The sequence below is a fragment of the Amblyomma mixtum genome, chromosome 5 (genome assembly GCF_055824585.1).
Source record: "Amblyomma mixtum isolate Tamu chromosome 5, ASM5582458v1, whole genome shotgun sequence".
Classification (NCBI taxonomy): Eukaryota; Metazoa; Arthropoda; class Arachnida; order Ixodida; family Ixodidae; genus Amblyomma; species Amblyomma mixtum.
The window spans coordinates 116,823,617-116,894,017 of record NC_143016.1 but is presented as its reverse complement, the minus strand read 5'-3'; the positions used below and the strand labels follow the sequence as shown (position 1 = coordinate 116,894,017).

At 49.2% G+C, this 70,401-nt stretch overlaps 3 protein-coding genes across 4 annotated transcripts; 1 reads left to right on the top strand and 2 right to left on the bottom strand.

Annotated features, from left to right (window-relative positions):
- Positions 1–10,445: 10,445 nt before the first annotated feature.
- Positions 10,446–43,237, top strand: bel (ATP-dependent RNA helicase bel). Of its 2 annotated transcripts, none has more exons than XM_089545920.1 (13): positions 10,446–10,581; positions 12,036–12,081; positions 13,134–13,289; positions 16,544–16,643; positions 17,278–17,714; positions 18,980–19,059; positions 21,664–21,903; positions 22,420–22,584; positions 23,569–23,728; positions 27,381–27,571; positions 30,134–30,251; positions 32,266–32,437; positions 37,016–43,237. In XM_089545920.1, exons 1-13 carry the CDS (start codon positions 10,537–10,539, stop codon positions 37,287–37,289), a joined length of 2,184 nt encoding a protein of 727 aa, XP_089402046.1. In that variant the 5' UTR covers positions 10,446–10,536; the 3' UTR covers positions 37,290–43,237. The 2 variants fall into 2 exon arrangements, with proteins under 2 accessions (XP_089402046.1, XP_089402045.1); XM_089545919.1 differs by lacking the exon at positions 10,446–10,581 and adding an exon at positions 10,592–10,783.
- On the bottom strand, positions 42,297–45,858 carry LOC149343434 (semaphorin-1A-like). The gene is made up of 2 exons (XM_089545921.1): positions 45,142–45,858; positions 42,297–44,829 (listed from the first exon to the last, which is right to left on the bottom strand). The coding sequence occupies exons 1-2, from the start codon at positions 45,397–45,399 to the stop codon at positions 43,261–43,263; spliced, it is 1,827 nt and encodes a 608-aa protein (XP_089402047.1). The 5' UTR covers positions 45,400–45,858; the 3' UTR covers positions 42,297–43,260.
- A 19,666-nt stretch (positions 45,859–65,524) lies between these two features.
- Positions 65,525–66,334, bottom strand: LOC149343433 (beta-1,3-galactosyltransferase 1-like). Its single transcript, XM_089546966.1, has one exon. It carries the CDS (start codon positions 66,332–66,334, stop codon positions 65,525–65,527), a length of 810 nt encoding a protein of 269 aa, XP_089403092.1.
- Between the last annotated feature and the right edge of the window lie 4,067 nt (positions 66,335–70,401).

The window sequence follows — 70,401 nt, the reverse complement described above, 5'->3', positions numbered from 1 at the left end:
CTACAGATTTTTCGTTCTTTTGGTCAGGCGGAACCGAGCTTGTGGCCCGTGCTGTTCTTGGACAACCACGGGAGAGAGGAGGGTTTGCCTTTTCAAATTTGTCCGTCACGTCCTCGCTGTTAGCGTTGAAGAATATTTTGCGTATCCTGCTAGGAAACGCGTCTCCGGCGCGAATCCTGGCTCGGTACTTTTTGGGCCCTTCTTTACGCTTTTTGGATCCGGCGGCCCCTGTTAATCATGGACCCCAGTCAGAGCAACCCACCGCTTTCTACGCTTTATCAGTGGCCTTTTACAGGCATGTAAGAGCAGTAGCACCTGCTGTCAACATCGTTGCAGACCGTGTGGTGGACATTATGGGCACGCTATTGTTACCTGTTGTGCCGGCGTCTCGCCGCTCGCCTATGCGCCGCGTTCAGTGGGCGCGTTTAGCGTCGACACCTCTCCCAGATCATCTACGTGACTTTGTCTGGAAACTTGGCTGGGCAGTGCTCCCTACTTGTGATCGGTTAGAGCGGTGGGGTGTGTTACGCTCCAGTACCTGTCCGAATTGCCCGCTCCCGGAATCTAATCGCCACGCTACAGTCACCTGTGTTGTAGCGCGTGTCTTTTGGCGTGCGGTTCATGCGGGATTTCGTAGGCAGGGCATTTCGTGCTTCGTCTCCCGCGGCCGCTTCCCCAGCGGCCGTTTTGCTCGCCTGTTAATAGTTGCAGGTCTTTTTAGTTTATGGCGCAGTCGATGCGCCGCGGTCGCTAGTGGCTTTCGACGCCGCGCTGTGTGGCCAATTCTCGGTCGTCTCCGCCGGGAGCTGATCAGTTTTTTGTCCGAGGAACTCTTTTTCTTGGGTGAGGAAGAGTTTCTCCGACAATGGTCATGCCCATTTATTTCTGTTAATAACGGTCGTCTTGTCTTGGTTTTTAGGCCAAACTGGCGCTAAGGTCACCTTTTCAATGTTTCAATGTCTAATTATCGACTTTTCGCTCTTCTGTCAATCGGTATATATGCATTCCTATTTTACATTGCCCATTCCTGTTAGTTACTTAGAAATGTTCATGGTACCTCTTTAATTGGCTCGCCTTACATGCTTAATGTGATGTGTTTTTGTAAAAGTGAATGTATCTTGTAACCTAGACATGTGTACATATGTAAATAAATTTTTTCTAAACACGAACAGGCGTGTTTAGATCATGTGACCCTCCCAGAAGACGAGTTCCTGCGGCGGTGGAGCACCCGCTTCATCGCCGCCAGCGTGACGGTGCGGCTCCTGCCGTATTGAGTGTGTGGTGCGCGGTGTCGGTGCGCGTTCATCGTATTTAGTGAGCGTGCTTCCCCCTGCGATGCCTGGACAATATGGACCCTTTGAACATTCTGTGCTGTGAATGATTTTGTGTGAACGGCGACAGCAGTCGCCGTCGTGTTCTTGTTTCATAGCTTGTTTGTACCGAGCGACACTAGTCGCTGCCTTGTTGTTTTTGTCTTTGTGAGGGACTATGGTCCCTTTGTATGAATAATCAGTCCAATAAACTTCTCTTCAAGGCAACGAAAAGCCTCCTTTCAGTGCCTTTTCATGTGTTACTTTGTTCATTTTTCGTGTAAGGCCGCATGAACTGCGCCTTTGAGTGCTGCATTCCGTTTGTTTTGTTTTAAGCAGCTTTGCGTTGTTGTTAGCCTTTGCGTGCTACCCTGCATATTGTGTATAGGCCAGATTTGTGTATCTGCAGTACCTATCTGTGTCTTGCAGTTTTTATCACTGCTTTTGTATCAACCCCTTCCAAGTGCGGGGGGGGGGGGGGGGGGGCGCTCTGACGGTACACAATAAACTTCTCTTTGTGTGTAACGAAAATGGCGAATTTAAGACCCATTTATAACACCGTTAAAGAAATATAAAAGAGAACATGGTGACATCTGCCGCTACCCAGTTTCAAATGGGGCGCTCCTACCTTCAATCTAATCCATCCATCCATCCATTCGTCCCAGTGATGATGATGCTCATCATCATCATAATAAGTAAAAATGTAATTTTTAGAAAACTAAAGGGTCATGCAGACTCTGTGCAAACATGGCGATTATTATGGCCGACTCTTCCGCCTCCCTTCAAAATCTGAGCTATAAAATGCATCCTGCGCTCATATCAACTATTTTCGACGACCATAGGAGGAGCATGGAGGTTAGGCGCGGGTTGGGGCGGAGTTCCCCTCACCGCGGTGGGCTCCTGTTCTAGGCCGGACGCCAGGTGGCCGACCGACGATGTTGTTCGGCGACCTCTTCGGCTCGCTCTGTGACTCGAAGTTGAACCTCCGGGTCCGAGCTGAGCAGCGCGGCCTCCCACTGAGATTGGGTAGAGAACGGCAGGCGATGCGATGGCTTGTCTTGATTACATGATGGTTTGGTTTGGTTTACGGGGTTTAACGTCCCAAAGCGACTCAGGCTATGAGAGACGCCGTAGTGGAGGGCTCCGGAAATTTCGACCGCCTGGGGTTCTTTAACGTGCTCTGACATCGCACAGTACACAGGCCTCTAGAATTTCTCCTCCAAAGAAATTCAACCACCGCGGCCGGAATCGAACCCGCGTCTTTCGGGTCAGCAGCCGAGCACCATAACCACAGAGCCATTTACTTTGAGATCTATGGGATTCTGGGAAGGTTTGTCTTTCTTGAACTGGGTTGTAATTTCTTTGTACGTTGTCACTCGCTCCTTGGCTGACCTAAGCTCGGTGTAGTGCTCCTCCCGGTTAACTAGGAACCCTCGGGCAAATTGGTGCGCCGCCTCATTTCCAGGATGGTCCGAATGGGTGGGGACCCTAATCAATGTGATCTGGTGGGTATCGGTGATTTATTGTAAGATTTCGATGGCTACGGAGTGGGCCCTTCCTTTATCAAAATTTCGAAGTGCGGTTTTTAGAGTCGCTGATGACGTATTTGGCAGTGGTGGAGGCAATGGCTAAAGCTATGGCAGCTTCGTCAGCCTCCTCCGGGAATTTGGTTTTATCGATCGTCGCCGATGCAAGGGGAGAACGTCGGTGACTGATGACTGCCAGGGAAAAGGCGTCGCTGTCCGCATGTTCTGCCATGTTCACGTGCGCCGTGTCTTTATGAACTGAAAATCTTTCGTGAAGTTTTTGTACCTTAGCCTTTCTACTGTCCTTATCGTATTATGATGCATGATTTTGGGCAGATGACGGACTATTAAGCGTTCGTGCACTTGTCTTGGAATTGGCAAGGTGTGTGCACGAATTCCTTAATATTGTATTCCTGCTTTATGAATGATGAAACGTCCCGTATCAGGCACTAGACTTTCGTATTGTGCGGTGAGATGCGCTTCCATCATTTCTGCTCAGGTGTTATGAATTCTTAAGTGTAGTAGTTTTTCATTTGGCGTATGACAGAAAAATCAATAAGATATACCGGAAAGTAGAAATTCTCGCAGTACTTTTCAGTATTCGATGCCACACGGCCCATAGTGGCTGCCGTGATAGCTATAGAAGCGTTTGCTCTGATTTCCTGAACTTGTGTTGGGTTGAAAACTTGTTTGTGTTGTTCAATGGTTTCATCATTTTCGGATGGTGCAAAAACTGAAAATCACCAGCATTCGAAAATTTATTTTGAAGCAGCGGTGAAAGCAACTGCAGTACAAGCCGCTTACTATGAACCTGGACGCGTTCCGCGGTGTGAAAAGACAGCGGCGTGAAAAGGTCATACATATAAGCTCAAAAACAGAGAAATAAAGAGGTAACACAAAGATCAATAAGAATAACCAATTATATCCGAAGTTCGTCTTAAGTGGGCTTCCAATATTATAGCCAAAACTATAAAGTCACACAAAAGTCGTGTGTATAACTAACCGCGGTTGGAGCGTTCACAGCAAAATCCTTCAGTGAACTCCAGTAAGCCGCTTCACCAGATTCCTCGCAGTCAGATAGCCTTCAAGCTTTGCGCACAATTGCTTTATTTGTTTATTATGCAAACAATGTCACCCCCCCCCCCCCCCCCCCCCAAAGAAAAAAATAGAGTTCTTAGAACCCAAAGCCAGTAGGCTAGTGTTGAGTCCATTACAGACCCTCACAGTTCAGTGCATTGCTCTACGATGTCGGTATCCTCATCGACACCAATGAAGTCGCTGCAGGCATCAGCCGAAGTACAATTTTTCACAGTATCCCATCACGCTAAGCGGGATTAGTACTAAGCGAAATTAGTCGTGCGATGAAGCAGCCTTGGAGCCCGATATATCCTCGACAAAGTGGGAAGGGTGCAGCCAACTCAAGAACGAAGCAGCGAATGCCCCAAAAAGGAAGCCTTCCAATGACGTCGCCCGGTTCTCACGATTAGGTGTGCGAACTCATGCACGGTTCGCATGACATCGTGGATAAACCCCTTCACCCCCATGGAGAAAAAAAAAACTGGGAGGGAGCGTGAGGTCAAGCGCTCAGCCTCCGCAAGCCATCCTCCTCTGACGCCGCTGCCGCGGGCCCTTTTGCGCACTGCATGGCGCACTGACTCTTGGGAAATAGGCCCTCCACAGTTACCAGACTGCCAACCAGAGGTGCTTTTTAGTGAAAGTCCGTGCTCCGATGTAACGCAGAAGTGCAGCGCCACACAGCGAGAGAGCGAAACCGAAACCGAAATCCGGCTAAGAGCTACCGCTGCCTTGTCATGTGAGGGCCTCTCCTTAGTTTTCCTTCCTCCATGTGTGAGGGCCTATTTCCCATGATGCTTTCCATTCTATTTTTTATGACTAGGCTTCAAGATTATGACGTTACGCTCCCTCCAAGTTTTGTTTCCCCCCATGTTGTCCCCGGTACCGTGGCACTATAGTGAACCAGAAAACTCGTTCACTATACGTGGCACCGCAGGGGGCTGGCAGCTGCCAGGAGATTAACTTCGGATTGGCGGATTAACCGCGACGTCATGACAATCTATGGACGCCATTGGCTGGAGTGCCTACTTTGAGGGGCAAATGCCTCTACGTTATCCTGCTGTCTGCGTGGTGTCTGCACGTGCTAGCAGCACAGAATGTAGAGAGTCGATTGGACAGGCGACGCATGCCACGTGACCAGCTGGGCCAGCAAGGTATATAGCACGCCTCCGGTATTCAATGGTATTTAAACTCCTCGAATCGATCTCATTTGGTTGATCACTGACGTATGTGCAGTATGCAGTCGGTAGGCATAGAGAGCTATTCAGATATATATTTTTACGTGGCCAAAAACGTTTCTCCTTCGACTTCAGATATTTTCAACTTTTTCCACATTGATGCCAGCATTGAATGACGCTGTAGCCCGTCGGCGCGCGCTTGTCTGGGCCACGGTTGTACGTTTTATCCGCGGTGGCTCAGTGGTTAAAGGGGCCACTACAGGGTCGTTCTTCATATTGCAGTTTTGTACTTCAGCCATTAATACAAGAGCCTCTGATTCAATTTCCAAAGTTTGGGTGCCCTGGGCGCACCGTATATTCGAAAAATTGCGATCGAAATTGAGACCAGGAAACTCCTCCCACCGGCAGCGACCGCCATATTTAATGCTCTCGGGACGTCACTAGGGCATACACGGAGCAACGTCGTCTGCTATCGTTGCTGCAGTGCGCGCAGCGAGCTCTCTTGTCCCCTGAACTTTCCCGGGCGACCGCAGTAGCAGCCCTCCCTCATACTATATGAGTGACTAGTGCCTCAAAAGCGATGACAGTAACGTAGTTTTCCGGTAAAGTCCGGTCACACAAGGCCGATGCGACGTCGATCGACGGTCGGTGGGCTGGTCGGTATGCAGATGCTGTCGCTGACGCATCGGTATGTGACGCTGGAACCGACGACGACGCCAGCACGCCCAACGACTGCGTATCGTATTAGTGTAAACAGTGAAAATCGGGCTGGCAGCGGCATCCTATAGTTTTTCATGCTGTATACTGGAATATTGCATCCAAATAAGGCAAAAACAAGCGCGAATTGCCTTTTTTAGCCGAAATATGCGGCCTGTGCCGCGGGGCACGCCGCGCGGCGCGGCGCCGCCCGTGATTGGTCAAGAAAGGTCGTGACGTCACTTTGAGGACTGGAGAAGCTGCCGATGCGGATCCAGCCCTGCGTTGAGTGCAGATAGCAGCTTTCCGTGTCGTTGTAAAAGCGAATACGGCGACTATTTTTTTTTACTGACCTCTGAAGAAAAGGATACTACAGTTTGCTCATTCCACGTATCGCCTGAAACCAAAAAAGACACAAGCAAAAAATTCTACGCCTAGCACAAGCATACGCCAGCGTCAAAGACGCGATGCAGGCCATGCGTGAAAGGTGCCAGCACAACCTCGGCTCGTATTCTCGGAAAGCAAGGGGTGCGAACAATACTCAAGTCAATTAGCACCACCGGACGCCTCCTGGCTCGGCCGGAAGAGCGTCATCCTAAAGAAAAGGCCCAAAGCACTGTGTACAAAAAATCCTGTTCTCAGTACCCGGCGTTGCAGGTTGGGGCAAGGAAGTATTTCAAGGAAACGATGAAGGAGCACAAAGTTGGTGTCAAAATTAGCGAAGCGCAGTGGCCAAGCACTGCGAGGCATGTGACCACAAGATAGTGACGCAATCATTGTGCGCTGGAAACCAAGCCATATACGCGCACAAGGCTGCTGCTTCACTCGTGGCGCGTTCAGCAGATGCCAGAAAATATTAATCGCTCTCTCGGAAACGTTCACCCTTCCTAGATTTGCAGTTTAGGTTCAGTGAAGTAGTTGCCAACTATATGTGTGTTTAAAAGCCAAGCTAGCTGCCAAGCCGCTGCCACAACTTGATGAAGAAACCGAGTAAGGTTGTGGTGTTTTTTTGCAAAAACTCGGTTGGCATTCATTTCTCTCATAAATTTGCATCCGAAATCAACGTCGAACGCTTTCATTTTAATTGCTTAGCTACGATTAAACGAGATGCCGCATATGAAGAGCTTCGATGCTTGCTTTCTTTGCTTTATTGTGCTTTGCTCTGCTTGCTTGCGTGCTTGCTTGCTTGCTTGGACACGTCGAACCGAGTATAAAATCACTAACCGAGCCTTGCTGAGCACGTCTCAGGTCGTCTGGCCGCACCTAAGCTGAGGAGAGCGACACATGCTTAAGCCTCTATAAGGTTTCTTCAGGGGCTAAGTGAGCATGTTTCTACTTTTAAAAGAGGCGCTTGTTCGGAATGGTGACACGCCTCTCATGCGCGAGAAAATCGAAGAACTGTGTCATGATTCAGCCGCGCCTTTTCGACAGAAATCTCCAGAGGTCACATTAGGGACAAGCTCTGCATGTAGCCGCTCTTACGAAAGTGCTTCGAGCAGAGTAGGCTTGCTTTGGTCAGCTTGAATTCTTCGTCACAGCAGCGAGCGCTTGCGCTGCGAGCTTTTGATCTTGCTAAAAACAGTGGAAGACGACACAGTCTCGGCCGTATTTGTTCATGGACACGAACGCAGAGTAGTACCTCGTGTTGAATCTGAATCTCAAGGTCGGCTGACACGCTTTGTACGTCACAACGCACGCAGCACGAGAAACAACGCGCGCTGAAAGCTCTCTCGGGTGCGCTGAAGTATCCCCGGCTCCTCAACGTGACGTCACGTTGGCCGACATGGACGAGGTTTCCCTCTCCGCTGTTCTCCTCTCCTACGCTCGCGCGGGGCGCGGGAGATTTGAACATCGCGTTTTTTATTGGTGATTGCGCCACTGTTTTAGCCAAAATCGAAAAGTAATTGCACAGACGGGATCAGCAATGACACTACTTCAAAACCCTAAAAAATTAGCTGATTCGAAAACCGCCTCAGTATCCCTTTAAATTTCGATGAACGGCAGACCGTCGGCCCCTTGAACCTTTTGTGACGAGGCCTAGCGAGTCCGCTGGGTTCGTGTGTGCGATTTCGGCGATTGCGGAGAGTGAATTCACAGCTCTTAGCGCATACAAATAGCCTTCGAGCGTAGTTTGGCTACAGTGACTTCAAAGAGACGATTGCCCACATAGCAGGACGCCCGTACAGTAAGGGAGAAGTGCCGATGTGACCCGGTCTGCAGAGCATGTGTGTTGAAGGTCGGCAGCAGGCAGCAGTCGTCGGCGTCGACTGTGAACAACAAATTTGGATGTTTTCATTAATGCCAGTGGTGTTCAAAGGTATTTTCAGGTAAAGCGATTTAAAATCAAATATTGGTGACATCGGAGGAAGCGGATACAATAAGCAAGAAGTGATATACGTACGCGAAGCGTTTCAAGCAGGCGATAGCAGCATCGGCTCTTATTGCGGTGTTGTCGTACTGCGTAATCGAGTCAAACTACATTTTCTAAGCAAGAGCCGATAATATTTAAGATATGGAGAGCCGACCTTCCGTCATGCCAAGCAAACGATCAGTACTGTTTGAGCACAGCTATGTAAACAACCTCAGCGCGGGGCTGCAGTAATCGTAATCGTCGCATCCCTGGCGGACTTAGCGCACGCAGAGTAAATGCTAAATGATGTACTATTATCTTGAAGCACTCATTTAGGTGGTGGCAACTATTCGTCGGTGCGGGCAGTGAAACATTCGAGTCGTGTAGGCTTCTACTATCGGCTTGGTTGTCCAAAAGGGTTCTACGAGCAGAAATAAATGTACGTTCGACCTACAAACACACACATGCAGCGGGTAGGCAGTCTCATTTGGCACTTTTCTCTGCTCCTTTCGTGTCGCAAGCTTACTCTAGTGCCACCATGTGATAATTTGTGTTTATTTATCGAGCCGACTAACAGCGGGCAAGAACAGCCAGCGACAGATCGCCATGCTGTTCACGGCGCACATGGGCGAAGGCATGCATTGCACGTGCCGTTTTTCACATACGGGAGCATTTCACTGCTTCTAAGTGTAAATAATAAAGCAGGGGTGCACCGATTTCTGCTTCCTCAATAATCAGAAAACAGTCGCCACGAGCAAGCTTCCGCTTTCCCAAGGATCACTAAGCTCGCGTACTAGCTGAAGGCTTCCGAAAAGAAAATACGGAAAATGCATTTTATTTCGCTAAACTAAAGGAAAAACTTTTCAAGCAACGCAGCGAACAGCGTGCAGCAGACGACGCGCGGCGGGTATGCCCTTGTGACGTCAGCAATGAGAGGTTGCCAGACCAGCGAGCAGCTCGCAAGAGAAACGAAAAAAAAAAACGTTTTAAAAATATCTACCGCACAGAATCAACTGAAACTTCGGGGAATTGTAGTTTAACGCGTTGGAAATTGTATCTAATAAGCAGGGTATGCGCGAAAAAAAACAAAGAGCACACTGGCAGAGCGTGTGAATCGTTTATTTCAGGTCTGTGTCGGGAATTGAGAAAACAGCGACCCTTAAAAATGATTTCTCCCCTTTATACAAAACGATGTGTAAAACAGGGCTTAGCGAGATTTTTTTTTTTTTGAAAGCCGCTTCGGCTTCCATTTTTTTTGTACGAAGCCATCTACAGGAATGCGCAGAGAAAATAGAAAGCCCCTACCCCTAACTTCCCCTTCGAGAGCTATCTTTAAATCCGCCCCTGCTGTATTAGATTTCCTTTCCTCCTCACTTCCTTACCTCCTCAGAAAGTCAGATTCCCGGAAACCAGGAAACAAGAAACATTTGTCACAAGACCGTACTCGCAGCAAGGCTCTATCAGTGTGAATTAGATATCTTATTGAAATGAACTGCTATTTTTAGATCTTACTGTCTGCTCTTGTTTTTCCTATTTTTATAAACTGCGCTTTTTTTGCTCTATATTTAGCGCTCTGCGCAAAAGATGTCGCTGTCTTTACCCATATGGCTTCGTATTCCAGGTACTATCAGCGTCAAACGAAACACGAACAGGACAATTCAGACGCAATCTGCAAAATAAGATCATGTTAACCAGCGAAACTAGCGCAAACTAATTTCACGTCGAAAGCGTGAAGACTGCTTGTGAAGTGTTAATCAACCGCGTCTGTATTTGCTCTCCAGCAGCTAATATATTTTTCTGTTCGCATTTGTCTTCTTCGTGTTTCATTTGACCTATGCATTTGACGATGATTTTGCGTCGCTTTTTTGGCCTCTATTGGTTATTTTCAGCTTGTGTAGAAAGAATGAAGGTCGTGTACATTTTATAATTGAGTTAGAGTACAGAGTAATCTTGTTTAATACTAATATCTGATTTCTACCATCACTGTTACCATCACTGTTAACCGCAAGAAAAAATCAAATTACGCGCGCGCGTTCTGCGCGAACCAATGAAATATTTCGTAGCGATAGCAGCGCCAACAAAATCGTCAGCGATTTCTTACAGCAGTGTTCTGACCTATAACTAATTTTATATAAAAACGTTTAAACACACAAGACGTTTTGATAAGTCTAAAAAAATTCACTTAGTCATATACGGCAAAACTTAACGACTATTTTGTCAAATTTTGTTTGTAGCTAGCGCCACAATTGGCCAGTACTTTTCCAAGACGGATATGGCCAAGGCAACTGCGAGGGAAGGACATGACGTCACTGCGGCCTCTGCTTTGTTGCAAGAGGAACTGATTATTCCTGTGGTTTGAGTCGCACGTATTATTCGTGAACTAACCATTTGTTTTGTGTAATATGATTAATGAATCCGACCAAAATGGGAAGGGTCTAGAGCAGCAGGTAAATTTCAGTCAATTTGGCCTTTTGTACTGAGCAGGTTTTTTTTTTATTTCGGCATAAAACAAACTGCAGGATTCCAAGTTAGGGTTAGCTCGTAGCACGGTGTACTGTCAAGAAGATGGCGCATTGGGATAAAAGCTTACCGTTGTGGAATCCTTCCGTGCCTCTGGATTTTGCATCGTGTTGGGTCCTCTGCAACAATGTAATAACCTTTCTCTTTCACGAGTGACACCCAATGTTTGTGATCGGAGCCCATTTTCTCTTGAGGAGGACGACAGCAAACTAGTCTTAGCGAGGAGCCCGCCGTCGGCCTCTGCCCTCGATTCACCTTTGTTCGCCGGACAAAAAATCGCCGCCTTCGCCGACCGACCGACTGTCCGCCCGCCGGCCTCGACCGACCGCCCGAGCCCCGTGTGGAAGTCCAAGCTCTCGGTAAAGCTGACACGACGCTGTTCCGGTCGCCCGCCGTGACTCATTTCACGAGCCTCGGCGTAGCGACGCCGGCGGCTTGCCGGTTTCAGGCTTAGCCCTCCGTTTCATTCAGCTGTTCCCAAGCGTCACCGCGTGCTCTTCGCTAACTCCCCAGATCGCTCTCTGTCACTGCTAACCCTGTTGAGAGGCAAAAATCCGCTGCCCAGCACGATTGGCTTTCGCCGCGTTGCGGTCGCCTATATTCTATTTCAAGGTCTCTCGCCAACACTTGAGACAAGCCCGTTCTTCGCCGTGGTCCCAATTGGCGTATACGGCTAGGTTTAAGCGGACGAGGGCAGGCCGTGGTGAACGGCGATTTTAACCCCCGCTTGGAGGTACCCGCCTGTGCTGCCGTGCATAGCTGCTTAGCGCTAGCTTTCCGTTTCCGCCGCCGAATACCTGCAGTTTGCTTGCCGCTTGAGTATGTGCATACGTTTCTTTCCCGTAGTTGGAACTAGCGTGTAGACTTGCATCGCCGTGGCGGCTCACTCGCCCTGCGAAGACCAGTGTCTTGATTAGTTTGCTCTTGGTTCCTCTCTAAAATCTTGTCCGTGTTCTCAATTGGCCGAGGCAGCAATGGCAGGTCGTGTTTCCGCACTTGCCATTGTCTGGCCCCAAAGTTGCATGCCGTCGCGTTTACATTTGGTTTTATTCATTCATTCTTTTGGCTCTTTAGTTTGTTGCAGTGTACCTGAAACCTTAGCGTTATTGCGGGACACGAAATTCAGTGCCTGGCCACGTAGCCACTGTTGAACAGGCTTGCGAGTGTGTAAAACTTCCTTTCGTGGGTGGTAATGAATTCGTGTCTCCAAGAGCGCGTATCCGTTTCCCCTCTTTTTTTTTTTTATTAGTCTTATGAAGGTTTCAGTTTGCATGCTCAAGTACCACGATTATCCGTGGCGTATCGTTTCCGAGGCCTCTCACTTCCCATGTTGGTGCATGCGGCGAATTGTGGCACTCTGGCGTTTTTGTTTCTCCCGTAGTTTGCTGGTCTAGACTTGAACTCCGGTTCTCAAGCCAACAAGACCGGTAAGTTGTTTTTTACTACATTCACTCGCGCGTAGCTCTTCACCATCTGCGATCAAACTGCTTGTGCGGGCAGCATTTTTATCATGCTGAGCTATGTGCCTGACTCTAGAGAATTAATATGGCCTGTATAAGAGCGAACAGACAGCATTTTTGTTCTGCTCAGCTGTGAGCCTGACTGTAGAGAATATCCTGACCTGTGAAAGACCAGGCAAAAGGAACCTTTGGACTTGCAATTCTCATAGTTATCTGGTGCAGACGTATTGGTATATCAGCAGAGCATGTGACATGGCTAGAAAGAGGTGACAGAGGTTATAAAGGCTGGTTCTATGTTCATCTCGTTAAGCATTTTATGGCAGTACATTCGATCTTGTACGGTTAGGCCTTGTCACATTCGTGTGCTCACACGTTGGCCTGGCCGCAATGTTTGTAGTGTTAGATTAGCACAAATAAAGTATGTCAGGCTAGTACTCGTTAGACCTCTCTTTCTGTGCAAAATGCTCTTGTTTCCACGACTGTAGTGTTAGTGACTGCGTCTGAATTTTGATTTATGTGGTGTAACTGTTAGGCAAAGCTGGGGTTATCTTCTTGACACTTCCCTGCTCCTTGCTGTTGTGTTGTAGTGAATAGGGCACAGCAAGTTTAAACAAGGCACTTATTTGCCTGTCATGATGTTGATTTCATGCAATCAGCTTTGTTTTTAACGAGAATGCATTGAGTTCTTGAGTTGAAAGCCGCTTGTAGCACAGGCTTCACTTACCCATATGGTAAAACAAGCTCAAAGGACGACACACTTTTCATGATTAACATTTGTGTTGTGTCGGTACTACTAACAAACGTGAAAGCGTGTGTAAATTTGAGAAAAGGCACTATTGCGTTGTCAAGATGTGGAGAAGAGCCTTCTTACGGGGCTTTCCTGATTGTGAGGTGTCAAGAACTAGAAGCAGAACACTGGAAACTGCGTAAAGGAAGCCCAGAGGTCTTGAGCGGTGTTGTGCAGTGCGTTGCATCCCCAAGTTGTAACGTCACGGCGTCGATGCATCAACTGTGCCCAGGTCCGAGTCGCTACGTGCCCCCGCACCTGCGCAACAACCGGTCTGTGCTGCCCGGACCTCCTCCTCAGGGGAACGCCCAGAATTGGAGCCAGAAGCCGCCCTACCCTGAACCGCAGCAGGGCGGCGACGACTGGGGTGCAAGGGACGGCTACAGGGGTGCGTCCCTCTGGCCTCTCTCGTCTTCCTTTTTAGTTTATTTGCTGTTATCACTGCGTCTCTATTAAGGCGAAAGCCTTTAATGCCTCATACTGTCGTTAGCAGCTGTGTCAGAGCAGATGTGTCCGCGTTTACGTGCCTTATATGGGCATATGCCAATCGTTACTTAATCGATGGCATTCTAATGATATAGGAATGATAATGGCCTCTCTGTCGTCTTCTTTTTGGTTTATTTGCTGTTATCACTGCGTCTCTATTAAGGCGAAAGCCTTTAATGCCTCATACTGTCGTTAGCAGCTGTGTCAGAGCAGATGTGTCCGCGTTTACGGGCCTTATATGGGCATATGCCAATCATTACTTAATCGATGGCATTCTAATGATATCGGAAGGATAATTGCATGGTAATAATGACTACTTGATTAATAATGGTTTAACAATTAGCCAAATTAACCTTTCTAGTCAGACCAGATAAGTAAATAAAACTGAGTAGGAAATTGGTTCAGTTGGGGAATCGAACCAGGGTCTCCGGAGTGCGAGAATAGCACGCTGACCACTCCTTCATGCCATCTAGTGAATAGGGTGTCTTCGTTCACTCCCACCTTCCTCCGTTCCCTTATGGTGAGGTTCAGGTGGCCACCGAAATATGCCAGACCAATACCTTTCCTCGAAAACCAATTTACTGACAAGCAAGGCATAGAGCCGAACGGCGGTGGCGTTCTGTGGCCTCCCTGGTAGCGTTGCAAGACGCTGGGGCTTTCCACCGCGCAACACCGCGTTTGAGTCGTTCGCCTCACCGCACTTAAGGTTAGCAAAGTTCCCCCCTGAATTTTTGAAGAGCTTTCAGCGGTTTATCAGGTCAGGCCTCTTTAGTAAGAAGACTGATACCAGTGTTCCACTGGCTGCCATGTTTGAGATCGGGAGCACTGTGAAAGTAGGTGCGTTTTTCTAATCTGCTTATCACCACCTGCTCCGGAAGCCGTGACTGATGCTCCATCATGACGCTCGTGACATCACGTGCAACCCACGTGTAGCGTGCTTATCTGGTGGAGGAACTCCTGGGTTGCTTTGCTATGTGTCTGTAGCTGCTCCATGTTCTTTAAAATTTAATGATTTGTTAAACTGTTAGCACTGCATATATGTGGCCTGAAGTTGTTGCCTCAGGATAGACAGCAGTCAGCTTTATCTTGACTCGAAGGCAGTCACAATTTACCAAAGCTGTTCCTATGGCTGGGTTGTATGATACGCCGCCGCGGTGGCTCAGTGGTTGTGCTCGGCTGCTGACCCGAAAGACGCAGGTTCGATCCCGGCCGCGGCGGTTGAATTTCTTTGGAGGAGAAATTCTAGAGGCCTGTGTACTGTGCGATGTCAGTGCACACTAAAGAACCTCAGGTGGTCGAAATTTCTGGAGCCCTCCACTACGGCGTCTCTCAGTCTTAGTCGCTTTGGGACGTTAAACCCCCATAAACCAACCAACCAACCGTTAACTATACCTAAAGGAAGGGCGTTTGCCTAATTAAAATTCATTTCTGCTATGCACTAAATAATTTGTTGGCTCCGACATATATCAACCCTACTTACCTGAACCAACTGAGCAATGTCGGTACTGTGTACTCATTATCTAAAGTTCAGTTATTCCTGTGCATTCTCTCTGAGTGGAACTCATTGCCATAGATACCCTTTTTTTAATTTTGCTGAATTCAAGTAAGCTTTTTATTGGGTTCATTTGTGCTTTGCTAGTTGTGATATGCTAATGGTATTGCTGGTTTTCATATTTGTTGTCATTTACACTTCTTCCTTGCCGCCGTGGTGGCTCAGTGGTTATGGTGCTCAGCTGCTGACCCAAAAGACGCGGGTTCGATCCCGTCTGCGGCGGTCAAATTTTGATGGAGGCGAAATTAGAGGCCCGTGTGCTGTGCGATGTCAGTGCATGTTAAAGAACCCCAGGTGGTTTAAATTTCTGGAGCCCTTGCCTACAGCATCTCTCATAGCCTGTGTCGCTTTGGGACGTTAAACCCCATAAACCAACCAACCAACCTTGTACAGCAGTTTGTATGATTAACCTTAGCCGTCACTACAAGTTACGAAACAGTGAAGGTTTGAAAACAGCCTCTGAAGATGACTCCATCCAATTTTTGTTCATAGTAAAAGTAGGTATAGGGCTCTGTCTAAATATGTTGAAGTCCATTTGTCAACAAAAAATTCATTCATTGCCAAGGACCCTTTCTGCGATGCAAAAATTTAAAATTCTGTGGGAGGCATCAAATAATGCTTCAAAATGCATTCCGCGATATTTGTAACCATAATATGAGCATAGTGTGAATTCTTGGTTTTTCTTTTTTTTCCCGAGCGTTTCAAGGTAGCTAAACCAACCTTAGCCCCCAAGCTCTAATAGCAAAGGGAGGAGCCAGAGGTTTAACGCGGGAGTTGTGCCAATGCTACATAGCAAATGCAATAGCTGTCGAGATTCCTTCATCACGCACCAGAGATGTTGCGACGCCACCGTCGCCAGCAATAATTTTGGAGGCATGTAAGCAATTGGCCCATTAGTTTTAACTCGAAAAGGTTGAGAACAGAATAGTTATTCATTACAATAGTTATAGTCGCTCCTGCAGTTAATTTCGTTGCTTCGGACAAGCTGCATATATGGTCTGACACAACTCGAGAACGAAGCGGCTTCTCCCCGGCTGAGGGCCGGCCCGCTTCCAGCCAGCATGACAATGGGGGTAGGGGACCATCCCCTATCATCTGCCACTCCCTGCATTGTTGCGCTTGCAAGCTCATGAGAATCTGCCTAGTGAGATTGGTTGGAAGGGGGGTCCTTTGCCGGGGAAAAGCCGCTTCATTCTCGAGTTTGTATTGACTGCAGCATTAATGCGCTTTTGAGAAAGCTCGTGTTGGTTGTTTTTCTATCTGTGGCAGCAGCGGTATTATACATACTGCAGAGTTTTGCGGCCCAGCCTCCTATGTTTTAAAGATCCATATTTTTCAGAGATGGTGCTGCTCTAGTGTTATTCCAGAGCACATCGCTACAAGCGCGTTGCATCCTAAAGTGCTCGTAGCCACCACTCGAAGGCTCTCGATAGAGTTCTGCACTGCTCTGTTCACTCGGTGGCCATTGTAGCGTCGCTCAGTTGACCTTTGAGTCGATTGTCCATCGCTCAGACTGTTTTTGAAATCACTGTGTGGCGGGGGCATTAATTCTGGGTTGGCGATGCGAGGCAGCTTTCCTTCATGTAGCTTGTTTCTCTGCGCAGGAGACCGTGGAGGTGGCCGTGCTGACTTCTCAAATTTTGGGGGCCGCAACAAGAGGAACGATGGCCCCCCTATGCGCAACAATGCTTTCCCACCGCGCCAGTGAGTGGGCCTTTTCTTTCTGTGCCTTTGTCTGTGGCCGTGTTAACGGGTTTCTGTTGAGGTGGTTCCGTCAGCATTAAGTTGATTGCTTTTTCTACGGACCTTGAAAGTTCTTGTTGTGCTCTTTGCTGCTGTATTCAGAATTAAAGCTCAAATTAAAGGAGGAATTAGACACCTTTTGATCATCATTGAGCTACAGTGGTCCATCAGCATGGTTTTATTGGCTCACTACTGTACGGCTGTGCTGTTTCCATGTTTGTTGATTGGAACTTTTTTTTTTAAGGCGAAAGCCTTTGATGGCTCATACCCACGGCTACGACTCTGTCCGTTACACGTTTGTGATTTGTGGCGTTTACAACAGATGGCGCCACCTATCCACATTCTGCACCGACTTCCTGCCAACCCATGTGCAGTTCTCCTTGTCTAGCGTAAGGACGCTGGAGAACGTTGCGGGAAAGGCTTTCGCCTCACCGCTCTGTAGATCACCAAAGTGCCCTCTCGAAATTCTTTTTCATGTGTCCCATCTGGATAAGATTGCGATGTCCCGATAGGTTAGGCAAGGCTTGAGCAGTTTGTCGAGTTCTGTGATGCGTGACTTTCGTGGTGCTTAACGTTCGCTGCTGCTGTCACCCAGGGGTGGAGGCTCGAACTGGCGCAGCCCGGACGAGGTGGCCCGCGAAGGTGGGGGCGGCGGCGGCGGGGGCGGCGGCGGCAACTGGGGCGGCAGCCGGGAAGAGCGTGGCGGCAACTGGGACCGCCGCAATGGGGGGCGGCGCAACTTCGACAACGACGAGGACTGGACCCGACCGCTTCCTAGGGACGAACGGATAGAGCGCGAGCTCTTCTCGCAAGGACACACGGGCATCAACTTTGAGAAGTACGAGGACATTCCTGTGGAGGCAACCGGGGAGGACGCGCCCAAGCACATCAACTCGTTTGACGACTGCTCGCTCACCGAGATCATCCGGATGAACATTGAGCTGGCGCACTACACCTCGCCCACGCCCGTGCAGAAGCATGCCATCCCCATCATCCTGTCCAAGCGGGACCTCATGGCCTGCGCCCAGACAGGTGAGCGGGCTGCCTCCGTCAAAGAGGGAATGTGCGATGTGTGCTCACCTTTTAGCATCTGTGCATGGAACATGTGCAAAAGAAGGGGTATGGTGCTATGGCATGGTGCTTCAATGTCATTGGATTTACTTGACCTGTTCAGTAGCCCCTGCTTGAAAAGGCAGTGCGATGAAGTGGTATCTGGGCTGGCTGCCTTGCTTTTTCTTTCGACAGGGTCACTTAGACTCTGTGCATAGTTAGCAACCATAGTAAGAAAGAGTATCACTTAGACTCTGTGCATATTTAGCGACCATAGTAAGAAAGAGTATCACTTAGACTCTGTGCATAGTCAAATCCACTTATAACAATACTGGAGTGCCATGGAAATACCATTGTTATAACCAATAGTTGTTATAACAGGGTTGTGCCGAAAATACCATAGAACACATGCAAAAGTTAATGGTGCCACGACTGACCATTGTTATATCCGATATATCGTTATAACCGGTATTGTTATAAGTGGGCTTGACTGTAGTTAGCGACCATAGTAATAAAGAGTGTCACTTAGACTGTGCATAGTTAGCGACCATAGTAATAAAGAGTACTTCTCAGCAGTCAAACTCCTGGCACACCTTATCTTGCAGAGCCACGCATTTTGACGGTTGGTGTCGTTTCGCGAAGAACGCATGCCTTTGATAGGGCAGGTGTGATCAAATGATGGGACTGCGTCAGGGCTCCCCATGCCTGCTTGTACTATTCTCTTTGGTATTGGGGTGGGAAAGGTACCACCAGTCTGCTGCCTTCCCTCACCCCCATTCATCTCCTGTTTTTTTTTTTCGGTGTCTGTCGATCGATTTTTTTGTTTCATTATCTTTTTTTACTCTCTTCTTGGTGTCGGCAGCTTGAACAGTAGTGCTACCCTTCACGATAGTTTCTGAAACCTAATATCTACCAAATAACGCACATATTCGAAAATTTGAATATTTGCACATCCCCAAAAATTCCTCTTTTAGGGAGGGATGTAGGCAGCGCAGACGAGTGTTCTCGCTTGTGCTGAGTTGGAAGTGGGAAACAAAAGTATGGAGCAGATTTGTGGACAGCTTTTGGGGTGCAGTAGTTTGGAGGTTGGGTAGTAAATGGCTGTCCTGCTCTTCTCATGCGGACAGTGGGTTTTGTGACCTGAGAAGACATTCTGCGAAAGGAATGTGGGGTCACACACCCTAGGTGCGCCGCTGTTGTTTTCTTCGTCAACAGCCTGCTGTGCTGCTGCCTTGTTCTCTGCCCAGGTTCTGGAAAGACAGCGGCTTTCCTGGTGCCCATTTTGAACCAGGTGTTTGAAGAGGGCCCCCCCAAGAACGTGCCTGCGGTGAGTGTGACAGCTTTGAATCTGTGCTGGTGACAGAGCAGAGGTGTGTTTGGGGCTAAATCAGTAACGGTTAAGGGGGGACACTGGTCTTGAAAAAAAAAATTTTATTATTGAAGTCACAGTTACAAAATCTTCAGGGAATAAGTATTTTTGTGCGCTGATTCTAGATATGTGATTTAATTTCAGCTAAAACAATTCCTTGAGCACTTATGCACTTTTTATGCAAGTATTTTGCGGAGAGTTTTGAAGAAAATTTGCTGTGGGAAATTCTCTGAAATGTATGCCATTGGGTTCTCCTGACACCAAGGAATACAATAAGGGTGAAATTGTCCTCCTGCCTATCATAGAACTTAGGTTATAGAGTTTTGAAGTTGTCGCTTCAGAAATGAGAAGGAAAGTGCGTATTCCTGTTTCTGAAGTGGCAGCTTCAGTACCCTATTACTCAAGTTCTATGAGAGCCAGGATGATAATTTTACCCTTATTGTATTCCTTGGTGTCAAGAGAACCCAATGGCATGCATTTGAGCGAGTTTCCTGCAGCAAATTTTCTGCAAAACTTTTCCCAAAATACTTGCATAAAAAGTGCTTAACTCTTTCCTTACCACGCCACTGTGCTTCGATCACCGGTGATCAAAAAATTCGAAGCGCTACGGCAGCGCGACCGCGGCCGCTACGGACTTGCTGAGTCATTCGGTTTGTCGTTCACACATTAAACTTCAACTTCCTGTTTAGTTTATATTTTTGCCAAAAAGCGGCAATTTTTGAGACGCGCTTGAAGTTGGGTGTGCGGCGTCGGGCGCTCCGAACAAGCCGTCATCATCGGGAATGGCGCTCGCTCGAAAAAACCCCGTTCCACTCAATTCCGCTGCGTTTGCACCACCTATTTTTGATGTATCGATTAGCACGGACCCTGACGACGATGCTGTATCGTCAGGTATTGTTTCGAAGCCCAAACTGGGCAACGAGAGCCCAGAACGCTCGCCTGTGCGTTCAGATTCCTCGTTCAGGTCTGTTTGTGCGAACCGAAGCTCCTCATTGTAGCCGTTACGGTGATGTGGCGCCATCTAAGTTGTTCTCCAGAGACTACAGTTTCGGTTTCTGCGTAGAGAGCAATTTTCCCACGACGCGCGAATTTTTGAAACGCCCTTGAAGCGGAGGGTACGGCGCGGACGCTCCGTGCATGGCGTCGGGCGCGCAGACGGCGCGCGCTCGGAAAAACCTTGCTGCGCGCAATTCTACTGCGTTGACTGCAATTATTATCTATGCTACGAGTAGTAGAGTCTCTGGTGACGATGTTGCATTGTCGGATTTTGGTTCAGACGCTGTAACTGCGCAAACCGATCCCGGAACGTTGGCCTGATAGTTTCGCTTTCTTTTTCCTGTCCGCTTGTGCGGGCGCATCTGGTTTGTTGTTCAGACGGTTAGTTCCATTTTCGGCCTAGTTGGTAATTTCCCCGCCAGTCGTGCATTTTTGAAGTGCCCTTGGAGCATAGGCTTATTGCGACATAATACGCGGTGAGGATGGCGTCGCGTCGAGGTCGGGCGCTTCGCGCGCTCGGAAGAGTCCCGCTGCACGTGATTCTCCAGCCTCTGCAGCTGATTTTCAAGATCCTCCGAGCAGCAGTGACTCGGACGAAGATGTTGTAACGTCGGATTTCGATTCTGCAGCTACATCGCAGCTATACTTATCGCATACTATATATCGCAATATCACACCTATACTTGTTGTGTTTTATATTTTTTTTGAATTTTTGACGTAAATTAAATAAGTTTTGATTTGTATTTTTTAAACCACGCTTACCAAGCTTTCGTTTGGCGCATAACATTACACTTCCAATTTTTTTTTTGTTGGACTGTAAAAATCATATAAAGGGCACTCTCAAACGAGCCTTTTCAAGAGGCATGAAGAAAAAAAATTCTAGCTCGAAAACTATTCAAGTTATAATTTTCAAACTTTAATGCCATGTTTTAGAAAGAATTTGAATTGTTTTGTATATTCTAGAATTTTTTTAGTGCAAGTGTTTGGAAAGTTATTGTCATATAAACACAAAACTTTTCTTTTTTACTTTTTGTTGTGTTTACTGATTTTTTTTCACAGCATTTCAAGCAGAATATGTGTTCAAATAAATTTCATTATAAAGCGCATTCTATCTGAATTATTGTTATGCATTTTATATAATTTTATCTATCACACCTTTTCTAAAAAAAAATTTTGTCTGAGACATGTGAAAAATGGTCGTTTTTCCCATGGTAAGGAAAGAGTTAAGTGCTCAAGGAATTGTTTTACATGAAATTAAATGACATATCTAGAATCAGCGCACAAAGATACATGTGCCCTGAAAATTTCATAACTATGACTAAATTAATAAAATTTTCTTTTCAAGACCAGTGTCCCCTCTTAAAATCATGGCATAAACAGTCTGGCAGAAAAAAAAAGTTCACTCAAGACGCAGGGACTACTATGAAATTCCCGCTCTCCTAGTTGTATAGGTCCTTTCGACTGGTGCTGAGGTGTGGAGGTCCTGGATGAATCTGAAACTGTTCTTGGTTGATCATTGCCGTCTACACTGAACTATTGAAATGGAGCGTGAATTTCCCCTTGCAGCCCCACCGGTACTCGAGTCGGCCCAAGCAGTACCCGCTGGCGCTGATCCTGAGCCCGACACGTGAGCTGGCCTGCCAGATCTACGAGGAGGCCTGCAAGTTTGCGTACCGCTCGCGTGTGCGGCCCTGTGTCGTGTACGGAGGTGCGGACCCCGTGCAGCAGATGAAGGACCTGGACCGTGGCTGCCACCTGCTGGTGGCCACACCGGGACGTCTGGTCGACATGATGGAGCGCGGCAAGGTAACCTGCGCGCTTCCGTCTAGCAGGCCTGCGAGACTTTTGGGGCTTGGGAAAAGACACAAGGGTCCCAGATGCTCTTTCTGCTCAGTCAAGCTCCCTTTGGCTGGGAACAAGATCCAGTCGGGGCGTGTTTCTTGGGACATGAATGTTTCAGGGGCATATAGGAGCCCAGCAGCGCAACGCATGAGCGCTGCACATGGGGAACCAATGAAATGAACTGTCTCACTTCACAGTTCCACAAGGGCTGAGGTTCCAATTCGCGGTCCCACGTGGTTCACGATTAGAAAGATAGGAATAGCTGGTTTTGTTTCACGATCATGGTAGTGTGTCACATGTGAGGTTCTCGAGCAAACTTTACTGTGTGCAGCCATGTGCATATTCGTTTCTGGCCCCACGGCCGTCAAACATGCATGGTATCATTGCTTGCTTAGTGTAACTACTGATTTCTGGGGACTACCTTGGCCAAGTGCATTTGAACTGGCGGGCGCTGGACTGAGCTGGGTGGTGGCGTTGCAGGTGAGCCTGGAGCTAGTGCGGTACCTGGTTCTGGACGAGGCGGACCGTATGCTGGACATGGGTTTCGAGCCCCAGATCCGGCGCATTGTGCTCGAGGACAACATGCCCCCCGTGGGACAGCGGCAGACCCTCATGTTCTCCGCCACCTTCCCCAAGAAAGTGCAGGTGAGGAGGAGGCCTTGCAGTCGTTGTTTTGTGAATATGAGTTGATCTAGCTTTCTGTTAGGACCAGCATTCTGCTTTTCACCATGCTTTGTGTGTAGCGAGAAACACGGGACGACCTGCCCGACGTTCCACTTGGCAGCTGGTATGCAAGCTGCCTTACCGGTACTCACCTATGTGGCAGAAACATGGAGGCTAACAAAGAGGGTTCAGCTGAAGTTGAGGACAGTGCAGCGAGCTGTGGAAAGTAAAATGATAGGTGTTTACGCATAGGTCATACACACATCACCCATAACTTCTTATTAACAAAAAAAGACAAACCTATGTGTGGTGAGGAGCTCACGATAAATCACATTTTAATTTCTTGTTCGCATCTCGAAGAACTTAGAAAAAAAAATTTTACGGTATTTTACAATGAACACATTCCATTTCATCCCGCATTGCTTTTAGGCGAGCAAACACTTGTCGAGTTTTCACTTGTTTGTAAGTTTCTAAAGGAAGCCAATGTTTTAAATCTATTATAATGTAACCTCTGTACACTTGACATATCATCTAACCTTGTGTTTGGCGCATGATAGCCATAGTTGCTTATGCGCCATAAAACCCCATATAACTAACCAAAATAATAGGTGTAACGTTAAGAGATCGGAAGAGGGTGGAGTGGGTGAGGGAACAGACGCGGGTTAATGACATCCTAGTCGAAATAAAGAGGAAGAAGTGGCCTTGGGCAGGGCACGTAATGCGAAGGGAAGACAACCGGTGGTCCTTAAGGGTGACAGAGGGGATTCCAAGAAGAGAAGGCAGTTGTAGCAGGGGGCGGCAGTAGGTTAGGTGGGCGGATGAGATTAAGAGGTTTGCGGGGATACGGTGGCCGCAGCTGGCGAAGGACAGGGTTGATTGGAGAGACATGGGAGAGGCCTTTGCCCTGCAGTGGGCGTACTTGGGCTGATGATGATGATGATGATGATGCAAGTGTGTGCACCACAGGAACTGGCGCGCAAGTTCCTGGACAACTACATCTTCCTGGCGGTGGGCCGTGTGGGCAGCACCTCGGAGAACATCACCCAGAAGGTGGTGTGGGTGGAGGAGCACGACAAGCGCTCCTTCCTCCTGGACCTGCTCAACGCGGCGGGCCTCAGGAATGGAGGTAGTGAGTGGATGGGTTTCCCCATCTCTTTCTTCTTACTGCTTTCTCTCTTTTTTGGCAGTGTTGGGGTTGCGCGAATTTAGGGAATTCCAGGTGCGAATTGTGAATGTGTTTTGTTGCTCTGTTTAATTTGATTTCAAGAATTCAAAATTCGATGATTTCCAAATATTGGAAGTGATCCAATACTGGGCGCATTTGTTTTTCAGTCCCGGACTGTCCGGGACTACTTGCGGACTCGAGTCCGGTATTTGTTTTTCTCGGGCAGCCCGAAAGCTCCGCCTACCTGCCTGCATCGCCATAGCAACGCGTTCGTTTTTAGCCTATGGCAGTCCGCAGGCTGCTGAGAAGGCAGCAGACGATGGCTGCGCGCCGCGCTGGCAGCCATATTGAGTTAGACTCCGTGTACATTTTGAGTATTTTTCGTGTTCCTGGAGGTCGATATCATGCGTTAAACCTTCACATGAGCTCCGTAGCTGCTCTCTGAGCCATCGCAATACTTTTTGTTCTTGCATCTTCATTTCTTTTCTTGAAATCCACCGCACACGGACGCGCGTTCGAAGCTGCGAGCGCGTATTGTTTGCTCGTGTCGTCAAGAGGTTCTCGTTCGCTTGTTTTGTGACATGCTGTCTGTACGCTTACCTGAAAGCATCGCAGGTGAACCACTCGTATACTGGAGCAGCTATAGAGCTTGTTGTCAACATTTTTGCGAAGGCTGTCTATCTGCCGATCCGCCTACTTTGTGCGAACTTCGCCGCAAGGAGTGGCGGCGAGCATACCTCCGAAGCTGAGTTCTGTAATGCACCTACGCTAAGCTGACAGTACAGTCTTTAAATCGACTCAGTATCATGATCAAGCGCACGGCGTTGCTTCGGCGTCGTGGCGGCCGTTGCTTGCGTCGTCTGCTAGCAGATGACAGCGTCCTTGTACGGTAACCGAGGGGGAGCCCGGCTCTGGCGCCGAGTTCGAAAGCAGCCTATGGCAAGTAGGTCATGTGACCATGAGGCTGTTTCCTGTCAGAGCGGAAGCCAAGACCTGTCAGCAAGTAGTCCGGGACTGGAAAAACAAATGCGGCCACTGCTTCGTCTTACGGGAACCTGACTGCAGCAGGTTAAGAATACCTCGGAAAATTATCCGAAGGTCGAGGAAAGCAGTAGAAAGACGGCCTCTTTGCTTAGTTCTAAGTCATTTATTGCATAAGGGCTTTTCCACATATCGCACGTCATGAGAAAAAGGCAGCCGACCACCTGCTCCAAACTAACGCAAAAGCGGATTTTTTTCCTTTCGTAATGTGCAACATACTCAAAGCCCAGGTGCTTGGCACTCGTGGTGGTTGCCTTCACGAATCCTTTAGCATGAGCTCTGCCACGTTGTCTTGGTCGCTTGTGACATGTGGGAAAGCCTGTGGAATTTCGCATGGGGCTTTCAAGGGGGGGACGGAGTTGAGGGGTCACTGCCAGGGCAAACGGTTGTGTAGAAATTTCTCACTGAGTGTGCATTACAGTCAAGTCCACTTATAACAATGGTCAGTCATGGCACCATCAGCTTTGCCATGTGTTCTATGGTAAAATAAACTGCTTATAGCAATGCTGTCAAGGCACATTATAGGTTATAACAATTAAATCTGGTAATTGAGTGTCAACTATTAGAGAAAAAGGAAATGCTACAAACACACCACCAAAACCATGCTTACAACACAAAAGCGCGCACGTGTGGGGCCGACCAATGGACTAAGCTGGCGCAGCAACGCCACGAAATCAAGAGGCAGGCGTCATCGCGTCAGGAGAGCTGCTGCATTGCTGCATTGGCTACGCACGCCATGCGTATCCCCAATCAGTCCGTGCAGTGTGCGTGCATGCAGCCAGCGCAGTTTTTCTCTTGTCAGCTGTCACCGCACCCCTATTTCTGCATGCTTCTTCAATTTCCCATAAGAATCACTTCCGGAAAGCCGGCTTGATTCCTGTGACGTGGAAGTGCACGAAGCTCCCGGTGGCGCAGTGATCGTGGTGCTTTGGTCATCGGCGAACATTGTTCCGGTTCCCTGAAGTTTGAATTAATGAGCTTTTACAGGCATTAGAACAATCAAACCCCTCCGGGTATTTACTGTCAATAAATGCTCTGAAGTTTGTCGTCTTTTCTTTATTCGGCACAACCCTGTTATAACAATTATTGGTTACAACAATGGTATTTCCATGGCACTTGAATATTGCTATAAGTGGGCTTGACTGCATAACCCACGTGCCTCTGGCAGGCTCATAATGGCAGGCATGACGACGATATGATGGCCCCTGTGGATAGGCCAGAAAATAGCAGGATGTGATGCCAACGCACATTCCTTGCTTATATCAGTGTTGTTCTTTTAGCGTGCTGAAACTGCACTCATCATGGGCTTTTTGCTGTTGCTCTGATGTAACCTCCTGCTAGGCTTTTTCACAGTTTTGACATTTTTGGCATTTTTTTTTTTTCCCCTGAGGGGCGAGGTGGTGTGGGGAGGGGTTGGGTCATATTATAACTCGTCCTTCGGATAATGTAGGCATTTCTTTCGGACCCTCGAAGTCCTGATTAATAAGGTCTTACTGCCCATCATGTTATTTTAATCTCTAGTCATGTGCCATTTGTTGATTTGATTAAAGGGACTCTGAGAAGAATGTGTCCAATTTTTGTCCTCAGTAAAAGCCTGATCTATGGCTCTTTTTGGGTGTGTTCATGTTTGTCTGGCAAAAGAAGCACTTATCACCGGGAAAATTAAATTTTACTCTCACCTGATGATTCAAACTCGTGATGTCCTTGCCGAAAAGTGTGGGTTGCCGCTGTTCTGAAGTGAATGTCAGTGTAGCAAGGCCTCTAGGATCTGTGCCCAAAATTCAGTGTTGGCACGGGCAGTTTACTTACAAAATCGGTCGGTTAGGATGGCACTTGTGTTTCTTTTTTTTTTTCCTAGCTCACAAAAACTTAGTCTTCAGCGAGAGTGCAGCGTCCTGTCGATGGAGGACAACGTCTAATTGTGTACATTTAGTTTTTACTCATCTTGCATGACCACATTACAAATTGTGCACCGTTATGCTGTCTAATCAGGGAGAGTGTAGATTTCACTTGGAGAGCTGGTAAATTTATTTTTTTTCGTTGCATTGAAATTGAGACATTTGCCTATTTATTGTTTCCCGATTTTTTTTTCTTTCAATGCAACGGGGAGGTTAATATTTGAAGGCATTTTTTTTCTTCGCATTTGCAAGTTTGTGGGTTTCGTTCATTCTTCTCAAAACAACTTTCTGCTTGGCTGCCTATTTATTGTTTCCCGATTTTTTTCTTTCAATGCAACGGGGAGGTTAATATTTGAAGGCATTTTTTTCGTCGCATTTGCAAGTTTGTGGGTTTCGTTGATTCTTCTCAAAACAACTTTCTGCTTGGCTTCTGCGCTGGTTTTTTTCTGCAGGCACTTCTTGTTGCCGTTCTTGCAAGCACTAGTGTGGCACAGATTTGATCAGTTCTGTTTGTCCACAGCGGTTGGTTACTAGGGTTATGACGCTCGGGACTTGCCTGGCACTGCTGGGGGGCTGTTTTAAAAGGGGCGTTGCAGAAAGTGCCGAGAGAGATTGACCTTGCAGCACGGGAGGGCGGGTGCGCTGAAAGGCTGCCGTGGTTGCTGTGTGCGCAGATGCCTCGGCCTCGGACTCCCTCACCCTGAGTTTTGTGGAGACGAAGAAGGGGGCGGACTCCCTGGAGCACTTCCTGCTCAAGGAGGGCTACCCGGTGACCAGCATCCACGGAGACCGGACCCAGCGGGAGAGGGAGGAAGCACTCTGGTCCTTCCGCACGGGCCGCACGCCCATCCTGGTGGCCACCGCTGTGAGTGTCTTCTTCCCGATGGTCTGGCGCTCGGTGGTAACTACGCAAAGACGTTAGCGCTGCAAACGAGACAGCCACATGAAAGGCGGACAAGACAACCTTTCATGTGGCTGTCTCGTTTGTTGCGCTGTCTTTACGTAGAACTATGCACCAACTAGCCCAGCAACAAGTGTTAAGCCTGATTCTCACAGCCGGTCTCCTCTACAGCGCGGCGGCGACGGAGCCGGTAACCGCGGCCGCAACAGAACGGAGTGGTGTTCTAATCGAAAGGGGCGCCGGACACTGGCAAACTAGTTTGGGTGGGCGCTCGCTGCTCACTGCCCGCGCTTCGCCGCCGAAGCTGCGACGCTCGCCGGCGCCATCTCTTGGTCGCAGCAAGCAAGCGGTGGGTCACGTGAAGCGAGCTCGCGCTGTGACTGGCGTATTCTCCGTGGCGCGGGGTTCTGTCGCTGGCGCTCGACGGAAATGTAGAGCAGGACCCGGCGACACCGGCCACCCGATTTGGGGTGGAAAGCGGTCCAAAAGCAGCCCCCTCCGTCGGCTGCGTGCGCGACGGAGCTAGGGAAAAACCGGCTGTGAGAATGTGGCCTTACTTGTGTTTGATGGTTTTTACTTTAGGACGAGGAGAGCCATGGCGCTGCGACTTGGGGCTAGAAGTTGGAGAAAATCATTTGCAGGCCTCTTTCTTTTTCTTTTTTTTTTTAAGTCTTCACATTGCATTAATCTGGGAATTTCAGGTGAAATAAATTGGCCCATTTTATGCATTTTATTTCTTCATTCAAATGCATCTGCCTACTTCGCCGTCCGTAATTGCAGGTAAATCACTCCATGCTTTCGAAGTGTTTCGTGCAGAGCGTGTTCGCCTCGTGTACTTGGGAGGCGAAATTCTCCGCTGTTTTGTGGCTATGCGCTGCCCAGTTCCTTTCGACTGCCGCCACAGATGCCACCTACGGTGGTTTTCCGAGGACACCGCGTGCTTGCATCGCCATGCACTTTTTCATGATTCCAGTGTTCAGCATTTTGTGCAAATGTCTTTTTCCCTGCTGTGATGCCGTGAGCAGTCTGCACTTTGTTTCTTCAAGCTGCAGTGCAGGCTACAGAATAGAGTACAAAGGCATTTATTGACACCTGTATTACTAAAGAAACGTGGTCCCAGTGTGCGACATATAAACAGCTTGTCTAGTGCTTGTGGGCTTCCGTTCACATTTTACTTGCCCTTGACACAAAAGAAACAGTATTCAAGCTTTGTTGTCAACCATTTTCAAACACTGCCTCATCGCATTCATGCGCTGCAGGGAAGCCATTCTCATACACACTGTCCAAAACCGCCGCTACATTTTGACATCATTGGTCCAAACGAGCTATTCTGGAGCAGATTAAAGTATTGAATTGTTCATTTTTGGCAGCCTCTATATAAGTTTTAAAACATCACCGTGTCCCATGCTGTGCATGCGAAGAATAGAAACCACATATACATCACTAAGGCCTACCGTATTTTCCGGTGTATAAGACGCACCTGCCATATATGCAGGCTGTCATTGAAAAAGTTGGTATATAAGACGCACCCCAGTTAGGCTAGTGAGGCTTAATAAACGCGCTTGCGCGACCATTGCGAAATGCACTGTAACTGTGAGAAATTTTTAAGCAACGCTAAGCGATTGAAAAATGCAACACTCACGCCATACCCGCCCATGTTTTAGCAAAAAAAGAAAGGAAAACGAAAGAGCTCTCTCATATGTCCACAACATTTTATCTCTACTAAAAACCTTCTAAGTCTTCATCTTCAGATGCTCTATCAAAAAGTTCGCCCATTTCTGGAGGCGACGTGGCTGAAACGTTCTCTTCGCACTACGTACCCAGAGCAAACAGAGTTGCAAAGGGTGGCTAAAAAAGAACGCCGGCTTGTCTTGACAATGGCGAGAAGCACGATTGTCGCCATCTTTTGACATTTCACATTACTTTTGCTTGGGGCCTCCGAAACGGCCACCGGTTTGTGATCCCGGAAGTCATCCCGCCGTTTCATGATAAAGTTCACCTGAAAAAGTGGCACACGGCGGTTCCCGTATTGAAGTATTAACCGTGTTACAACCGCGTTATTGGCAGCGATATGTTTTCGCTGAAAAAAGCTTGAGCATGAACCTGAGTAATTTCTGAACTCACAAAAAAAAAAACACGAAAAATTGCACCCTTGTATAGGACGCATCAGCAAGATTTTGGAAAAAAAAGCCACGTCTTATGCACCGGAAAATATGGTATTTAAAGAACCCCAGGTGCTTGAAAGCCTGGAGTACTCCTCTACAGTGGCTTATACATAGTTCATGTAGCTTTGTGACTGTAGTCTCTACGTTCCATAACATGCATCCTTTTTTTTTCTCTCAGCTGGGCAGCAGACTCTGCTCATTTCGTGTAGCACTACCAGGTGTGCTTCTTGCTGCAGATATCTGCCTAGACTCTTGTGTTGGGGCCGCTCATATGTGCTCACTGCTGCGAAACATGTTGTGCCTGGTGTGGACGAGGTCCGTCTTCAGACCTAAACAGCTGACATTGGATGCCTTGGTGCAGGTTGCGGCCAGAGGCTTGGACATTCCAAACGTGAAGCACGTCATCAACTTTGACCTGCCCAGTGACATTGAAGAGTACGTCCACCGAATCGGCCGTACGGGTCGTGTGGGCAACCTGGGTGAGTCTGCATCACGCTTCTCTGCCCATACTCCGTGTGCACGATGATGTGGTTTGCATGTGCACATCAAAAGCCCTCCACCCAACAATAGCTCTTGCGGGGTTTCTCGGACTGGCTGGTTGAGCGCTTTTTGGGTTCTAGGAGCACCCAAATCCACAAGTGTCTCAATCCACATTTTTGAAGAAGGGGGACTACATGGTGACAGCAGAATGTTTCACTGTATTGAAAGCTGTTGGGCCTCCCCAGTGGGGTCTAGTGAGTCGACCAAGTGGCATTGGTATGTTTTTTCGTGGGCCCTTGAGCAGCGCCAGTGTTCTAACTTAGGCAGGGGGCGCTTTGAAGCTTAGTGCTTAAAGATAAGAAAAAAAAGAGCGTACTGTGTACTCCATAAAGAGCACAGTTTCTTTTTCTTTTTTTTTCCAGAAAAGTTGGTGTCAGTATGGGGGGGAGGGTTCATTACACAATAAATGGTTCCTATGGATGGGAGAGTAGAAATTTCATGTCGTATGTCCGTCCATCCATCAGTCATTAACAAATGCATTTGGTCAGATGCGTTCGTGTGGCCAGTATTTAGCATGGTTCACTTCAACTCGATCCGACAGTTGTGTGGTAGCTGGCAGCACAGGCCAGTCGCGGCGAGATGAAGCTAATGTACTGAACACTAGTCTTGAAGGTCAGGTGTGCATCTTTTGCGTGAGGTTAAAGAAACTCGTAGGGCAGTTTCGAGTGTGTAATGCGAATGTTGAAGCCTTAGCTGCGGTGAGTGGTGAGGCATTTTCACTCCCAATCTCAAGCTCACTAAAACACTTTGGGGGGGGGGTCTAAAGGGCCTGCTTCCTTCATAGGCTATCGGTGTAGGTGGTGTTTTGTAGTGGTCTAATTTAAACGGCTACGCTCCTTTTCAATGTTGATGTGTGTGCTGGGTTTCACAGAGCGCACCGCGCCTCATTACCCCCAGCCTCCTGGTAGCTCTCATCAAAAGATAAACATATTGCGATTTTAATCGGTGTGCAGGTGAAACTGAGAAATGCTCTACAAACACCTAACAATGTTAAACAGACAGTAAATTCTCAGTGACAGATTTGGGGGTGGGTTTGTTACGTTAAAAATATTGCTCATTGCTGAAGAACTAACAAAATGTATTGTGGTTTTGAAGAAAGAAACTGCTACAGAAGCACTTCAGCAGTCATAACAAGCAGTCATAACAATCTCGCCAGTCTCAAGAACACTTGGCAAAAGTGGTAGAAGGTGCACAAATGATACTGGAGCATGTCCAAACAAGAACCCCAATTTTATGACTGATTGAAAATACTGTAACCTATGAACACATTGCTTGTTTATGTTGCTTTCAGGTTTTACTTACGGGGTATCTGTATCGTGCAACCGCTGGGAAAGTGGTATTTGTTGGAAGTACCTTGCATAACGTGCGGCAGGATTTCCTTGACTTCGATTGCAAGGCGAAATCTGGTAGGCCACACTTGAGGCTGTGTGCCACTGGTTCAGTAAAACCTCGGTAATTCAACCCTTGTCCAAGGGGCAATTTTCCAGGTGGCGCTGTGTATGCAGTGTGTGAGAAAGATCCTTTAGAGTAAAAAAAGAACGCATCATTTGGGGAATGAGCAAAGTTTATTCTACTCTGCTTAAAAAAAAAATAACTAAAATCCTGCCCAAATCGTTCAAAATCCCAGTGACCTTGAAACTTTGGGGTACAATGCCCATAGACGCAGTAGTACTGTATGGACAAGATCCAGACAAGCACGGTCGTGAACGTGGTGCCCTCTTGAGGAGGAGAAACTTTATTTGAATAAGAAAAGAACAAAGGTTGGGCTCCACGGAGAGCTTGGTCTTTCATGACTTTTCGTTGCGATGAGTACTGTTTCCCACTCTGCAGCATAATGTTGCGCAGTTCATTCGAGGCATTGTTGCTGTACGAGTGCATGAAGTCATTCGGCCTCTGTGCCAGCGAGAGCCTGCCGTGCCTGTTGTTGACTTGAGCGTGTCTCCCCCCACACAGGCTTGGCGACGTCCTTCTTCAACGAGAAGAACCGCAACATGGCTCTGGACCTGGTGGAGCTGATCACGGAGACCAAGCAGGAACTGCCGGACTGGCTGGCCTCCCTGGCCAAGGAAGTGCAGGCCGAGCAGCGGGCCACCAACCAGCGCCGCTTCGGCTCTGGGGGACGCAGGTGCGCATCCTTATTCATTCATTCATATACTCATTCATACATATTTCTCTTTTGTAGTATCATCTTCCAGCAGCATGCATGTTGTGCTCAGTCTTCGTAAGAACCAACGGCATTGGAACAGGATTGGTCCTGAACAGGTGTCGCATGGTAGCACTGTAGGTCAGTTGTACCTTGAAGAGGGCTTAGTGAGCTACACTTGGGCCAGGGCAGTATTCGAGGCTTTTGCTCAGTCAGGCTGTGCAGCACACCTTAGGTCGCATTAGTTTGAGCTTTAGAATACAGGTCAGGTGTGTGTCCTGTCGGGAGTGAAAGTTTTCAGGATGCACGAGCAACAACTGAACGTACCTTGTTAGTGTGACGACCTGCATTTTTATGGGGGATTGGCATGGTCTCCGGTGAATTTTCCATAGGGACCTTGTGCTAAAAGCCTGGATAATATGACTGGAAAATACCGTATTTACTCGCATATAACCCGCACCAAAAATTTAAAAAATGTGTTTAAAAAGTGGGGGTGCGGGTAATACGCGAATATTCCGGAGAAGGGGGGCTCGGCGGGTCGACTTCACGGCAACGCGCGGCCTGCCGTGCAGAGTCCGCATCCCCATCGACATCAACGTGTGTTGCAGTGCATATTAATATTGCACCAACCTTTTGACCACCGAAGGCCAGTATGGACTGAAAGAAGACCACGTGGAAGCGGAGACCATGGAGCATATCGTTTTGCGGTGCAGAACACTTCGTCCGGACATTGCCGAAGACGCGGCGATAGATATAGAGGGTGCCCTGGGATTTGCAGGGGAGGACGGACGTGTGGATGAGAGAAGGGTAGTGGTGACAAAGAGTAGGTTGGAAGATTGGTGCAAAAGGGGCTAGGGACGAGTGAGTCTATAAAAGAGGGACAAATTACAGTTCACAATACGAACAAAATTACGGGGGAAAAAAAAGGGGGGAATCCTAGGCTAGGGGGCGCAAGCCACCACCGTTACAAAGGGCTAAGCCACTATGATCCATCCATCCAGCCAACAAGAGGCCAACGCAGGTCACAGCCAGATCCACATCCATAGTCTGTTTAGTCCCACGCCAGCCACGCGTTTCGCATGCTTTGCATACGCTTTGTTCAGACGTTGATGGGCCTTGAGTAAGGTGCCGTTTCTTGTACGCCCAGTTTGCACAGTTCGCCAGCCTTGTCTAGGCATCATGAGTGTGTCTCGGCGGCAATCATTCACGGCGAAGGAGAAACTCAGGATCGTCGTCGCTGCTGAACAAATCGGCAACAGAGCTGCTGCGAGAAAGAACGATGTCGACGAATCTTGCATTCGCGACTGGCGGAAGAAAAAAGACTCTCTCGAAGCTGCGAACAAGGACAGGCGAGCGTTTCGCGGCCCGAAGACTGGCGCGTACCCTCACCTCGAGACGCAGCTTGCAAAATTCATCGAGGAGCAGAGGAGTCGTGGCCACGCTGTGTCTACAGAGATGGCGCAGATGCAAGCCCTGAAGCTGGCCCGGGAAATGCACATTCCACGCGAGTTTCATGCGAGCCGCGGATGGCTGCAGCGCTTTATGGCCAGGCATGGATTTTCGATGCGGCGGCGAACTACCATGTGCCAGCGGCTTCCCGACGCTTACGAGGAGAAGCTGCTCAACTTTCAACGTTACGTCATCGGACTGAGGAAAGAGCGCAACTACTTGCTATCTCAGCTGGGAAATGCTGACCAAACGCCAGTATATTTCGAGATGCCTATGGACACGACCCTGGAAAAAAAGGGCGCAAAATCTGTTAGTGTGCTGACTGGCGGCAACACCAAGCTGCGCTGCACAGTGATGTTGTGTGCTTTGGCCGACGGCACCAAACTGCGCCCGTATGTAATATTCAAGCGCAAGACTCTACCGAGTACACCACTTCCCCCAGGAATTGTTGTGCGAGTGGAAGATAACTCGTGGATGAACAGTGACCTCGTCATTGACTGGATTCAAGCAATCTGGGAAAAAAGACCAGGTGCCTTGTTGGCACGCCGTTCGATGCTGGTGCTGGATTCGTTCCGAGGCCACTGCACTGACGCGGTGAAAGCTCGCCTCGCTGACAACGGCACAGACCTTGTCGTAATACCTGGCGGCATGACTTCCATGCTCCAACCACTCGACGTGTGCATCAATAAGCCTTTCAAGGCTCACGTGAAGCTATATGCCCAGTGGATGGCCGATGGCCTTTACGCCCTTACGCCGACGGGACGCGTGCGAAGGCCAGATATTGCACTGCTGTGCCAGTGGATCGTAGATGCATGGGGGATGATCCCGGCCGACATGGTACGCAAGAGTTTCAAGAAGTGTGCCATAAGCAACAGCCTAGATGGTACCGAAGATGATTACGTCTTTGAGAGCGGCGATGAAGCCTCAGACGGCAGCAGTGAGAGTGGCGACGATTGACAATTGAACGACAGCACTGACAACGTTGCGGCAGTCGTTTTCAAATATATTTGTTTTGAAAACTAAAATGGTGACTGTTTGCTCAGTTGTAACTTCCTAGTCCTCATTTTTTCAGGTAAGTGTGCGGGTTATACGCGAGGATATTTTTTTTTATTTCATGGGGTTCAAAGTTAGGGGTGCGGGTTATATGCAAGGGCGGGTTATACGCGAGTAAATACGGTATGCACACCCCACTTCGTACAATGCCGGCAGGAACTGTCTGGAACGAGGCTCTCTCTGGTGGAGCTCTTTATTGGCAGACGCTACGTCAACTTGATTAGAATCAATACTGATGTGTGCGTGCAACTATGCAGCCAAGGGCATAACTGCCTGGAATGACTTCTGCTGGCGGCTTGTGGCGGTTGGTGCAAGGCAGACTGCCTGGCCTGTTTTTCGGTTTGCCTCACTGATCAAGGCGTTCGGGAAATCAACTTTACGTTCATACCAGCATGAAGTTATTGTAGAGGTGGTAACAGCACTAGACTGTTCTTTGGTAATCGGCGACGAGTTTGATTTCCGCCTTGGCTTTCAGTGCAGGGCGCGTTAGGCCTAGCGAGCAGTGCGCGTCACCTGGCGGCCGCATCATTGCAACGTTTGGGCCTTTTTTTTTTTTCAACTTCAAATTCTTAGTATAGGCACTGCTGTCATGGAGTAACAGTGGTTGTAGAGGAAGTCTCCACAGAAAGACATGGCACTGGCATGGCCATACTGCGTGCCACAAAACATCTTGGAGCAGCCGTATCTCTGGGATGTTGTCCAAATCATCGTTTTTAAAGTACATGTGTCGTCGTCTTAACGCACAGGCACGGGAGCACGCCCTACCTAAAGCCGCCTCTCCGATGCCGAAAAACCCAACTGCGCATAGTCTCTGGACTAATTCTCGTGGAACGAAAATGAGCGCTTTTATAACCCGAGGGGAAAATAACTTCAATTTCTGAAAGCCGCAGTAGCGGATGCGTTGATTACGCGAATGCATCACTTGTGTAAGATTTTCGATTATACCGTGTAATCCACTTATAATGATACCAGATGTAATGACATAGCGCTTATGACGATCAAATCCTTTAGATTTATCAATTCTCTCATTGCCCCTATGTAAAAATAAACCATGTATGACTAGAATTATCGGCGAAACAACGGATGCAACGATTGGATTCTGGCCGCACGGAAGGTGTTTAGCAGCAAAATTTATTTGAAAGTTTGTAAGTTATAGAGTTTTAGAACTTAAGTTATAGAGTTTTGAAGTTGTCTCTTCAGAAATGAGAAGGAAAGTGTGTATTCCTGTTTCTGAAGTGGCAGCTTCAGTACCCTATTACTCAAGTTCTATGAGAGCCAGGATGATAATTTTACCCTTATTGTATTCCTTGGTGTCAAGAGAACCCAATGGCATACATTTCAGCGAGTTTCCTGCAGCAAATTTTCTTCAAAACTCTCCGCAAAATACTTGCATAAAAAGTGCATAAGTGCTCAAGGAATTGTTTTACATGAAATTAAATGACATATCTAAAATCAGCGCACAAAAATACATGTGCCCTGAAAATTTCATAATTATGACTGAATGAATAAAATTTTCTTTTCAAGACCAGTGTCCCCCCTTGAGGTCAGATTTTTCAGTTTTCTGAATATCGTTATAAGTGGATTGCACTTTGTGATGGTTTCGCACGGTCCACTGAAAGTCTGTGTAAATGAGGCTCTACTGTATGTGGCTTGGTCGTTGGCCAGTGGTTTGAGTCCACACTTGTGGAGCTACCATTCGGACTTGCCTCCTCTATTGCATGCAGTTAATCGGCCATGCATTAACACATGAAGCAGCTATGCCCGTGGATCGCAGTTGGATGTCTTTGCCACTTGCAATATCCTGCTTTCAGTGGCAGTGTCTAATAGTGAGCCTTGTGCATCACTGATTTGTCGTGAACATTAGGCGGAATTGCTGGAGCCGTGGTAAATTTGTAGAGAAGCAAGCTGTTGTTTTCGGTTACGGACACTGCCGCTGTTGTGAAATCAGCGCATTTGTTTCTTCGCGGTTTCGGTGGTTCTGCTAGGCTAAGATGCAGTGTCGTAGCACCGCTCAAAGCGCTGGGGTTCACTCATTGCTGCACCTTTCTCTCTTTGCAGCTCCCGTTATTCTTCGGGTGGCTTTGGCAGCCGTGACTACCGCCAGTACGGCGGAGGCGGCGGCGGCGGAGCTCGGGACCGTCCCATGGGGGGACCCCCGAGCGGAGGAGGCATGGGAGGCCGCAGCGGAGGACCCGGCGGCTACGGGGGAGCGCCCCAGTACGGTGGCGGCGGCGGCTACGGCGGGGGCTCAAACCAGTTCATGGGCGGATACCGCCCCAACAGCTACGGGGGCAACTACAGCAGTGGCTCCAACGACTGGTGGGGCAACTGAGAGGCCTCTCCTCCCCCCCCCAAAGCCAACATGCCTCCCCACTGTCTCTTCTCTCTCTCTCTCTGTCCTTCCACCTCCTCCTCCCACCTGCGGTCGACACGAATGCTCCCCCCCACCATCCCTCCACGTGGCTGCTGAGCCACACCAGGCAGCGGAGCGCAGCACTCCACTGATGCGGCCAATGGGTGTCATCCAGGCTGTGTGTTGAACGAACTTGACAAGATGCTTGGCGGGCCTGGAAGGGCACCTTTTTTTTTCTTTCTCTCTCGGTCGTGGCCCGTTTGCTTTTGTGTTGGGTCGAAATGCTTGCAAGCCCTGCCATCTGGCTCAGCAGCTGTGTGGTGTGCGGAGGTCCCTGCTTTGCTGCAAGGGCAGAACAGGGTGTTTGAAGAAGAATTTTGGTGGGTTGGTGTTGGGGAGAGGGAGCCCACCCGCGTGTTTTGCCGACTGCGTCCCCCTTCTTTTTTTTTTTTTTCCCACTGCGTTGCACCACCTACCTGCCGCCTAGGCATTCACACGTATACATATAGTCTTTTTTTTTTTTAATGTGTGCGTACTTGTGTAAGATAGCTCCATCCCCTTCCTGTTCACACGTGTGTGTGTGTGTGCATGTGTGAGCAAACACAGAGACAGACTCGCCAGTGCATGTTGCTCTTAAAAGATGTTTCTTGATCCCGTGTCCTTGCTATTATCAAGAAAGAACTTTTCTTTTTTTGTGTACTCTGCATCTATTCTCACTGCAGTTTTGCCTTTGTTCATTTCGGATCAATGCTAGAAGGCTTTATTTCTCATTTTTATTTCCCACACGTACCTACCAGCTGTTACTGCCATGCACTTGTAAAGGTTCGACGTCTCGCGGCCAGCCTGCAACTGATGCATGCGGCATTCTTTGCATTGTGGTGAGACGTGACTGTCCTCACATGCATCTTTGAATGCGCCTGTTTCATTTAGAAGAGGGGGAATTATTTTTCTGTCAGTGGCAGCTGGTTGTGCGTGTAACTCGTTAAAACAACTGCAGCTTGATCTTAATTAAGGGATTTGTTTTGTCGTGTTGTGCCTGGAACACACGCTCCTGCTGAAAGTGTGGTTTGAAGAATGTTTTTGAGCACGCTTGTTGGCACAGATGAGTAAAACAAAGGGCGTTTTAAACCATTTGTTCTTTGTTCCACTTCATGATTATAGTCTGTGGTGCACTGTGTAGACATGTTTGTTGGAGTATGTCCCATCGAGAACATGATCCAAGAACTGCGCTCTTTCAGTGGCTATGCTGTCTTAGAATTTCAGTTTAGTAGATGGGGGGGATCTACCATTTGGTTTTGCTTTCAAAAGATCGATTTCCGTGGACCTGACTTCCACACGTAGTGTCTTTCTTTAATATATGATATAAGGTTACACTTCTGTTTATTTATTCTGTATGTGTGTTCTGGGTGTGCATGCAGGCCACATTTGTAGTTATCTATCCAACTTCTGTGTTTGTCTCTGTGCTCGACGACGACGATATGCGGACAGCAGCGAACGAACCAAATCTTCCTGTTGCGCCTTCGGTTTCCGGCAATCGCAGCAGGCTTGGTGAGGCTGCTTTTATTCAGCCCCCCAGCGCTTTCGCTTTCTTCAGAGGCACTCTTAAAAAGTGCTCTGCGTAATCTCAAGCCTACATGCTTCTGAAATTTACCCTGTGTGGCAGTTAGTAACTGGTGAACTTTGGCGTCCTAGCGAGTTACTTTCACAAGTACCCTATACCGTCATCAAACTTCTTCGCACACGTCGCACTGTGGAGAGGCCTCATGCCGCAGTGTGGCACCACTGTGGTTGGTGCACCCATTCGTAGCGTTCTCTTTTCCCTTTTTTTTTTTGGTCACTATGTATGTCTGCACAAAGCGGAAAGTATGCTGTTGTGGTGCTTTTCGAGTGGCTGCTGTCGGGCTGCATTTTTTTGCAACTGTTCGTGCTAGCACTGACCAGGGGCGGTTTCGAGTGCCGCACCAAGTGACAGCGTCATCTGTCTGAGGGGCAAACAGGGTGACGATAGGTTGGTGAGAGCTTTCAGCGGTTGAAGGTGAAATGAGAGGAATGCTATTTTAAACCAGTTGCCCGGTGTGCCAAGAAAGCCTTGTAACCCAGGAATGTACATGTGGGGACACAGAACACCTGCTTGTGTTGTCACCTTAAGGTAGATTGCGTTTGTTTTCCCGGTAACCGGCTTGGTGCATAGCAGCTGTTGTACTACTGTAGTCTTTTTTTTTTTTCTGTTTGGTTTAATGGTGTTGCTGGGTGCCTGGCAAGAGGTGGTTTGCAACAAGTGTGTCCACAGGCAGAAGCACTATGGCTGCGCTGTTTGACTGGCCCTGCGTGAAACCAGCTCTGCCAAGTTGGCAGAGTCAGATTGTGTGCACAGGACACTGGCAATTTCCCGGTTTTCTTTTTTTTTCTTTGCTTTTTTTCTCTAAACTTTGGATGTAGCATTTCACAAGTGTTTCTCGTGCTGCACTTTAAGCCGGGTGTACTGTTCTTTGTTGTTTGCTGCCCTGTGTCTTGGCACTGCGCGGCCTCTGCTGCGTCGAGGCTCGGGCTGCTGCGACCATGAGGCAGGGCGCCACAGCTGTCGGCGGCGTCCCCCAGAGGGCGCCCCTGTTCTGCGAAGCCGCCCTAGGGTGCAGAGACCTGTTGTGCGAGTGTGCGGCGCATCTGTCAGGCACGCCTTGCCTGCCCAACCTGCCTTGATGAAAGTACATTTGTATCCGAGAAGGCCCACAAGGCGGAAGAGTAAACGGGGAGGTCCTTTGTGACTTTTCAGTGGTTTTGTGGTGGGAGCTTGTGTTCAGAGCCTGTCCTCCTCTCGGGGACGGGACAGTGGCGATCAGTGGCAAGGGGCTTCTTATGTAATTGTGTAGATTGCTGTTCTTGCTAGGTGTACAGTAACTCTAGGTTTAAGGAAAATCGGCAACCTGAACAAAGCTTGTGAATGCATTTCAGTGGCAGAAGCCTCAAAGCAGCTGCAGTTTGGCACTTTGTGTGCACAAGGTTACACGGATGAAGTTGAGAGGAGTAAGAGGTTTTTTCTGATCTTGCGTTTTTTCTTGTTGCTTAGGGCCGTCGCTTTTGGTCGAGTGGCTCAGGTGGCAAGCCTTTCTTTTTTTAGTGTGAGCAGCTTTAATTTTTCACCTTCTATTGGTGGCTAAATTGTAAGTGTGGTGGTTGAGGGAAAGGGTTTTTTGGGGGAAAAAAAAACTGTCGATCAGTCCGTGGATGCGCAGTGGCGCGTCACAGCAGAGACCTTCCGTGGCCAAAGAAACAAAAACCGAGTGGACCAAAGATCCACTCTCGTACACTCAACTCTCTGGGCGGCGTCTTTCTTTTTGTGGCCAGGACATGCAGGTTTCTCATTCTGCCAAGAGGAGGGGGCTAGGGACCATGACAGTGGGGAAGTGTTCCCGGGGCTGCACGTACAACACACACACACACCCCTCTCTCCCTGTTTTGTTTTTCTAACTTTCTGGGTGCATGCTGGCACGTGGTGGGCGGCTGGATAGAGGAGGGGCAGGACGAGCGTTGTTGGCCACCCACCCAGTGGTGGTCCTCAGCTGCAAGTTGGTCTGGAGGAGTGCAGTAGTCATTGCTGCTCGCTGGTGGTGCAGCTTTGGACATGCTGCTACAACAAAGGTCTAGATTTGGACAGGCAGTATGGTGTGATATCTAGGGAGTTTGGATATTGTGAGGGCGGTGGGGATAGTTGGGAACGGGAGGCTGTTGAGGAGAGCCATGTGTAAGCTTGTTTGACTTGACTGTGGGTTCAAGGCGAATGAGTTCCTAGGGATCACACACAATTCTTTGTTGCATTTTCATTTGTTGAAGAAACCATCCCTCCTTGTAATATATGTATGTACGTCGCTGCGCTTTCATTTGTGCGGGTGGTCACGCGTCGCCTCCATGCGGTTGTATGTATGTATATATGGCCTGCAGGTTATTTTGGTTGCTTTCTCTCCGGGCATGAGCTACAGCGTCAATTTTTATGTTTAATCCGCTGCTGTCAAAGTCTGTGATCACACGGGGAGCAAGATAGGTTGTCTGCCGCCATGTGCAGGGAGGAAAGGAGCCTTCTAGATGGACGGGGTATTGCGGAGAACTTGCATCGTTGGCATGATGTCTGCTGGGGATCTGTTCTCGCCAGGTCCATCACTGGGCTGTCGAGGCACTTCTCTGGGTAGAGCTTTTCCAAGTCTAGTCTTCATCCCTTCCTGTTGGCAAGAGCTGTCTTGCTTCATGGAATGCTGTGCCTTTTGGGTCTTCTTCGAACTTTGGACATCAGGTTTTGGGGGGCAGCAGCTGGAACATGGGTCGAGCTTGGGATGTGTTCAGAGAAACTTGCTGGCCACCATGAATTCTGATTGGAAAATTCTTCAAGGCTGTTCCTTTTCTTGGTGCTGCCTTTGCGGTGTGCACTTTGGGGGCTTTCTTACCAAGTTTTAACACGTTGCATGGGTTTGTTTGAGGGGGGAGTGCGCTTCCATCTGTTGTCGCCGGTGCACTGTGGCCGTTTATTTGCCCTTCGATGCCAAGAATGTGCCTTATCTACAACTCTAGGAGTTTGTGTGCTTGGAAAGGCAGTTCCTGGCCGTGCTATGTGTGGCGCGGCACGGGCTGTTTTATGCCATCTATTCAGTAGCTCTCTGCGCACCTGTACATAGGGTCCATCAGCGGGAAGGGAAAGGGCTCATTGCCAGTGGCTCTTATCACACGTGCATCGCATATTTATACGCAAGACGAAGGTTGGCACTGTGGCCGTGTACCCGCCTTTACCGGCCCATGGGGATATTGTACATACACGAGTTGGAAGATCAAGGAATGTGTGGACAAGGGAGTTTTTGTGCCGGAACTGGCAGGTGCTTATGCGGCGTGGTTCCTGGTATTTTGTTCCCTTCCTCTCTACATATGATGCTATATTGGCGTCTGCTACAAAAGCACGTCCCTTGTGTGGGACGCGAACATAAAGTACAATTATAAGGGTGGTGTTTTTTGCAGGCAGTGTTTTTTTATTTGTGTTAATATTACATGTGGGGTTTGGTCAGTTGGATAATGGGGGTTGGGTAGTTGTTTCAATTTTAGTCAGAGGTTCACATTTCTGCGTTTCCACGTTTTATAATTTTCGAGACGAGGGAAAAGAACACTGCCAGAACTTTGAGGGTCAAAACCGATACGTTTTAGTCACTGCTAATGAATTTTGCTTCCCTCGGGGCTTTGTGTTCCCGATTCTTCGTCCTCTTTGAGCGATTGCTCTGTTCTTTTTCTTGCGGGAACGTAACATGTGTCAGCCTTGGGAGGTTCCATTGCCAAACTCCCTCTCGGTCCTGGCGTTAGGTGGGGGAAGACGCCGACAACACAGATTTCTTTATGCCGGAGGTCTCTGCGTTTCGGCAATGACAGCACGTAACATACTGTCCACCTGAGAACAAATGACCAAAGCACACAGCACTTTTACTCTCGTGACGAAAGAAATTGATGCCCATCATTGCGTTCTCGTCTCGTTGCAAGACTGCGTTCGCGAGTGGGACTTGCGCGCGTGCCCGAGATAAAAAAAAAAGTGTAGGCCAAAATCAACTGCGGTATACTGTTTGCGATTCGACCAAGAACAATGACATCCCGCCGATCGTGGCCCCGTAAATGTTAGTCAGGTCTGACGAGTTATAACGACGAAGGCATGCCGGGCGGGCCTGGCGATATCGCGAAGTACACACAAGTTTAAAAGGCCGACTTCTGTACTCCAGTTTTTTTTTTGTAGTCTTGTCTTTTGCCTTTGGGTGTAGCAAAAGCCTGTTTTTTTTTTCTATTTGTAACCGAATGTGGGGAGGATTGTTTGGCCCCGACTTTTTGGGCGTTTTTATTGTCCTTGCATTAGATGTGACTTGTTCCAAAGCCGAGAAATAAAAAAAATTGGTAGTCACACAAAAAAACTTGCCTCACTGAGTCTCAACCCTCAGCGGTAGTTGAAATAAGCCATGTCCTTCCTTTGGTTGTGCCTGTACCAGTACCCGACACCGAAGCCAATCACGATGGAACCCATGATGCAGAAGGTGATGGCGAAGCCCAACGTGTGGGCGCTGTACAGGTGAGAACCGCCGCGCGCTGTGCCGCTGGCTGTGTTGTCGATGGACCATGGGTCGCTGCCATGGGGGAACTTCATGTTGCTGAGGTGCTTGGAGAACTCGTCTGGGCACTCGAGGCTGTGGCCGCTGACCACTTCCTGCACGGAGTTTTTGGGCACCGGCTGATCGACAAGAGACTCGCACTTGTTCGCGTCCTTGTTCCATGCGCAGTACGGGTCTTGAAGGCCGACGCACTGCGTGCATGTTCGCACTGTCCAGTTGCAGTTGTCTAGCGGGACGGAGACCAGCTCGTGGTACGTAGTTACCAGCAGTGTCACTAGGCCGGGCCGCCGCACGATCTTCAGTTCTAGGACAGGGTCTTCTCCTGGGAACACGATGATGTCCTCGATGACCACCGTAGAAATGGAGTTCTGGCCAACGTTGATAGCCTTGATTACGTGCCCGTGGCTCGTTCCAATGAAGAAGACGTCGTAGCGCTTTCCGCTTGCTGTTCGCACCTGCGGGTCGATCCAGAGGCTCGTGTAGTGGTAGTCGAAGCCGACGTGCGCCAGCATGGGCTCGCTAAGGTAGTTGCGCACCTCGGTCCGGGACAGCGGGCTGCTTTCTTCCAGGAACTGGGTCTCGTTGGTGATCACGGTCGCCTGCGTGGGACACTTCTCGCGTTCCGGCTTACCGTCTTTGACCGCGACTACCAGGTCGTCGACGCTGAAAGCGCACACAGCTGACCCCTTGAAGGGGCTGCCTTGGATCCTGAAGAGGCCGTAGAACACGAACGCAGAGTTCCAGCGCGTCATGATGGGGCTGACGGTGACCACGTCGGTGAATACGAACGGCCTGGTTCCATTCAGCGAGCAGTGGAGCCGGACCTTCTGCAGCGTGGTCCACATCCAGTCGTGCGGCGGCGCACCGCCGGGGTCGCCGACGCACACGCGCGCTACGGTGGCCGCTGTGCTTGGCCCGCATTTGTCCTTCTCGGGTGCACTCTCGGTGAGGAAGAAGTAGGCGTGTTCGTCGAACGCGAACGCGCCCACGAACTCGGCGTCTGGGCCCAGCTGTGTCGGGTCCTCTGGCTTGGTCGTCAGGGGTCGTGCGGCCAGCACGGCTGGTGCCTTCGGCTCTCTGGTCCGTGCCGAGAGGCCCGCGATCTGCCTGTTGTTGACGAATAGCACCGCGGCGCTGCTGTTGCGGTCTTGCGGGCAGATGGCCTGGCCGTCGACGTCAGTCTTCCAGGAGTAGTTGCGCTGTACGCTGTCGTATTTGTACTCGCGGCATCGCGGTGAGTAGGAGTTTGTGCCGCACACGAGTAGGCTTTGTGGTGACAGGTGCCTCGCCACGCGGATGAAGTTGGCACAGTTGAGGTCGCCGGCCGCCGACTGTGCCAGGTGCTCCGCGCACGCGGGATTGCTAGACCCGGACGCCGGCCAGCTGATGTTCCCCACCTACGAGGGGTACGCGCGTCGTTGCGTTAGAGTGGTAATACACAGGTTTGCTACCAATGTGCAAGCGAAATTTCCCGGCAACTTAGCCACTGCGCCGCTTTAAAATGGTACGGCGCTGCTGTATTAAAGCTAAGTTTCACTCCTCAACTATGTTTTGCCCTTACACCCGAAGACTTACTAAATGCAGGCTACTTGATAACGTGACCTTTGGGACTCTCCAAACCTTGCTTTTGAACGAGCCTGCCGGTGCAGGTGCAGAAGGCAAAGCCGAGCGAGATAGCTTTTTTAAGGATAATCGGGTTGCACTCCCACCTGGTCTAGCGTGTGGACACTCAGGTTGTAGAGGTAGTTCCGGCCGCCGACCAGCACGTAGTCACCGTCGAGAAGGAGCAGCCTCAGGTACTCTCCCGGCGAGGCGGTTACGTTGTCCGCTGGGAATACTCGTACCAGCTGGTGTGGGTACTCCTCGATGAACAGCTTTGGTTCGAGCTGCTTCTCCCAGGTGCTTGCTGCGAACGGGAGGAGGGCCGCCAACAGGACCGGCCAGAGGACACTGGACGCGGGATGCATTGCTTGACCGTAGCGTTGGCCTCCCTCACCGGTCCTACGCTACTTCGTTGTCGTTGTTGGCCGCGCGGGCATCGCCCTCTGGTGTTGCTGCCACGTCGATTTAACGCTCGTCGTCTTCTCCCCGCGTGATGATTCATTCACCATATATGCGGTTCGTATATGCCTGGAGCACATTCTGGTATGCACCTATTAAGTTTTATGAGAGATGCCAAAAGACGACGGTTCAGAGAAATCGGCATTGCTTGCGCTGTCCCTGGTACGTTTTAAGACCGATGTCTTACCCACGCTGTTGCGGAACACTTAGTTTTATGCGAAGCATATTACTAGAGGTACACTACAGCCCTTCGCCGTGGTTACGCGCCGTGCACACCACGTGACACATGACGTCACGACAGAGGAAGATGAGGGTCCACCTCGCGCCGTCGCTGTGGTTGCACGCCGTGCAGACCACGTGGTACAGTGACGACATACCACGTGACACATGACGTCACGACAGATCGCCGTCACGCGCTGGGAGGGAGAACGATGCCATCGCCCAGACACCGGAATGTCCTCGAGCGGCATTCCCGCGCATTTCGAACGCGCGTTCACACTCGGTGTAGGTATAGTGCCTAGTATATTCTAGGCACTATAGTGTAGGTGAAACGCTCGCTCCACCGGGCAGGCGGACGCGGCTTCCGTGGCAATCCAGGCGCCCACCCAACGCGCGTCTCGGGGTTAGTCGGCGTTCCGCTGTAGCCATGCCGTTGTCTTCCCTCACGACGAAGGCTTCTAGTGGTTGTATTAAAATGACCAAGTATTCAACCAAGGAAAGCCATGTATTACCAAGCCTAGCCATCAATATGCTTCGCATCTGACCAGGGTTAACCAAGTTAAGCCTCAGCCATTTTTTGTTCGTTTGTTGTAAATGCTGCGCTGCTCAGTTTCAGGCGGCACAGGTGGCGAGACTGTTCCACGTTATATGTGCGTCAACCAGTAGCAAATATCTGGCGGATCGTTAAAGGTATGCGCACGCCATTCCAACAGCTTCACATCGACATCGTTTCGGAGGCAACATCATCATCTTCGCCGTACCGTCTCTGTATGAATAACAATCTTTAAAAGAATTAAGTTTAAGAAGAATACTGCAGACTACTGTCAGCGGGTTCTAAGTCTTCGACATTCTCCACAGGTGGTCAATCGACCCCCCCCCCCACGGGTGGTAGTGCCCTTCAGCATTGCATCTGCATTTCACGATTGGAGAAGTGACCACAGCTATCGCCAGATTAAAAAAAAAGCACTCGCCTCCGGGTCATGTTGACGTGAGCTATGAAGCTAACGCAAAAAAAAAAGATATACCCTGCAAATCTCGCCCTCGTCTACTGGAATGTTACGACCCTGGATGATTGGTGAGGTCCCCCGGAGTGGAAGCGGAAAGAATTGTTCCCGTTTTGAAACCTGGTAAGAAGCGAACAAGCTACGCATCTTTCCGGCACATCGTCCTACTGAATTCCACAGGTAAGCTTATGGAGCGGATGATCTACAAACGCATCTTATGCTTCCTCCTCGAAAGACGAAGTGAGTGACCCAAGAAATGAACGGGTTTCGCCCGAACAAATCAGCGATTGATAAAATCATCGCCCTTGTTTCGTCACTTGAAGAGGACCTTCACACTGGACGCATACCGACAGCTGTTTTACTTGACAACACTTTTGGCTCGGTTTTTCACCATACCGTTCTCGCAACCTTGGACAGTTTTAGTCTCGGTGGAAAGCTCTACAAGTGGATTGAAAACAATCTGCAGAAGTTTACGAGTACTGCTAAATGATGCAACGCTATTTCACGCAGTGGAGGAGAGCGTATCTCATGGGGCGTTTACAAGGGACCAACCGCAGAGAGCCCGCAACAGGATTTATGCAGATGACGTTCGCATCTGGAACGCGCAAGTTCACGCTACTTCACATGGCAACGTTTTATGAGAGCATTATTGAACTTCTCCATGTCCCCGAAGTGTTCGCCTCTCGCTAACATGTCTTTCTCTCACAGGGAAAAGCGACAAGCGCAGGTATTTTCTTCTCGTTTCAAGGAGCGGCCACCCCAGGTTTTTGGAAATATCGCGAGATCTTTTCGAAAAGTCATAATTGCCTGATACAAAGCGAGCAGCACGTGCCTGTACGCGTTCAAGTTTTGCAATGTTGCACTGGGTTAACGGGTCCCAAGTACTGCAAGCGTACTCAAGAATGGGACGTACATTTGACAGAAATAATGTTTCCTTTAGCTTAGTTGGTGTCTGATTAAAGTTTCTTCTGAGGAAGTTCAACATTCGACTAGCCTTCAGAGTTATGTATATGAGCATTCCATGAAAAATTGGCAGAGAATACAACCCCCAAATATTTGTATTCTCTTGCGACCGACAGGCAGGTTCCATCCATGACATAATTGGTAAGAATCGGCTGTTTTTTAGTTGCAAAGCTTACGAGGTTGCATATGGAAAAATTAAGAGACATCTTCAAGGACTGAGACCACAATAAAACGGAGTCCAGGTCGTTCTGTAATTGTTGATAGTCGGCCGCACTAGTGATTTCGTGGTAGATACAGCAATCGTCTGCGTAGTATCGAACATGGCTGGTGGTACGGTCAGTAAGGTCATTGATAAAAATCAAGAAAAGCAGAGGGCCCAAAACTGACCCCTGTGGGACACCAGATAACACAGGCACACTTGATGAGCACTCACCGTCCAGAACCACGCACTGTTTTCTTTCAGAGAGGTATGCTTGAATTCATGCTAAGAGATTGGCCGGTATATTAAGAAGGGATATTTTTTGTAACAGAAGTGCATGACATGGGAGGTGAGGCCTGTCAAGCCACAAAACCGTGGCTTTTTTCTCGCCTTCCTTGTCACAGTTTTGCTGTACAGCATTTTTTTCTCGTATGTTTTTATGATGTAACTTTTTGGTTGTGGTAGAAATAAAGAAACTCAAACAAACGGAATCAAATGCCTTCCGAAAATCTAAAAATATACAGTCAACCTGCGTACCTAAGTTAATTGAGACTGCAATGTCGTCAGTAAATTCAATTAATTGCGTATCACAAGAAAACCCGGACCTAAAACCGTGCTCCGTTGGTGAAAAGAAGTTATTACTCTGCAGGTGATTAATTAGGTTAGTGTAAATTACATGCTGTAGTGTTTTACGTACTACGCTTGTTAATGAAATAGGTCTGTAGTTAAATGTTACATTCTTGTCACCGCTGTTATGGATCGGAATTATGCTTGCATTTTTCCAGTCAGGGGGTAAAACTTCTTGCTCAAGAGAGGTTTCAAAGAGTAGTACTAAAAACGGAACAATAGCTAAAGCGCAGTTCTTGAGGACAAAATCTGATATGCCATCTGGACCAGGGGCAGAATGTACATTAATCTTCTGCAGTAAAGACACGATAACACATTCGGAAAATTATACTTCATTCATTTTTGTTAAGCCAAAAACGCTTTGTGAAGCGATGACTGCGGTTGCAGGTTGTGAGAAAGCAGATTGAAAAAATGCATTAAAAATTTCAGCTTTTGATTTTTTTATCGGTATTGTAGTTTGTACCATCAATAACATCTGGAATAGCCTACCTGGTATTTTTCTTGTTTTTGACGTATTTTCACAATTCCTTTGGGTTCGATTTAAGTTTATTACCTAGATTGGAAAGGTACGTATTATGTGCTCTGCGCATCTCTTTTGCAATGACCCTGCTCAGCTCTTTCATTTGTGAGCGCAACTTTAGGTCAGGAAACTGACGATATCTACTAAACGATCTCCTTGCTTTTTTGTTTATAAACGTGCGAAGTTCTCTTGGTGCCATGGCTTATCGCTACGGCGGTTGGCGGAAATGACCCGCGAAGGGATGAAGGTTTGTGTTAACGATAGTAGTTTTGTTTTGAATAGATTCCATAACCCGTTAATATCAAGGCGTGAGATATATCATCGGAAGTGGGGAAGAAATGCGTAAAGTTCGGCAGACAGTGAGGCGTAGTCGCCTTTTTCGTAAAAGAACACCTTGCGTGGTTCTGAAGTGCGGCAGGTTTGGGCTGTACAAGATAACTTAGTGACAACCACATCATGATCACTGATCCCGGGCAATGTGACAGCATTTGATATAAGATAACGGTAATTACAGAAAAATAAGTCCAGCACATTCTCGGTAGTACCGCTCGTCCGAGTCGGCGTGTTAACTGTAGCAAAGAATGGGCAGTAACCATTTCCTGGAAAACAGTGTACAGTGGGGATGCATCATTGTTAAGTACATGCTTTAACGAAGACGAATCAATGTTCGGCAGGTTAAAATCGCCAGCGAGTATTATATACGTTGTTTGTAAGCTTAGCAGTATATTGCTCAACTCAAACAGAGGTTGGCGACTGCTAGAACCGGGTGATCTGTAAAACGAACCAACTGCAAGAGAGGTGCCGTTTTTTAGAAAAATTTTGCACCACACTGTTTCACAGAATTCGGTATTAATGTCTATCGGCATGCTAAGCATATTGTCATGGATTAGAACAAATACACCACCACCGCGCACGTTGCGATCTTGTCTATAAACGACAATTTCACGGAAAGATTTCGTTGTCATTGATTGTATTGTCCAGCCAAGATTCCGTTCCAAAGACAACATGCGGCTTCGATGATTCGAGAAGTAAAGCGAATTCTATCGTTTTATTTTTTAGACTGCGACAATTTACTGTTACAGATACTAGGTCATGAGCATTAGTTATTCTTATTTTGCAGGAGGGTGCATTCTGTAATGGCGACGAAGCAAATAGATAAACAGTGTGTGTTTGACTGTTGTGTATAAAAGTTTCGTTGCGCATTTTCAACTTATGGAAATTAATCTTGAATTCGCCACCACGTTTCTGAGCAAACTGAAATAGTTTTTGCCTATCCATCGTACTTTCGTTGAATAGTACTCACTTAGTGCAAAATCTGTTGACGTTCAGTTGTAGCGAGCAGAAAGAAATCGCTTTCTGCGCAGAACCTGTTGGAACCTGTCTGAACCTGTTTTCTGGGGAGTCACATTTGTAACATCCGCATGGTGTTCAAGGCGTGATATTTCTCAAATTTTCAAAAAAAAAAAAGAAAATACAGCTTTCTAATGGAGGCCAACCTTCAGCAAACTCTCTCGCACAGTAACGCAATTCGAGAATGTGCCACGTATTTTGCCAGAGTAATATAGCGAGCTTGCACGAACGCCGGCGACGCTATGAATTTTGGGTAATCCGCCATCTTGCCGTCCTATAGGAAGCAGTCGACGCCGTGCAGCCAGGCTTCAGTGAACTGACCGAGTTGCGCGTCGTACTCGATCCACAGTCAACCAAGCAACGCGGAGGTGTTCGTGCGCCACCAATATGTGTGTGGAAGACGTCAGTAGTTTCTTCGGGAATGTATGCGTCGACGCTGCGCCCGAAAGATCGGGCGCGCTTTGACGATAACGCAAAGCAGTGCGGCGTGGACCCATGCGCGCTACGCTCAGACGACTGCACTATGGATTTCGACATGTAGCCACCCGTCGACGTCGTCGGCATTTATGAATTTATAGTTCGGATAACTAGTTTTGTAGCGAGAGCTACACTACGCCAACCGCTTCGCCTCTTGAGCATGGTCGCACTTTCGCCGTGGTCGCACTTTCGCCGTGGTTGTACCTCGGCCGTAGTCGCATCATCTCGGTGCACACCCGAACCACACCGTACAGGAACGGAGGAAGTGGGAATGAAAGAAGAAAGAGAAAGAGGTGCCGTAATGAATAAAATGAAAATTGTATTTTAGGAAAGAAAATTACGCGGTAACTGCCTCGCATATCTCTGTGGAAACCCGTCATCCGTTTGATGACGTCAGAGATTGCCGAAGTAAATTATCAGTAGCATCACATCGCTTAACCTCAGCGAAGCCTAAGCGTAGTCATGGCCTGCAGCTCTCGCTAGCTACTAGTTTAAACCAGAGCTAAACCACAGCCAATAGGGAAGCTTTGGAAGGTCATAGCTTTCTCACAAGTGGATGCATGCGCAAGCCATGCGTAAAACGGCCACAGTTTACACCGTGATCCTCAAAGCACAGGCAAGGATACTAATACTGAGGTACAAATTCCTTTTGCTGCCGTTGTGATTTGTTCCGGGTGAACTACATACATTTAGTTTCTGGGCATTGCTTTGGGTTCGGCTGTTAAAGCCCACAACACAGCATTCCATGATGCCAGCACCGTTTGGACGCACTACGCGACCGTGTAAACTTGGCTGTGATGCACGTGCGGTGGCTATGTCGACTGCTGCCTAGGACGGCAAGATGGCGGACTACACAGAATGCACAGCGTCGCCAGCGTTCGTGCCAACTCCCTATAAGCAGGTATAAACTTCCTTGGAATGAGTCATAGAAAGCTATAGTGAAGTAACAGAGTTCGACACAGGAGACACCATTGCTGCACACTGTACTTACTTACCCATGACGCGCATACCATCCGCCTTGCGCATACTTTCTCCAGGTTTATATATGCCATTTCAGGAAGCCCCATTTGGGGTTAGTGATGCTTAGCACTTGGGCTAAAGTAATTAAGTTAATTATCACATTATAGGGGGGGCGGGCAGAAATCGCAGTCACAGCTGCAGGCGTCAGAGCTGCAGCTGTCATTTAATGGAAATCTCGAATAGCTCAAATAATTTTAAAAACACGCTTGATTTAACTACCGAAAGCTTGTTCAAACACTGAAAAAGCACCCTCACAACCTTATGCACCGTTGCAGCCGAAGGAGCTGCAAAGCCCTTCCACCCACGCACCTTTGAAGAGTGCATGGGCGGTTTAACAGTGCTAAAGTGTTCAGCGCACCCTTTAAAAAAACAAAAACAAGAAAAGGTAAGGACGGGGAAAGGGTGTTGTCTTAGTCATCATCATCAGCATGACTACGCCCTATTAGGAACGACGACAACAAGTCTCGCCGGGTGGCCCCCAGCACGCCTGTTTCTACTGTGTATGGCTGCTAGCGACTTGCGGGTGATTGCTTTCGGGCCTGCCGCCATGGACCGCACGCACCGAGAGGACCCAGGTGCCAGCTGACTTCAATTACGGAGTTTGCCCGGTTGGAGTGCAGGAACAAAACCAGACCCCCTTCACAAAGTACCTGCACGTGTAGAACGCCGCCGCCGCCTCGGGGAGACGAACGTTATCTTCCCCATTTGCCGTGACCGGGCCAGGGAACAAAGGGCCTCGTCTCCGGTTGCTCTTTGGCGTGCCCAAGCACCGCGACAAGCTGGCGGGCCTCATCTCCGACCAAGCACGAGGAACCACTTTCGGCGTTTTCGTGACCTTGCGTCCGGCCTCGAGCGGCGGGTGGCATTTGATGATCAACAGATGTCGGTGACCCGCAGAAACCTTCGGCTGGCCGGAGGCCATCACCTACCGCAGTCAACGCTACCTCGACGACAACCTTCTTTCCTTCAGACTCCACATGTGAAGGGGGCGTGACCATGAGTGCAGTGTCGTGTGTGTGCGCACAGGTGAAAGCTCTAGGCCCCTCCCACTCCGGCAAGGGCGTCCTCAACCTAGGGACTTTAGGGAACAAGAAGGATATAAAACTCGACAACGGATGCGGCAGAATCGTCTCACTTCTAACCACCATTGTAAAATGTAAATAAACCTATCCTCCTTTCGCCATCTACCTCTTCGCTCAGCGGCACTCCTGTCCTGAACCCTCAATCCCAACAACTGGCTGGCAGCGCTTGGGATGGACCGGGTGACATCGCTCTGCGTGTATGGGTGAGCGCTTTGTCTTTGCTCTAAGATTCACCAGGCTTTAAACTCTGGGTTAAAAGTTTGAACTGCTGGTAATCGGGTGTCTGTAGCACAGTGGTAGTTTGCACAGAACCATTAGTGAGCAGACAGGGCCACCATTTAGGGCAGCGATCATGGACCTCAGGAAGGTAGTCAAGGACGAGCTGCTGCTGTTGTGTGAAGAGTTGGGATTGGAAGTGGAGGAAGGAATGAAGAAAGTAGAAATCATAAAAACAATCAAAAATTGTGAGGCGGACGAAGAAGATATCCAAATTGCGTGGGAAATGGTCAAAAAAGAGGTAGAAAGGCAACAAGCAGAAAAAAAGAAATCAGAGGATGAAAAAAAAGAAAAGGAAGCCGCAGAAAAAAAGAAATCAGAGGATGAAAAAAAAGAAAAGGAAGCCGCAGAACAGAGACAGCTGAAAATGATGGAGCTCCAAATCGAAAGCCAGCGTCTGGCAGCCCAAAATGGGGGAGCAGGCATTGTTGATCGATTAAACAGGGTGGAACCTCACCGTACAGACAATTGGATGTATCCCTACAAAATGGGCGAAGACATCGGTCTGTACCTAGTTAACTATGAAAGGGCTTGCCAAAAGAGCAAAATCGCCGAAAACTTGTGGTCACAGCGCCTGCTAGGCCTTTTACCTTGCGAGGCGGCTAATGTGATCGCCAGGCTAAGCGAACAGGATGCGGAAAGCTATGAAAAAGTGAAATCGGCTCTACTGAAGAAATACCGCCATTCAGAGGAGGCGTTTCGGCAGCGCTTTAGGGAAGCAACAAAAAAAAGCAGCGAGGATTATGCGGAGTTTGCGTACACATTGAAAAGCTATTTAGTGGAGTGGCTTAAGGGGGCAGGCTTGTACGAAAGTAAGGACAAGGTGGTCGAGTGCGTCTGCCTGGAACAGTTTTTCCGCAGCATCCCGCCGTCCGTAAAATTCTGGGTGCAGGACAAGGAAAAGGTAGAGACTGTTGAGCGAGCAGCTCAACTCGCTGACGAATTCTCGATACGGAGAAAGGCGAGTGCGGAGGAAGGGCAGTCGGAAAAAGGAAGTACCTCGAGAAAGTATTTTTCCTCAAGAAGGCCGGCTCTAAATGGAAACGCGGGACAGGGTGCAACGCAGAGAAAGGTGGCCGAAAAGGCCCCAGAGAAGAGCGGTAGTCAAACGAAGGACGATGGGGTAGAAAAGGCGCGGAAAAGGGAGTTTGAGGCCAGGCAACCGTTGCGGTGCTACAACTGCCAAGAACCAGGGCATATCGCCGCGAGATGTAGAAACCCGCGAGTGGTGTTTTCCTACATAAACGGTAGCGATGAAAACCTTGAACTTCTTCGCCCCCTACCTTCATGAGTTAGAGGTAAACGGCAAGCCGTGTAAAGTGCTCAGGGATAGCGCAGCTACGATGGATGTAGTGCACCCATCCTATGTTGTGCCTGAAGATTTCACGGGAGAAGTAACGTGGATTAAACAGGTGTTGGAGGAGCACAGTGTTTGCTTGCCTATGGCAAGGGTTGAAATTTCAGGTCCGTTTGGGAAACTGGTGACGGAGGCAGCCGTCTCAAGTACTCTTCCGCTGGAATATCCTTATCTGTTCTCAAATCGGTCTGACCGACTGTTGCGTGAGAGAGGACAGCTCTTTGGAGAAGGAAGAGTACAGGCGCTAACGCGCTCGAAAACCCGCCAGCTCGCAGCTCAGTTAACACAGGACCTGGGACAGAGCGAGGGGGAAATCGGAGCACAACCTGAAATCGAGGAGCCAAGGTTAATGGCTGAACAAGTGGACGAGGTTGTCCCTAGATCGGGCAACATAAGCGCAGCTGCAGCGCCAAGGGAACCGCAGGAAACAGAGTCCGCCGGGGCGTCGGTATTGTCCCCTACTTCGCGCGGCTTTGAGCGGCTGTTGGAAGTTGACAGAGAGATGCTAAAGGCAGAGCAAAAGAGCGATCCTAGTTTGGGGCGCCTGCATGCTAACGCGGAAGAGGGCGTGGCTAGGCGTAACATCACGTTACTCGAGAAAGGTGGACTGCTTTACAGGCACTACCGAGATCGCAAAGGCAGGACTTTTGATCAGCTAGTAATTCCCGAAAAATACCGGGCTGACCTTCTGAGTTTGTGTCATGGGAACAGCTGGTCGGGACACTTGGGGATCAAAAAAACGAAAGAGCGACTTTTAATGGAGTGCTACTGGCCAGGGTGCTTCAAAGACGTTGAGAAGTACGTGAAGTCGTGTGACGCATGTCAACGAGTCGGGAAACCAGGGGACAAATGGAAAGCTCCACTGAAATTGCTTCCACTGATCACTGAACCATTTCGGCGGTTAGTAATCGACACGGTAGGGCCCCTACCCCAAACGAAATCAGGATACAAGTATATCCTTACTATGCTGTGTCCAGCAACAAAATTTCCCGAAGCAGTCCCCCTCAAAGAACAAAGCTCTTCCGAAATAGTGGACGCTTTGCTCAGTACCTTTGCACGAATCGGTTTTCCCGCGGAAATTCAGGCTGACCAGGGAACCGTGTTCACCAGCGCCTTAACGACCACCTTTTTAAAGAGGTGCGGTATCAAGCTTATACACAGTTCGGTATACCATCCCCAGTCGAACAGTGTCGAAAAAATGCACTCCGTGCTCAAAAGGGTCCTGCGCGCGTTGTGCTATAACCGAAAAACAGACTGGGAGAGCTGTTTGCCGGCAACGCTGTTCGCGCTTAGAACAGTTCCCCATGAGGCGACCGGGTTCACACCCGCTGAACTTGTGTATGGGAGAGCCCTACGTTCTCCTCTCCGGATTTTGCGAGAATTCTGGGAGGGAACGGGCGAAAGCCAAACAGTCGTGAGTTACGTGTTGGAATTGCTCGACCGACTTAGTTCTACGCGTGCTCTCGTAGAAGAAAACCTGAAAGCGGCGCAGCAGGGGGCAAAGCTATATTATGACCGAAATGCAAGGCAACGAACATTTCAGGCGGGCGATAAGGTCATGATTTTGCGACCATCCAGGAAAAACAAGATGGAAGTGCAGTGGGAGGGGCCGGTGGAAGTTCAGCACAGGCTGTCGGAAACCAACTACGCCCTGAAAAAGCCCGGAAAGAGAAATGAGGTCACCATCTATCACTGTAATTTGATGAAACGTTATGTAGGAAGGGAGGAGGTTGTAAATATGATGTTAAACATGCCCGACGAAGTAAAGGCTGATCTACCTGAGATAGGGAAAGACAGCGATGCGGAATGTGGCGTCGAGGAGATTCTTGCGCGTTCCGCGAGGACCGATGTGCTGAAAGAGGGGCAGCTAAATGAACTTAAGGGAATGTTTAGCAGTCGACCAGGAAAAACTGACCTGATAACTCATGAGATTGAGCTTACCTCCACTGAACCAATCAGGTCAAAACCTTATCGAATGTCACCACGTCAACGTCAGATAATGGAGGCAGAAATTAAGCGAATGCTTGAGATCCGGGTCATCGAACCAACTGAAAGTGATTACACTTCCCCCATGATCCTCGTTGAAGTACCAGGTAAAGAGCCTCGTCCATGCGTGGACTATAGAAAACTGAATGGAATCACCAGAGACCAGCTCTATCCGATTCCTAATATTGAGGAGAGAGTGGAGCGCGTAAGTGGGGCCCAGTTCATCTCTACGTTAGATCTTGTGAGGGGATATTGGCAGGTCCCTCTCTCAGATGCCTCGAGCCGCTACGCCGCCTTCATTTCGCCGATTGGGACTTTCAGACCTCTCGTTTTAAGTTTTGGCCTCAAGAACGCGCCGTATAGCTTCTCGAAATTGATGGATATTGTGCTTAAAGACATGGAAAGCTTTGCGGTCCCATACTTAGACGATGTAGCGATATTTTCCGACAGCTGGGAGGAGCATATCTCGCACCTGAGGAGCGTGTTGGCCAGGTTGCGGGACGCTGGCCTTACACTGAAGGCTGAGAAATGCAGTTTTTGTTGTTCCCAAGTGACCTACCTTGGACACATTGTAGGACGAGGAACGCGGCAGCCTTCAGAACTAAAAATTAAGCCCATAGCTGACTTTCCAACGCCTCGGACAAAGAAAGACATCCGCTCTTTTCTGGGGCTGGTTGGGTATTATCAGAGGTACATTCCTCGCTATTCTCAACGAGCAAGCGCACTGACAGATGCACTGCGGAAGGGAGAGCCCGAAAAGGTTTTTTGGGATGAGCCGAAAGAGAGCGCCTTTCAGGAGCTAAAAAAAGTGCTCATTTCACGGCCCGTACTACGGACGCCTGACTACACTAAAGAGTTTGTAGTTCAGTGCGACGCTAGTGATAGGGGGATGGCTGTTGTATTGAGTCAGGTCGGGAAAGCCAATGAAGAGCATCCCATCCTGTACGCAAGCCGGAAACTGACGCTGCGGGAGGAAGCTTACAGCGCCTCAGAAAAGGAATGCGCATGCTTAGTCTGGGCAGCACAAAAATTGTCATGCTACATATACGGGTCGAAATTCGTTTTTGAGACGGATCACTGCCCACTCACGTGGCTGCGGCAGATGTCTCAAAAGAACGGACGCTTGCTGCGGTGGAGCCTCATCCTTCAGGAATACAACTTCTCTGTGAGGTATAAGAGAGGAAAAATGAATGGCAATGCCGATGGGTTAAGCAGGCTATTCTGAAGGGCCAAAGTAAAAGAAGGTCCTCCAGTTTTTATAAGTATCTGGGTATTACTAGCGGACCTATGTATGTTTTTTCTATGTATGTTTACTCTTTCCATTTCATGCACGGCTCTGACTTGGTTGTTGCCCAAGGGTCAATGATGCTATCACTTAATGGCGAAATCACTTGGAATCAAAAATTTGTTAGGTTGCCATGTTTGTTGTGATAAGCCTGGTGGGTCATGGGCAGAGTGAGTGCTTGCGCGTCGTGTGGGGCTTTGTTGCTGGGGCCGGAACGGCCGCTGTTTGCCATTGTGAGAGGTTTGGGGGGGGATTTATTTGGTGCTCGCAGAAAAGAGCAGGACTTCCCATTCCCAAGTCAAGCCAATCTCGCCTCGGCAAGGGATTGCTACCACTGGCCGATCGAGATTTTCCTGGCCGCGGAGGAGTTATTAGGAACGACGACAACAAGTCTCGCCGGGTGGCCGCCAGCACGCCTGTTTCTACTGTGTATGGCTGCTAGCGACTTGAGGGTGATTGCTTTCGGGCCTGCCGCCATGGACCGCACGCACCGAGAGGACCCAGGTGCCAGCTGACTTCAATTTCCTATTTCACAAAATCTACCATTCAAACCATCATCTCAGAGATACGTTGCTTGTACCACCATCTTACATTTCATCCCGCAGCGACCACCAGTTCAAAGTTGGCGTACCCAGCAGTCGCACCAACTTACATTTCGCCTCTTTTATCCGCAAGACTGCTAAGGAATGGAACCACCTTCCCGCTTCCATCGCCTCCATTACAAACGCCGACTTCTTTAAAAACGCTGTAATTGATTTTACATTGTAGTGCTGCGTTACCTGTACTGTTTTTGTTTTGTACCACCCACTCCTCTCTGTAATGCTTCGGCCCTGAGAGTAAATAAATAAATAAAATAAATAAATTACGGAGTTTGCCCGGTTGGAGTGCAGGAACAAAACCAGACCCCCTTCACAAAGTGCCTGCACGTGTAGAACGCCGCCGCCGCCTCGGGGAGACGAACGTTATCTTCCCCATTTGCCGTGACCGTGTCAGGGAACAAAGGGCCTCGTCTCCGGTTGCTCTTTGGCGTGCCCAAGCACCGCGACAAGCTGGCGGGCCTCATCTCCGACCAATCACGAGGAACCACTTTCGGCGTTTTCGTGACCTCGCGTCCGGCCTCGAGCGGCGGGTGGCATTTGATGATCAACAGATGTCGGTGACCCGCAGAAACCTTCGGCTGGCCGGAGGCCATCACCTACCGCAGTCAACGCTACCTCGACGACAACCTTCTTTCCCTCAGACTCCACATGTGAAGAGGGCGTGACCATGAGTGCAGTGTCGTGTGTGTGCGCACAGGTGAAAGCTCTAGGCCCCTCCCACTCCGGCAAGGGCGTCCTCAACCTAGGGACTTTAGGGAACAAGAAGGATATAAAACTCGACAACGGATGCGGCAGAATCGTCTCACTTCTAACCACCATTGTAAAATGTAAATAAACCTATCCTCCTTTCGCCATCTACCTCTTCGCTCAGCGGCACTCCTGTCCTGAACCCTCAACTCCAACAGCCCACTGCCGGGCAAAGTCTTTCACCATATCTCTCCGATGAACCCTGTCCTTTGTCAGTTGCGGTCACTGTATCCCCGCAAATTTCTTAATCTCCTCAGCCCACCTAACTTTCTGCCGACCCCATGCTTGCCTTCTCTTGGAATCCACTCCGTTACCTTTACGTTAGGCAGGCGTTTGTGTACGCCACCGTCGTAGTGTCCAACCGCGGGCTCCACAGCAGCCTTCTTCCTCCACCCTTGCCTCTTTACAACCACCACTCACACAACCGGTCCATACACCTCCCCACCCTACACTCTCGCCCTAGAAATACACGGGATCGCCGATGCCATCACACACTTCGCCACCCTACTTTCCGCCTCCACGTACGCTGACTATACAGACTCGCAGGCATCTGCGTGCCTTCCACGAAAGAGCCTTCCCCTTCCCTATCCGATCGGACTTAGATGCCTCCCTCTTAGCATTAAGCCCTTCGGTGGATCCCTGTTCACATGGGCATCCCCGGCAATGAGCTGGCTCACCAGCTTGCCTGCGAAACTATACACCGGGCGCCGGGGATCCGATGGACGAGCCCACCGACGGTGCAGGCGCTCAGGGCTTACAGACACTGTCGACGAATACTACGCGGGGCAAAAATTGGACTTTGTTGATTTACCACCGCCGCACACCATTCTTATCAATCCGAGAAGCTCGCATTCTTCGCCGAATACAATTTAACCTCCTACATACACCAGCCAATCTTTATTTGTACCGGTACTCTTGCACACCTCGGTGCTCAAACTGCCCACGCACATATGCAGACATAGAATACTGCTTTGCACAGTGCCACTCAGCCTTGCAGTCCACCGCCTATCCTTCCCCACACCCCCACTATGGCCCATTTAGAGACACTAGCCAAGGCGCGCGCGTGGCCACTACAACTTCAGGCCAAGCGGCGTGTGTTGCACCGCATCGACAGGTTACACCGTGCACTGAACGGTGGACCGCTACTTCAGCGTTTGGGCAGATACCTATGTTTGCACATGGGAACGCCACGCCCCCATATGGCCTCTGTTCGCCCTGGCCTGCTGCTTCCGAGGTGCAGCGAGACATCGTCGGCAACGCGGGAAAGCGGAGCACCCCGCTCTGTACAGCAACGTTAATAGATGACTTCTCTGTACAGTGCAGCAGCTAGAGTCACTGGAAAAAATTTCTCTAGAAAAATTTCTCTAGTCTTCTAAATAAACATACACAGGCCATAGAAATTATTCAGAAATCTGTTTCCCAAAAGTCATTCAATAGAAATGCTAAAGCTTACCTCCTTTCTCGCCCGAATGATTAAAATTCTTGATGTCCCTGTTTTTCCGTCAACTCTTTCAATTCTCGTGTTTTTCTTGTTGTGATGTGTCTTGTAAATATTTACTTTAATTATGTCATTGCAAAAGTATGCACCTTCCTCCTACTTTTACCTTGTATAATTATGTGTTGTTTTTTCTAATGAGAGTGTATGAAGCTCTTGCTTCTTTTGCCGCTTGCCGTGAGCATTGTGTCGGGTGCTTGGGCCCCGTCAGGCAGAGTGCATCTGCCTTTTGCCCCTGTATCCGAGACCTTGTTGTCTGAAATAAAGATCTATCTATCTATCTATCTATCTAGCAGCAGCTGGCCAGAGGCGCCATCTACGAGGAACTCCGAGACCACCTGCCCGTGTACACCGACGGCTCAGTGGCGAGCAAAAGCTGCTCGCTTGGAGCGCCAACGGCCACCCCGCCCTCCACCTGCACAGACGGCAGCACGTCACCTTTCTGGGCTCCTCCACCACGTCAGAGCTTATGGGCATCGGTTGGGGCTCGACTTGCTCCTCTCCCTTGCTCCGCCGCCGCCCAGTTGTGGTCTGTTATGCGACTCCCGCGATGCCCTCAGCCGCCTGCAAACCCCAGGCCCCATCTGCTGTGTGAAATCCGCGCGCGCCTAGAGCGACTGGCGCAGCACGGCTGCGCCATTCGTGCACAGTGGGTGCCCGGCCACTGCGGAATTGCGGGCAACGGGCAAGCCGACGAGCTCGCGACTAAAGATGCAAAATTTCAAGAAATTTTGAAAGGCATAAAAAAAACCATTCTTTTCAGGGTTTTTTTCATGAAAAATTTGAAATTTTGCGAAATGTTTCAAACGCAGATTTATTTGCAACAGCACAACGATCAATAATAATGCTCCGAAGTTCAGTTGAATATGAAGTTATAGATGTCATATTGTGAAACTAACTTCTTGTTCTGTTGCACCAAGAAGATAAATAATGATTTGCACTTCAGGCGAATATAGAGATATAAATATCATATTTGTGGAACGAACTTCTTGTTCTATTGCACCGAGAAAGGGAACATGAAAACTGATCTATAAGTCACTCCATATATCGGACTGTCACTGTCCTGAATACGGCACTACGCGCAGCAGCATCCATGGATTGAAGTTGTGTCCACAGCTAGGTTCGACTCCACATACACAAGCTTTCGAACGCGTTCCCCTGAAAGCCTGTTGCGAATCCTTGTTCGCAAGTTTCCTAAACGTGACCAGTTTCGTTCGCAGCTGGCGGTTGATTGTGGTATCTGCAGCAGTCGGCAAGCCAGAGGAGTCAGCGGCCGGTTGGTGCAAAGGCCTTGCCACCACGTAGATGGGGCCACGTGCTTCGCTGAGTCTCAGACCCCTGTCCCGGATCAAATTCCTGCGGATGTCCTGTACTCTGCTACGTTGGAAATCAAGAAGCTAGGCTGGTATTTGGCTAAAACCGCTTACGTGCACAGCAGCCTATGGTATTTATGCCGTGTGTGTCGCGCTGTAGCATTTGCAGCCATTTTGTTCTACCTAAGCCGTGAGTTCAAGTATTAGTTTGCTTTTAAGTCAAGCCTGGATATGACCTGGCCTTCAACCCGCGTACTCGCAGCACGAACATTTTAAAATCACTACCTGGCACCGGCGATGACGACTGCTCTCCAATCGTTCAACGATGCACACTGCAATGGTTTTCTAAGCAAAACAAAAACCTAAACTGAATGCAAGCAATCATAAATCCTTGAAATTGCATTGTGAAATTTTCGATGCTTCTTTCCATTTTCTCTCGTCTGAAAAAAACGAAAAAAAAAAAGGTTTTTTTTCCCAAAGTGCAGTGTTTTTTTTAGGCCTTCACATCTCTACTCGCGACCGCCGCACACCAAATACCTCCTAGCGATCTCCCTCTCTGGAGGACGTGCGAGCGGTCATCTACGACCACCTCCGACAGCAGCACCCCTACCAGCGCATCGCACGAAGGGAGCGCATCAACAGCATCTGTGGCCGCTCCCTGACACGGCAGCAGCGCGCGATGATCCTCCGTGCGCGTGTAGGATGCGTGTGGCCCGCGGACAGACGGGTGCGCCACGTACTACAGCCACAAGCGACGTGTATGGCGATTGTGGTGCAGTTGAAACATTGGAGCACTTGCTCCTCCGCTGTACCGCGTTCGTCCAACCGCGTCGCGACATGCTTGCGGCTTACAAGGCGCAGGGACTCATCCCTGACAGTGCATTGGCGCCCCTGTGGCCGCAGGGCAGTGCGCGCACCCATGAGCCAACTCTGGTGAGCCTCTGTGTGTACTTCGAACAGACGGGCTTGACGTCCCGTCTGTTGCGCGCTAGGTATAGCTACCCGCAGTGACAAAACGCTCCGCGTATGCTACCTTCGGACGCTTTACAGCTGGGCGCCTTCCCACACCAGCTTATCTGTACAGTGAGCCGCGAGCGTGTGTTTTTGTCCTGTTGTTTCCTTTCTTCTCTCGGAGTAGGACACGGCACACGCGCGGCATTTATATATATTGTTGCGAAAGCAACACTACGCTAGTCGCCGAGCCATTTCGCGGAGCTCTGGAAAGGCCAAGCTGTGCATGCGCGAGGAGCGGATGATGTCACACGGCGCAGAAAATAAAGTTATCATCATCATCAGCTGGCGCGCCGTGGCCGCCGCCGCGCGCTCTCCATCGCCTCGCCGACCCTCTCTCTCTGTCCCTCTCTGATGCGCAGTAGCGATTGCGCATCGCCATCTGCTTGGCTTGTGGTGTATATAAAATTGGCAGTGGCTTGGCTCTGCTATGTATCTCTCCTCGCTTCGGCGAGCGCGGCTTCGGCCGCTTATTTGTTTTTGAGCACCGTCCGTTCCGGCGGACGCGGTTGTTGCTGCGACGCGCGTCTTTCTTTCCTTTTTTCTTTTCTCTGATCTTTTAACTCTCCTCTATCTGCACGTGGCAGCGGTGGTGGCTCAGCTGGAGCCAATTGGCAGGCCCGTGCACTTTCCTTTTCATTCTTCTCTCAGTCACAACAACAACTCTGCTATGTGAGGTGTATCTGTTCTCGCTTCGGCGAGTGCGGCTTCGGCCGCTTATCTGTTTTTAGGCGAAGCATACTAAAATAGCCCAACCCAGCTCCTCGAGCGCGGCGGTGTCGTTACCATTGACCTTTCGTGACCTCCATGTCATACCACGTGATGCGTGACGTCACAGCAGATGAAAAACGGGGGCCCAACTCGCGCCGTCGCGCGAGGCGTCGTGACCAAGGATGACCACGTGGTGCGGCACGTCACAGCAGCTGAGAAACGGGGGCCCAGCTCGCGCCGTCGCGCGAGGCGTCGCGACCAAGGAGGACCACGTGATGCGTGACGTAACGACATAGGAGAAACGGGGCCCCAGCTCGCGCCGTCGCGCGAGGCGTCGCGACCAATGTGTTTCCTGCTTCTGCCGCTAGGTGCGCTGTAGGTGCGCTGCTAGGCGTACACGGGATAGAGATGCCTCCTGGAGACAGGGCTGCTCGTTGGAATGAGAAGCAAAAGTTGCGGCGTGCTACAGAGACTGATGAAGAGCGTGAAGAACGTCTAGCCAAGCGGCGTGCTCGATGTGCAACTCGGCGACAATATGCTTCGCATCTGACTAGGCTTAACCTAAGCTAAGCCTCAGCCATTTTTTCAGCAGCGTCCGCTCCGCCGGACGCAGTTGTTGCTGCGACGCGCGTCTTTTGTTTCCTTTTTCTCTTTCCTCTGATCTTTTAACTCTCCTTTATCTGCACGTGGCAGCGGTGGTGGCTTGGCTCGAGCCAGTAGGCAGGCCCGTGCCATTTCCTTTTCATCCTTCTCTCAGTCACAACAACAACAGCTCTGCTGTGCCGGGATATATGTAGCGTGAGGTGGGGGCGAGGTGTCCACATCTTGGTGGACACATGAACCAGAGGGAAGGCGCATAACTGCCCCCTTGGAACTGCGGACATCTCAACCGTGCTTTAAGCTAAGTGGCAGTAGTGACAGGTGTGCGCTGAATGCGTTTGCATTGACAACGTTGTGCCAGATGCGCGGCACTAAAGTCATAGGACGTCGGCGTTCGTTGTGTTATTGGTGTTGGCGTTGACAACCTTTTACACTCCGATCATTTTAAAGAAAGGAAGTGCGCATAATGGCTCCCTGGGTCAGTGGACGCCTGAATCGTGCTTATAGGTACGTGGGGTGATGAGAGAGAGAGATGTGGGCTGCAGGCATTGACAAGGATGTGCCAGAAGCGCGGCGCTGAAGCCATAGGCCGTAGGCGTTCATTGTGTTCATTGGCGTTGGCGTTGTCAACGTTTTACACTCCGATCATTTTTAGGAAAGGAAGGCGAACGAGAGCGGCGAGGCACGCCAGCTGTGCGTAGTGACGTCACTCGCTCCTCGCGCATGCGCAGCACGGCTCTTCAGGAGCCACGCGAAACTGCTCTACCTCGGCCAGTGTAGCTCACGCTACAAAATAGTTATACGCATAACAGGTACTGAATACTCACCTGTAAGTCTCTTGGGGACACACTGGACGGTTTCGGCGTTATTTGTTCCCTGAAAATTTGTCGTCTGTACCCATTCAAAAGTTTTAACTGTTCGTAGAAGGCTAAGCAAGCGGCTGCACCCGGCAGCTTTCAATTACTTTTTGTATTTACTGCTTCGTGCGTAATTCACTGCCTGCGAGGTTCGTATTGATATTTTTTTTCAGAGGAATGTGCTTATTTATTATCGCATTTAAATAAAGAGATGGACAATATCAGCGCAAAGTCCGCGGCCTTGAACCGAGGCTTAGGTTCACCTGTCGGCAAAGTTTTCGCTAGGCTACAGAGCATTAGCCGCCAGCAACGATACTGAAACTGCAGTGATGTTCATTGTGCCATTTGCAGGAAACGTCGCGTTTCATGAAAGTCAGTGAGGTACTGTCCATTAGCTAGCCGCTGAGACAAGTTCGGCCCGTTTCCGAAGACGTTCGAGTGCGCATGCTCCCAGATCACCAATGCCCACTGAGCCCTGCGTTCAACGGTGGCACCAAAAATGGAAAATTCGTGGCTGAACAGCAGCTCCCCGCTGATCATAGCGTCCGTCTTATCTGAACGGTCCCAATTCACCTTCGAAGAGATATCGACGTGTCCGACGCCCCTCACTCGAGCTAGCTGACCAGTGATGTATACGTCGTCGACGCCGAAGCTCTGCACGTACTTGGAGGTCAAATAGAGTTCCTTCATCACATCGAATTGCATGACGATGGCACGACCGGAACAGTATGGAGGGAACGTGTACTGCGGATAAACATCTTCCGGAACACAAAACCTCGAGGAGTTGTCGCGGGAAACCTCCGTATCCTTCCAAAGGCGGCAGTGTATAGAATTTCCGTCCACCGGGAACTCCTTGGCCAAGTATTTTCGGAGCTCGAATGGTTGGACACCGATGTCGTCGTCGATCTTGATGACGGTCTTCACTTTGGGACAGTGCTCGGTCACCCAGCGCATGCCACCGAGGAACTTTGCCGTGAAGGTCCAGTCAGTGTCGATGAACGGCAGGATGACCAGGTCTCCCGTGACGTCGGCCTCGAGCAGCGTCCAGAGGGTCACCAGGGAATCGTTCCGCTCGCCCACGAAGAAGACGCCCGTCCAGTTGAAGGCGGACTTGGCCGCGTCTTCCAGAAGCGTGTCTCGCATGTCGGCACGTCGCTGCCAGTCGTTAGGTGCGGAATACACGAAGAAAAGTACTTCTAGAGGGTACCTGCAGGCCATCCGAACAGCCCAGCCTCCAACATGCCACGGTACATCGCCACGGCCATCCAGCATCGATGCTATTCGTTTGCTTTCCGTGGGAGCGAGTTGATGCATGCACGGCGTGACATTTTTACGGATTATGCACCCCAACAGGGTCACAGAAGCGGCGACGAAAAAGGCGATTTTAAAGATCTTCAGCGAGCACTTCCTTTTCATGAAGAGAGCTACAGTCCACATTGTGGAGATGGGCCAAGATGGCGGATCTTCTTCTGCGTCTTCTTCTGTTCTTGTTTCTAATCTCACATGGAATAAGAACGCGTCCAGTGTGAGATATAGGCCAGGATTTCACATTTTGGAGGCGAAAGACAATCAGAGCTGAAAATGCAAAAAGGAAGCATAGAAAAAGATATGGAAATTAGAATATGAAGTTGATCTGTCAGACCACTCTCATGGCAGCCTTGCCGGTGTTTGGCTTTCTTCTTCTTTCAATACAGCGCTTCTTTAGCAAAGTCATACTGCTCTCTGGGGTGCTGCGCACTTGGCAGCGAGGATATGGGAGCGCGCGCGTTGTGCAGGTGTTCGCAACAGTCCAAAGTCTGAGTGCTTTGACTCTTTTTAATGTGAAAACGCTACTTCATCAGAAATCCTTAAAAAAGGCGATATTTGTCTGAAGATTCTCAGATGCCTGAAGGAAAAAAAAATTGGCTGTGGCTTAGCTAAGGGTAAGCCCGGATATATCGAAGCGAAAAACTCTCGCTGCTTTTCAGCCAACTCCCAAGCTACAAATTCTGTATCGGTGTTTCTGCGCCGTCCGACTGTTCGTTCTTCTTCTCCTTCCATGGCGAGTGTCTGCGCCTGTTGTTGTTGTGTTGTTGTTGCGACTGAGAGAAGAATGAAAAGGAAAGTGCATGGGCCTGCCAACCGGCTCCAGCCGAGCCACCCCCGCTGCCACGTGCAGATAGAGGAGAGTTCAAAAAGATCAGAGGAAAGATAAAAAGGAAAGAAAAGACGCGCGCCGCAGCAACAACTGCGTCCGCCGGAGCGGACGCTGCTCAAAAAACAGATAAGCGGCCGAAGCCGCGCTCGCCGAAACCCGCATGTTCTATGGGCAAGCGCGCCTTACGGGCAAGCGCACCTTATATACCCCTCCTTTCTAATGCGCACGGCTGCGGCGAAAGGTCAACGGTGGCGAGGAGGAGAAGCGGCGGCGCACATGCGCACTAGCGTGCGGCGGCGGCGAATGGTCAGGCGACGGAGTCAACGGCGGCGGCGCCGACGGCGACCACCTTCGCCTTGCGTGACGTCGCTCGGTTTCGCGCATGCGCAGAAGTGGCAAATCTGGCCTCCGGCTCAAGCGAAGCGAGGATGGATGGATGGAAAAACTTTATTGTTAATAAATTTCAAGTGTTCTTGACCCTTACGGGTCACAGGGCGCCGTGGTCGATCCTTGGTCCAGGATGCCGCACTTGACTGCTGCCATCGTGGCTCGGCGCACAAGAAATCGTTGCGCTTCCTCGTCCTCGCTGGCCAGCAAGTGCTCCCACTGCATCGCACTCGGGTTGTTTATTCTTGGCTCTAAGTCTGCCTTAGGGCAGGTCCATGTGACGTGTTTTAGTGTAGGTCTACACTGACACCACAGACATTCGTCTGCATATTGTGTAGGGAAAATCTTGTGTAGTTTGTGCAGGTGTGGGTAGGTACCTGTTTGTAGTCTGCGCCAGTCTACCACCTCCTCTTTGGTGAGCCTTTTGTGTGGGGCTGGGCAGCGTTTCCGCTGACCCCTGTAATGATCGAGTATATCTGAGTACGTGGGGGTAACTGGGTCAAAGGTGCCTGTGGTGCAAAGTGCTGAGTCTGCTCGGTTGACATAAGCTCGAGCTAACTCGTCTGCTGCCACGTTTCCCCTCATCCCCTCATGTCCGGGAACTCACACTGTACTATGTTTGGTGTTTTTGTGTCTTCTCGTCGTGTGTAGAATATGATTGGCGATGCTGTCGATCCTGCCTCTTGTGTAGTTTCTGCATGCTTGTTTGGAGTCCGTCACTATAGTGAGGTTGTGTCTTGTTGCGTTGCCGTGCGATATTGCCAGAGCAATGGCGGCTTCTTCAGCTGCTTCTATGTTTGGGTTGTTTATCGTTGCGCTGGTTATTTCGTGCCCTCCTTCGTCTGTTACAGCCGCGATCGTTTTGCGTTGGTATCGGTACTTTGCTGCGTCCGTGTGGACTACGTTGGGATTGTCGCTGAGTTCCCTGGTGAGCGAAGCGCGGTGTTGACTATAGTGATGCAAAACTATCGATAGTTGATTCACTATCGAACTATCGATGGTAAAAAAGACTATCGATAGTTAGTACTTTCGATAGTATTATCGATAGTGCTATCGATAGTAGTATTGATAGTACTATCGATAGTACTTTCGATAATTTTCTTGATAGTACAACTGATAGCTGCATCGATATTACTGGTTATATATAGTTCTATCAATTCTATAAAATTAACCACGCGTACCCACTGCATCCTAAACTTGGTTTCCAGGGTGTGTGGTATAGAGGTGATGGTATGAGTATCTGACAGGACTCGCCGGTTTTCGCGGCCTACGTGTCACCGAGCTCTGCACACGTTCCCTACGTAAAGTTGCTGGATAAAATGTTAGCGTACGTGCGAATGTCCTAGTTGCGAAGCATGAGTGCGAAAAGTATTTCTGCAGGGGTTACGTCAGCAAGACGACGTCTGCTGAGCACGATGGTGTCGTGTAAGCCAGCACAACTTGTGCCGTTTGTTCTTTCATCGGATGCAGTTCCAGGCATTTTTCCGAACTGTCCCTGTGCATGATAAAGAACCACAGCTGGTCGAAATTTACCTGGAGACCTCCACTACGGCATCCCTCATAGCTTGAGTCTCCTAGGAATGTTAATTCTCATGAGACAGTGAAACCAATCAGGTATCGCAAATGTTTTGGTTATACCGCTGGCCAACAAATGCAGAATATCAGTAATGTTACTATCGATAGTGCTAATAGCTATAGTGTTACTAGCGATAGTACCGCTATCGATAGCGGTACTATCGCGAGTAATACTATCGATTCTACTATCGATAGTGACACTATCGATATTATTACTATGGATAGTAGAATCGATAGTATTACTATGGATAGTAGAATCGATAGTATTAGTATCGATAGACTATCTATAATACTATCGATAGTCTATCGATAGTAGCACTATTTATAGTTTTTTTACACTATCGATAGTTTCAAAGAAACTATCGATACTATCGATAGTCAAGTTTCCGATAGTTTTGCACCACTAGTTGACTAGCCTAGTGAAGCTTTTCTCTTCAAAAGGTGGGCGGTCATCTCTGCCTTGAAGAATGTCTTGTGCAAGTTGTCTCCAAGGCCAAATTAACAGAGATGAACGACAGGTTCAGAAAAATTAAGGCGCCCCTCCTCATCCTCCCCCTCATCCGAACACCCACCCACCGTCCTCCGCGCACATGCCGAGACGATGCGTTTTCGTATTCACTTCGGAGAACAGGTGCCGTATTTACTTGGAGAATCTGCGGACTGTTATGAACGTCGCCTGTGCGTCTACTCTCCCATTGCGCACGCGGATAGGCTGTCACTGCTACTGAAATATCTTAAGAGATGACGGGGCATACTATCAGGGACGAAAGTGGTATACTCTACGCGGCAGGAGTCGGAGCAAAGGAAAACTGCGGCATTTTGGCGAGCTAAAGAACTAAACATTGAAACGAGCCAAGCGACATGCCTGCTGATAATAAAGGTCGCGCATTGGCTGTCTCGATCCAAGATGCCGCCTGTAGATGGCGTTGCAACGCAGTTTTACGTTGCTTCGGCTCCGGCCGCGTGGAGTATACCACTTTTGTCCCCGATAGCACATAACGTCCTCCCTCGAAAATTAGAAATGGCTTTTATTTCCACTTTTATAAGAGAGCCAACCCAATTCACATTTCACACACCTTTCCTGCTTTGAACTTGCGGAAGAAATTTATAT

Excerpts from the sequence above, each read along its gene's own strand:
- bel (XM_089545919.1), top strand. The coding sequence starts at position 10,700 with ATGGCGCATTGGGATAAAAGCTTACCGTTGTGGAATCCTTCCGTGCCT. Across the intron at positions 19,060-21,663 it reads CCCCCAAGAACGTGCCTGCG|CCCCACCGGTACTCGAGTCG; the intron begins GTGAGTGTGACA and ends TTCCCCTTGCAG. Across the intron at positions 30,252-32,265 it reads GGGTCGTGTGGGCAACCTGG|GCTTGGCGACGTCCTTCTTC; the intron begins GTGAGTCTGCAT and ends CCCCCCACACAG.
- LOC149343433 (XM_089546966.1), bottom strand. The coding sequence starts at position 66,334 with ATGCGAGACACGCTTCTGGAAGACGCGGCCAAGTCCGCCTTCAACTGG.
- LOC149343434 (XM_089545921.1), bottom strand. The coding sequence starts at position 45,399 with ATGCATCCCGCGTCCAGTGTCCTCTGGCCGGTCCTGTTGGCGGCCCTC. Across the intron at positions 44,830-45,141 it reads GTGTCCACACGCTAGACCAG|GTGGGGAACATCAGCTGGCC; the intron begins GTGGGAGTGCAA and ends TACCCCTCGTAG.